The following is a 72,089-nucleotide window of genomic DNA, read 5'->3' as shown; positions in this document are numbered from 1 at the left end:
CCCCCCCCCCCCCCCCCCTTCTCTTTTTTTTCCTCAACGGCTTCACTGCTTACCCTTGCACCTTGCTGCCGTGCAGCCTGCCGACCCTCGACGGTGAGCTCCTCCGCCGCAGGTGCCCTCCCCTATCTCTTCCATCTCTCTTTGATGTGTGCCGTCTTCATCGTTCTCCTACAGGAACAACACCGTTGATATTCAATCGCCGCCGTGCAGAGCTCTGTTGCACTGCCGTCTTAAGGCCTTGTACAATGCTAGATGCTTAGAAAAATAAATCGGTTTTTTCTGAAGCATTAGTGCCTATTTTTAAAAGAGAGACGCCTAATTAAACGTCTACCCTGTACAAATAAGCACCGGTGTTTAAGAAAAGCCTGATTTATTTCTCTAAGCACCTTCCTAAGAACATTGCATTGTACAAGGCCTAACCCACACTACCATCGGATCCAGGGCGTCCTGCCGTCGCCGACCACGTCGAACCTCCCTTGTGCCTCGCCGCGCACGGGGAGGGAGTGGCCGCTGGCGTCCACCACCGGACCGGTGGGAGATTAAGGTCACGGAGGACCTGATTACTTTTCTAGGGGTCATTTTGCAAAACAAAATTGTATTGGGGTGTAATTGGCTTTTTTCTTACCATGTCACCCTGTCCAGGGGACCCACCTGTCATAATCGTGTTCAAAACGACCTAAGCTGCCGACTAGTGTTTCTTGCAAAAACTTAGATGCAAAATTAGTCGTTTTTAGCACAAACCCATAGAAGTGTGTCTCCTGCAAACCTGGACTTCAATGTTGATGGCTTTTGCAATTCAGTCGACCAAGGTTGGATCTTTTACATTGTGGTGTGGAGATTGCTGCTGTTATCTTTGGCGGATGTTTTTACAATTTTGCCAGGCGGCTGCGCACTTTTGCCTCCGTGCTCTGGCCCCACAAAGACTCGAGCGACACGAAACCAATCATACAAGGGGAGGCGAGCGCCGGGGAGACGCCGGAGCAAAACGAAGCCGGCGGCCATGGAGACTCAGACTTCGGAGGCTGAGAAGGAGATGAGGGAGTGGTGCGTCGCCCTCCCCAAGGTGGAGCTCCACGCCCACCTCAACGGCTCCGTCCGCAACTCCACCCTCCTGTCAGTACCGCTCCCTCTCCCCTCCTCTTCCCGGCCACCCCTCAACCCCAGCGCCCGGTCCTTCGTGCCTTCCATCCGGTGGACAAGGCCTTCTTATCCGAGGCTAGAGCAGTGCAGTTGGACTGATCTTGGCTTCGTTCGTTTGCATCCTTGGGGCCAACAGCGTCTGCTACCGCTCTCCCAGATCGTTTTGCTGAACGATTTTTTTGGAAGAAAGTTTTGCTGAACGATTCATCACCTAAGATTTTCGAAAATTTAGCATACCAAAAGCGTCTTATCATTTGGGACAGAGGAAGTTAGATGCCATGTGGGTACTGAAACTGTTCTGTGATAGTGTCATAGTCTGATGGATGCTCCCTAGCTACTTAAATCACCTACCAATTTTACTACCATGGTGATTTCAGGGCGCAATAACTGCATTGTCTTCAACACGTTCTTCTCTTTTCTCTAATACGCACAAAAACGCGCAACATTTTCAACAATGTATAAATTAGTACTATCATATAAAACACCTCTGGTTTTGTTCGGTACCATTCAGTTGTCAGTATTCTACTTTCTTGTCTTCTAACAATGCTATCTTGGCATGTTAGTATTTCCATTGGAGTTGATATTTCTATTTCTAGAAATTGATATCCTTTTGTTGCCATTTCTTGAATAGAGAACTAGCAAAAGAACTAGGTGACAAAGGAGTCATTGTCCTTGAAGATGTTAAGGATGTGATCATGAAGAGTAAGTGGACCATTTCCATGCCGTTTTCCAATGCTACCTACCCATAAGTCATATCAAAACATGCTATGAACCAAATATGAACATCTTTCAAATTGTGTACTTATATTTCTCTGTTTGCAATTGTACTATTTGTATGGCTTGAATTCCATGTCTGCTTATTAACTCTGGTTTTAAATTTTCAACAGATGACAGATGTCTCCCAGAGTGTGTTAGGCTCTTTGATTTGTTTCATATACTTACAACTGACCATGATACAGTAGCAAGAATCGCCAAGGAGGCATGTTAATCGTTATTTGCGTTATTTCACATTGTTGTACACAACATTTCTTCAGTTAATTGTTCAGACAAAACTAGCAGGTTGTGGGAGATTTTGCTGCTGAGAATGTTGTGTATTTAGAAATAAGGACGCCGCCTAAGGTGCTACTTTTGGATTATTTTTCATATTAGTTCACAATTCTACAAGTCTGTGCGCAACGTGACTAGTTTTGTGTCTCTTTTGCTCTCACCGCCTAGAATAATGAAGCCAAGGGGATAACAAAGCGATCCTACATGAATGCTGTTGTAAAAGGTCATAAGTCTGTTGAAGACGTTGATGTTCTTCTAAACAATGAAAAATTAAGTTGTACACCAATGAGTGATTTGGGTGGCGACACAAAGAGAAAGAAGATATATGTTAGGCTCCTTCTGAGTATTGACCGTCATGAGACAACTTCTGCTGCATTGGATACTGTATGTTGATCTTCCACTTCAGCCTATACTCTGAACAAAGCTTGGAACATATTTAATAGTTTACTTCCTTTCATCAGGTTAATTTAGCCATGGAAATGAAGGACCAGGGTGTAATTGGCATTGATCTCTCTGGCAATCCAGTTGTAGGGGAATGGTAAGAAATATTTTATATCTGGCTCGAACTAAATGAAAACATGTTAGCTATTTATGTGCTAATATTGCATGATGTTTTCAAAATTTGTGAAGGGAGACATACCTGCCTGCTCTAGAACATGCTAAAGAGCTGGGAATCCCCACCACAATTCACTGTGGTGAGGTATGAAAATACATTTAGACAATTCAAAACACACTGTTTTCTTATTATCATTATTTTCTCAAAGTACCGTTTGCAAATCTTTACATATATTATTTGGCCAATGAAATTAAATATTACTAGTGAACAACAGGTACCAAACAGGAAGGAGATCCAAGCAATGCTGGACTTCTGCCCTCAAAGGCTGGGTCATGTCTGCTGCCTCGACGACGAAGAGTGGAAGAAGCTCAAGTCATCAGTGATCCCGGTGACCTCATTTCTGTTCCTCGCCTTTCATTATCTGTAGCTATTCTATGTCAGCCATGCTTACCTAACTTCCAAGACGAAATTCTGCAGGTGGAGATATGTTTAACCTCCAATGTTATGACCGGAGGCACCCCTTCTCTTGAGCGTCATCACTTTGGTCTGTATCTGACAATGCAGAACCCAAAATCCTTGATAAATAAAACTAACCCCAGCAAGCATCTTAACATTCCGAGTTTCCGAACTTGTGCAGCTGACCTCTACAACGCGAAACACCCTCTGTCGATATGCACCGACGATTGTGGCCTCTTTTCAACGAGCCTCTCAAATGAGTATTACCTCGCCGCGTCTACCTTTGGTATGCGCTCATTTCTCTTAGAAACAGTACCCAGAAAATCAATCAGAGGTTATTCCTCAGTAATTCCAAGAACATATACTTGCTTACACCGACTCTAAACATTGCATCCGGTGTGTAATTCGTCAGGTCTTAGCAAGACCGAGCTATTTCGTCTAGCCCAGGGAGCTGTGGAGTTTATGTTCGCTGACGACGAGGTGAAGAAGTCACTGAGGGCGGTGTTTGAGCGTGCGGCGGCGGAGAGGCTCACGAGTTAGGCCCCGTCGGCACCCTTGCTCTCCAGTGTATTGGCATGTGACTATGTGTTTCCCGAGTAGATCAGGAGGAGATGGATAGAATAGAAATCTCATGTACCATGTTAAAAAAAAACTCATGTACGGTGTGTGCTCCTGCCGGATCAAATGACGCACCGTGTTTTTTTTTTTGAAGAACTGACAGGAGCGCTGCCTTTTCATTTAGTAGAGGGAAATATGTACAGTGACACACCGTGATTCAGTTATTTGGACGAGACGGCGGTTCAGTATTTCCTTTTCCCTAATAATTTGTTAACGGAAGCACACGGAGTCAACAGAGGATCAATGGATCGCGTGCATTTGAATACACAACAGCGGCATAGGACGAACAATCGGTGAACTGCTAATCTGGTATACACAGATGCTCTGAACAGATTTCATAGAACGCATTGTTATATCCGGCAGTTGCTAGGCTGTATATCTTGTTACTCCGAATGCTAATTTGATAACATTTGCAACGCAGGATAATATGTTGCTGCGCGTCTGATGCTGATTTGAGTAAAAATAAAATAAAAAGAGGTTAAACCTCGGGCCTCTGCATCATCGCAGTGATGGACATCCATTTTTATTTATTGATGAGTAATAGTCACATAGTTGACATGTCTATTTATGGTCGGGCCTGACCAACGTCGGATCATTTACATCGTGGTGAACTGGTGATGGAGATTGCTGATGTTTTTTATTTCTGTTGAGAGAAAGGATATAATAGATGTCCCTATCAATCCTAAGCTACGTATGCTCATGTGTGCGTTTTAGGCTTTCCCGGTCGGAGAGCTTGATGCCACATGTGTGACACTTGTCATTTGACTTTTTTTAGGTCATCCATGGCTTGTATATTCAGATTCACCTGTAGCTTATCTAGGGTTTATCCTTGGAAGCCAAGACTAAGCTTAATTCGGCTACAAAAAGATTGGTAAGCTAGATTAACACTGACGTTGACTAGTGTAGCTGCTAGGAGACATCAAACCCATGACCCATCCACAACGGAACGCAATCTCTTTCCTTTCCCCTGACAATGTTTCTCGAGCTTATGTATTTCCGTTCATTCGCAATGAAAAGGGATTTAGCCCGGTTAGAAAAGAAAACAACGCAACGCAACAACATACAAGACGAAGCTCACATAATCCTAATCAGCATTTCCCATGCCCATCCAGGGCAACTTAACTACTTAAGGCATTTAGTAACAGATTTAACAGCCATACATATCCAAGCATATAGTGCCACGCACGCAACATACTATAGTCGGCTGCTAACCAGAGGTGTTCAGATGCAACTGACATATGTCACCGAGTTACCCGTCCGATATACCTTGACACAACAACAAAGTCTTCCGAGGAATCCGAACTTGCAAGAGTGACGAAACTTTTTCCAGAACCGCGACTTTTTCGGGACGCTGATGCGTACGCGGAGATGCACGTCCTTGGACGCCCCGTGCAGGGTCGCCGTCAGAATGGACTTCAGGGGGGCCTCGCACGGCCCCGGCGAGCTCCACACGGCTGACTCCGTCGACATCGTCTCACCTGCGGTGGAGAGCTCGGTCACGTACTGCGGCCCCGCCTCCGCGGCCGCGTTCGCCCTGAGGCACAGCACGGAGATCGCCTTGAACGCGCGGTTCTCGTCGCCGTCGGCGGAGCTGACGGACGGGCCCCAGCCGTGGGCGTCGCCTACGGCCAGGAGGAACACGCGCTCGTCCTTCTCCGCGAGCAGGAGGATCCGGCGCTCCGACGCCGGCACGACGAGCTCGTACTGGTCGCCGTAGGAGATTCTGGCCGCGCGCAGGGAGTGCACGGCGACGAGGTGGTCGAGGAGCGCCCGCGGCGGGGCCTGGAAGCCACAGCCGGGCTCGGTGCAGTAGCAGTCGTCTGGGCTGGTCCGGGTGGCGCTGGGAATTGCTGCTGCCATTGGGACGATGGGATGGGGCTAGTCAAGATGGTGCTTCTGCTTGGCCTCGTCGGTAAGCAGAAGTGAAGAAGGGTGGTGGCCGGCTTGGGTTTTTGTAGTGCTTTGGCCCGCGGACGTGTGCCACCACTTTAGGTCAACTCCACCGCGCGATCTTAAAACGAACATCCATTTTGTCCGGATTCTATTCATTTGGGTAGGGATTTGGAGTCGTGTCCGGACGTATCCTGGGATACGGTGACCGTACGCCCAGCGCGCGGACGCATCCCGGCCGCATCCTGTCCGCGTGCATTTTTTCTTTGCAAGTATTTATTTTTTTTATTCATTTTTGATACATGACAATACATCATCATATTTTGACTAGTAAAGCAAGGCCAAAGAAAATAAGAACAACAAGAATACATTTTAGAAGATAGCCAACTTCCATAATTGCCCCCTTGAGTTGGGTTAGGGCCTTCTCGATGCACTCATTGTTGATCTGTGGAGGAGGCTCGATCTGGCATCCTCCTTTCTTCTTCAAGCCAGAAGTAGATGTTGGTTTCTCAGACCTAGTCTCGTGTCTAGCCTCTAATCTAGCAACAAGTGCACTTGTCTCATTTACAGCCTCTATACTAGCTAAAAGTGCACAAACATGTACTAAATTTCGCTCTATCAATATATCGATGTATTCTTCTTCCCAATACCAAAACTTGCATCCATTCTACACAACAAAATTTGAAGTTAGTACAACTAGTCAAATCTAGAGCACAAACCGAAGCTAAGAAAAGCGCATACCCATTGTTTAAGCACTTGATAAACACCCATCCGGAATGTTCCGGCGTTGTAAACACGCAGCGCACGACTATCCTTGGGCAGTGGTCGCACTTAATGAGTGGCAACGGTGCGCCGACGAGCTTTTGGGCAAGCACCGAGCCCGGCCGACCGACATTCGTGTATCTGCCGGCGGACCACCGACGATGCAGATCCGAGCAGCTAGAGGAGGAGCCACTGCCTGCATGTGGCCTTGCGGCCCTGCTAGGGCCTTCCGACGAGGTGCCCGGCCAGTCCATGGCGCGGTCCGGCCTCCCACAGCCGGCCGAGCTCAAGACCGACCGGATCCGCCCCAAAACCGGCCGGCGGGTGCGCAAATCAGGTGGCCGTGGTTGGGTAGCTCGGCGGCGCCGAGGGGAAGGGGTTGGGCGAGCTCGCGTCGGCGGCGGCAGAGTGGAGGGGGTGCGGCAGCGGCGGCGGCAGCGAGGGGAAGAGTGGGGAAGAGTGAAGGGGGTGCGGTCGGAGGGAGAGAGGGGGGCGGATAGAAAAAGGCCCGCCTTGTGCCACCGACGGGCGGGCCAGGGGAGGACACGCGCAGACGACCCGCGCGTCCGCGTGGCGTCCGTTTCACCCCAAAAGCGGCGCAAACTTGGGTCGCGGATGGGTCGAAAGCAGACACAAAACGGATAAAAGTACGTTTGCTCCCGCGCGCTGGCCGCCTCTTTTGTCCCTTTTACCCCAAACGGACGGGGCCGGACAGGATAGGGTCGCGCGGTGGAGTTGGCCTTACCCCCAGGGTGCGCACCGGCAATGCTACACTTACGCGCTCATTCCTACTGAATGGAGTTACGGGCAGAGCTGGGACACATCGATTGGAACCAGTAAAGGGTGGGTCCCGCACTGAAAATCAAGGGAGGAAGAAAGACTGGTGGAGGGCAGTCCGTAAGTGGTTTCCGTGGAGAGTTTGCCCGTAAGTGTAGAATTATTGGGGTGCACACAGTTCGCATCGCTCTTTCGAGGCGAATCTTGTATTTTTACTTATCTGTCCCCGTCCCTAGTAAAATGACATTTTAGCAACAAAATTGAACCATTTTTAAAGTTCAGCCAAAATAATCTTTTTTAATAGAGGCAAAAGCTTTGCCTCATCTCATTAACTAAAAAGAAAAGTCAGGCATAGTTTTAAAGGTTACAGGACCATCCAGATCTGAAAAAATTGGCATCACTCTCTTGGAATTAAGTTTTCTAGCAATCTAGCCCTGGCGATAACCCAAGTCTTTGTCTCATCCTTAATCGTCGCGACCACTCTAGAAGAAAGTGATGCTTTGAAGCGAAAGACCCTATCATTCCTTTCGTTCTAAATTTCCCAGCATATGAGCATCAACAGAGAGTTGTTGGCCTTCCCGGATTTCTTTTGCATTCCATCATTTAAGGTCCACCATTGCTTGATAGTCTGGAGATTACTCCAGCCCGGAGTCGCCGATTGTACTCCTAATCAGTCGAAGACCATGTTCCAAACTTTAATAGTGTAAGGACAATTGAACATGAGATGAGCAGAAGATTTCGGATCCCTTTTGCAGAGTTGGCAAAGACCGCAGTTTGGCCATCCTCTACGAAGCAATCCGCTACTTTTAGTTATTTTACCAAATATGACCTTTTTAAAATTTGTTTGGTATAGTGAGGGCTACGGAGAATTAAATCTCTTACAAGTGAAATTTCCTCTCAATCTTCTTTAATCCCTCCGTGAGGCTATATGTGCGAAATGAAGGTGGACTGATACATCACAAAATCCAAGGTAATTAAGGGCTAAACCATTCATTCGACCCCAGAATCGCAAATGTGTGGTCCACAAAGTACGGGCTCGCTCCGAGTCTTTTGTGAATCTCTCGCCGCTCTTTGATAAATTGATTTGTTTCGTTCTCCTACGTGGGTGGAAGATAACATGCGGTACTTGCAGAGCTTGTCACTCAGGCATTTCTTTTTTCAACCGGGCATTCCTTTTCATTATTTGCTTAACGAAAATACGAAGTTGAAGATCATTACAAGCAAGACTAGGATGAGGGAAAGAAAAAGAAAAAGACTAGGAGAAGAGAAAGAAAGGGAAGTGAGCTGGTGCATCGCTAGGAAACCCGCTCAGGCATTTCGGCATTTGCATTCCAAAGAAGGGAGTTTCTAGTCTAGAAATTAAATCAAAGAAGAGCGAAAGAATGGGGGTGCAAGAAGTGCTATTTCGTTATTTCCACCGGGCGGGAGGGGGCAGATTGGCCATCTCGGTGCATATCACGACGCGGTGGATGAAAAGAAAGCTGCTTCAGATTGAACGGGTCATGCACGGGCTCATGGCCGTGCCGAGCTAGGCTCACTGCCATTAGCACTTTGGCCAGGAGATTAGACGTGTCGTCATGACACCTGCACTCGGCCAGTTCCCAAGACTTGACGGATCAGGGATCAGGCTTGCGTGGAACATAGAATACAGCCAAAACGGTGCGCATTTCCTAAGCGTCTCGGAATAAAGCAGCTCAGATTAAGCGCCCGTGTCTCGGTGTCAGGTAGCACAGAACAATATATGCGTGAATGTTTGCTCGTTAAGTTTTTTGTATTACTCCCTCAGTCTCACAATATAAGATTGTTTTGCAAGCTACTTCCTTCGTTCCTAAATTCCTATGTAGTCCATATTAAAATCTCTAAAAAAGACTTATATTTAAGAACGGAGTGAGTAGTTTTTAGTTTGCAAAACAATCTTATATTATGAAACGAAGTGAGTATTTCATAACAATAAGATTTATGAAAATGTCATAATAATAACACTGATAGACTAAGGATCTCATGCGAACGGTTTGTAAATGGTTAGTAGGTTTCTTGTGACGAAACCAGTACATCAACGTTCGAGTTGGCTTAACCCATATTACTTGGAACGATAATCTAAATAATAAACTCAGGGTCTAATGTAGCCAGCACGTCGTGCTCAAATCAATCATATTTTGCAAGACCGTGAGACACCCTATTTTGATATCTAGGTAAGGCATCTATAGCCCGATACATCAAATACAGCCTTCCAAACATCTGTGAACGCGTTGCGTACGGTGAGCGGTCACTTTTAAATTTGAGGTTCCGTAATCAGGTACCTCAGTTAGCAACCTTAAATTCATACAACCACATGCATTGTATTTGTAAACTGTCTCTACAATGCAACACAAAGTGTTCGACTGCAACATCAGCACATGACATGGGATTATAAAAAATTAGCATCTTCTACCTAATACTAACTATGGACAAAGATCTTCCACGGCTGCCATTACCTTTGTCGGCGCCTAGAAAAGGTGTCGGAACGCCGGGAGCGATCATAGGTCACGGCTAGACAAAATCCTCAACCAGCCATGCGACAACGTCGGGATGACCAGCCACCCACATACACACAGAATGATGGGTCTTCTGTAAGGTCGCAAAAGCAGGAAATATGTGCCTCGGGAAACTCGGCCGTATGATGGTGATGGCGGGTACTGCCCTAGTGAGGAAAACCACCATACTCATCTGATGTCAAGGATGTGTACATGATATACGAGGCACACCTCGAAAAAACAGCGGAAGCACGCCCTCCGCGAGGTGTGCACTACCGCAGCTGCGCTACCACAGGTGGATCATAATCGAAAATCCCGATTACATTTGATCATCGAGATACCCTACAGGGATCAGTAAAAAAGGGGTCGCTACACTCGTTCATAGACTATATATAGATTATGTATATATATACATTAAAGATGTGGACTACTCCAAATTCGTGGAACCGCAAAATTTTGTGGAGTATATGTATGAAGTTGATGGAAAAAAGGAAAAAGTCAAAAATAAACCTTAAGTTTGTAGATGGAAGCTAAATCAGACCCTAAACTGTGAATCCCTAAAATCAGCACACCGAACTATAAGATCCCAATATATTTTAAACCTTAAGCGTCTTTTCAAGGGGATTGTCAACGTGGCTGGTAAGGCTATGACTGGGCCAGCCCATCAGGCGCGAAGCATCTTTTTCTTTTTAGTATATCGCGCGACTTAAAAATACCCAAGACAAATATAAATCGTGAACAAAGATTTGAACTTGGGACCTGCTGCTTCCAAGCTCATACCACCAACCATCCTAGCTAGTAACTTTTGTTGTAAATTGGAAGCGCGAACATATTTAATAAGACACTGCGGGGTCGAGATTTGAAACATTTAATTTCGGAACATTTTCTTGGAAATGGTCAACAATTTTGAAATCTAAGTGTTCTTAAAAGCAAAAAAGGAACACAAAGAAGTTTTGAAAACACGAACCATTTTTTAAATCCCCGAACATTTTTTGATGTGCGAACACTTTTAAAAAAGCAAACAAAATTTTGAAACCTAAACAAATAAGTGCGAAGAATTTTCCAAGACGAGAATTTTTTGAAACAGAAACATTTCTTTGTAAAAATGCGAACAAATTCTGAAACCTGAATAAAATTTTAATGTGCGAACACTTTCTAACTTTTTAAAAATGGGAACAATTTTTCACAAAACTGTTCGCACTTTTATATTTTGTTCAGCTTCCGAAATTATTCCTTTTATAAAAGTGTTCGCACTTTAAAAATCGTAGGGGATTTAAAAAATGGTACACATTTTCAAAATTTGTTTGTGTATTCCACATAATTCCAAAAAATGTTCGGATTTCAAAATTGTTGACAATTTTCAAAAAATATATCTAAAAAATTCAGAAATCTTTTCAAATCTCGACACTACTATTTGTTGTTAAATATTTTCGCGCTTCTCTTTTATCATCAACAACTACGAGGTAGTGATTCTCAAAAGAAAAACAGCTACGAGATAGAGTGGCTACGAAATCACTAATTGAGGAGCGCTTCTCGCAACGATTAGTCGGGGAGCGCTCCCCGCGCGCCAAGTGTCACACGTGGAGCGGTCGGGAGACTTTTTCGAGGCGCTCTGCGTGCGACACTTGTCACGCGCACGGCGTCTCCCATGTTTTCCGGTTTCTGGTTTCCCTTTCCGCTTTTTCCTTTTTTTCACTTTAATCCTTATACTTTTTAATATTTTGTAAAACCTTTTGATCTGTTTTGAGATCTGTTTTCTCTTTGGTGTGGGCGAACCGTCGTGGAGCACTGTTCTTTCTTTGCCATCGTCTCCGTCCGTCGCGGCCGCCGCTCTTGTCGCGTGGTTACGGCGGCCCCTGTCCCGGCCGCCGCGCTTGTTGCCTGCTTTTACGGCGGTCCTTCTTTAGCGTCGACCGCGCTTCCCCGTTTGCGTGATCGCCGTTCCCTACCGGTTGCCTTCGTGGGTTCCCTGTTTCCCTTTCACTTTTCTCTTTTTGTTCTCATTATATTTCCGGGATATGGAGATTTATGGGGTAGTTACGGGTGGGGACTATCAACACTATCAGATGTCAAGTTTCAACTGGGTTTTGTGGGATTAGTTCTTGATAATCATTGTGTTCCTTGCAGTTATGGCTTGTCCTTTTTGCCGTATGCCTGGTGGCCCGTGTTCTTCTGTTGATTCTTCTGTAGATGGGTTCAGTGTGGTCCTGGATCGGCGTTATTGGAGGCGTGTTGTAAGAATATCATTTTATAATTGTTCAATTTTTGGCACACACGTTTATTTCTTTTGGTGCTGCTCATGCTGTTTAGGTTTTGATTATGATCCTTGTTTTGATTTGTTGTGCAGTATGTTCCGTGCAGTGTTAGAGCTCATCTTGATCGTTACATCGAGGAGTGTAGGGCTTTAGCCATAAGGAGGGGTGACGAAGATACTGATCTTGCTTTTCAGTGCAATGAGGGTTATTTGTATGATGTTCTGTTTAGTCATGGTCGGTTGAGGAGTAAATTCCATGGTCCTTCCTGGGAACGATTGGTCAGTGATTATGGTGTTCGTCCTCGTGATATAATGACCATTAGGCTTGAACACTATGGAACATGGATTGGTATTGATTTTTATCGTGTTGGTCGTGGAGATGCGTTGTCTCCTTTACCGTCTGTTGGTAAGGTTTATTTTTAAGGAAGTTTTTAGCTTGTTTTATTGCACATGATGATTTTTTTGTTCCCTTGAGCCTGTGTAATTATATTTTGTAGCTCTTGATGGTTTGAGCGACTCCGAGATGGAACTTGTTGCGAGTTGTTATTACACCCGTGGTGTTTTTCTTAATTATCAGCAGATGTATTTCATGAGGTGTCAACTCTTTGATGATGTCTACATACCGTGTTGTCCTTTTGTTCACAGGATTGATTCCATGAATGTTAATGGTCATCATATGGTCAGATTTTTTCCAACGTTTTTTCTTTGTTTCTGTTTATTTATTTATTTTTATTATCTCTTCTATTTATAGTTTTTAACTTTTGTTCTATTTCTGATAGCTTCATGTTTTTTGTCAGGTTATTCCTGGTATTGTTGTGAGGAGTTTGAAGGAGTTTGTGACTTTTCCTAGGACTGGCGTTTTAACCCTTGAAGTTACTTTGGAATATGGTGATGATGATATATATGTGAGCACTCCTTGCTCCTACTTCATTGGCTTGGGTAGTAGAATGGTGTTCAAACAGGAAGGTTTCAGTGATTTTCTCCAGGCATCGTTTATTGAAGTAAACAGCTTGGTGCTGATAACTTTCAAAGAGCGTGATGGGAGGCTTGTTGTTATCTTCAATCTTCTGCCGCAGTGATGTTAGTTATAGCCTTTGAACATAAATGGATTTTGTTTAAAAATCTATGCTACGGGTTAATGTTGTCTTGATATAACCTAAGAACCTAAGTGTTCATTGCTGTTGTATGTTTGTAGAAGAGGTATGGCTGTGCATCTCTTTTAAAGATGTTCTTTTGGACGGATGTTATTTAATTGGGGTCATAGTTATCAATATAGTAGAGGCACGTGTGTTGTTTACTCCGAGGCACGGCTGTGTATCTCTTTTATGTGAGGCACGTGGATTAAGCAAATGAAGGCACGGAATTGAAGTCAGTGCAGGCATGGTCGTGAGGAGGCACGGGTATACTGAGAGCTACGTGTGTGCAGCGCCAAAGTTGTACGGGCGAGATACTATGGGTTTCATCCGAGAGGCACGTGTGTGTGTAGGACGTAGAGTTACTGTTGGTTTTATGTGAGGCACGTGGATTGAGCAAAACGGAGGCATGGAATTATAGTCAGTACAAGCACGGTTGTGGAGGTACGGGTATACTGAGAGACGCGTCTATGCAGCACCAAAGTTTCATTGGCGATCACGCGTGCGGAGCACGTAGAGTTACTGTGGGTTTCAAGTGAGGCACGTTGATCAAGCAAACAAAGGCACGGAAGTGCAGTCAGTACAAGCACGGTTGTCTGGAGGCACGGTTTTAAACCCTCTTGCTGGTGTCAAGATTCTAGAGGCACAGATGTACGGCAGTAGAGGCATCGGTCCGAATATCTGGTTAGAGGGGCTCGGTTAATGATGCACAGGTGTGTAGTCTCTAGGGTCACGGGTGCGTGGCACCACAGGCATGGATTGAGTAGACACTTAGTGAGTCACGCTTGTAAATAGGTCAGTTGCACACAGTAGTGTAGTTTTATGGCATCGTGCAGAACTGGTGTACGGAGAGGAAGTTGTGTACAATAGCAAGGATGTTCTGAATGGACGGAGCGGTGTTTGATGTGAAATGGAGGCAAGGATTTTTTTTCAATGTGGTTAAGGTAACAAAGTTCTCGTCGCTTGTGACTGTGTACCGAATGATCTTCTGCAGTATTTATGAATTGCTCACGCCAATGTTTAATAAGCATTGTACTGAAAGTTTACAACGATATCATCACATATTCCTGTAAATGCACAATGCATCTTGTAAAGGTTGAGTATGAAAATTATAATACAATATCGTGCGAGATATCTCTTGTTCTATAATCATGGATACAATATATGCTTGCTCAGTACTGGGACATAACTTACTAATTACATTTAGACATAACTTACTAATTGCATTTAGACATGCAAAACGTAGTATGCATTTGTACATGAGCACACCACTGTGTTCAAAGTTCAAACGTAAAATAGTAATACAATACACACAACATCTTTGAGCAACAACAAACATATTTACAACATAGGTTCATATAATCCAAATTAGTACATGAGCACACCACTGTGTTCAAAGTTCAAACGTAAAATAGTAATACAATACACACATCATCTTTGAGCAACAACAAACATATTTACAACATAGGTTCATACAATCCAAATTATGATAATAGTAGTTCCTACTAGTTTAATGTAGACATCCATTTTCTCGCAATTTACCAACCACTGTTTCCCTTCCAGCGCTTCCAGCCGCTGGAAGATCCCTCGTCATTGCTCTTACGTGGGCGGAGTCTTTCTTTCATTGGTTGTTGGTGGAGGTGACATAGCCCGTTCTCGATGATTAGGATTCTACGGTACAACTCGTAGCTAACATACCCGTCCTTTGCCGCGTACTCAAGGTGTATCGGGGAAAGTGGCTTCCACTCCCAGAACTGGTGCTTCTCCTTTGGGAATGATTTCTTCATGTTCTTGTATGAGGGGTCGATGATGGCCGCTGCAAGGTCACCCATGGAGTACATTTCTCCACCACCCTTGATGCAGAATAGCCTCTGGATGTCGACGTGGTGCTTGTCTGGAATTCTGATGCATGCACGGGCAATCATGGTCTTGTCGTTCCTGGTGTCGACGCTAGTGAAAGTTACCGCTTTCCGTTGCAGGAAGTCAACTAACGCCTGGGAGCGCTCGGATCTGCAGTAGTGGTATACAAGGACATGCTCGCGCATGGAAAGTTGGACGACGGTGATCCCTTGTCGTATGTAACTGCTCTTATGTGTGTACTCGAGGTCGACGAACTTGTTCTTCTCCTCCTTTAGCCATTCTTCGTACTTGTTGATGATCCGCTCCACGGTCCTTGGGTCGTTGGTGTACACCACCTCGAGCACGGTTGTACCGTGGATAGTGATGTGTTCGGTGAATGTTGTTAGTTTCCCGTCGTCCATGGCTGGAGGTGTGCGGTGGTGAACTGCGGCCGGCGAGAAACTTTCGAGGAAGTGGATGAAATGGAGTCGGAAAAGTGAAAGAGTTGTTTTGTCGTGCAAAAAAGGAAATCACCAAAGAGCAGTTGCTAGTCACGCGGCGGTTCCAGGCGTAGAATTTCGGAAACAGAGGTTTGTTTTATCTTTTTTTAAGATTTTCACTTGTCTTGTTCATTGAATTTTTTTTATTCGTTGCGTGCTGCCTGCATGATGCATCTTTGGCTGTGAAAGTAGTTGTGTAAACGTTAGAACATTCAGCAGATGCATGGTCGTGCCTTTTTTGTGAAACGTTTTTTTCAATTAATAATCTTCCTTGGTTAGGGAGGCATGATTTTTATGTTATTCGGTGCACAAGTGTGTGTTTAGGAAAAGTTGAAGTAAATATAGTTTGGACTTGAAAACGAAGTCCTGTTTGGTTTTTAATTGAGATATGTTTCACTAGATGGTTTGAATAAGTTTGATAACATCGCATTGCTAGAGGTTTTGAATCACAAATTGATTCTTGTTTCGTTTCATTTTTGAAAATGAATCTTTTTGTTTTTTGGTTTTTTGAATTGTGAACTTTTCAAAGGATAAGAACTACATTTTTTCGAATGAATCATTTCGATGGTTCAAACAACATTTGTTTTAAAAGGATAATTCCGATGGTTGAAATAGCAAGTTGAGTGTCTGTAAGAGCTACATAAGTTGCAAAAGATTATTCCGATAGTTCAAGCAAGCACATGGTCCATAATAGTTAAATTAGTCTACCATCCTATCTAGAAAACTTATAGTAATCAGTGTTTTGCTCCTGGAGGCATCATGATGAAACGAGCATTGAACATTCTAGGAGATACACTGTTTGCTTCCATTTTAGGTGCTGGTTCCGACGGAATCTACATAATGCGCTGAATGATGATGGACACAGAATGGTCATTTCGCTCTTTGAAAGTGATTAGAACAACGTTCTTTTCAACGAAGGATGCAGCTGATATGAAGTCTCTGAAAGAAGACTTTTGTATTACCATCCTGCCGTCGTTTTTGGAGATGTAGTACAATGAAGTAGTGATGACATGTGTATGTTCATCAGGAGCTTCAAGGGTTACCCTGCCATTGGTTGGCATGTCCACCCATCTCTTCAGTGTTGAGACAACGCTCCTCAGAATTTTCTAGAAGAAAATCGAAATTAAATAGAAATTAAAACCGTTGATTTGTCACTTGGACAATAAATAAAAGAATGTCTGAATATGGTGAGTGCACAAACATTAAGAAATTCCATATTGGAAGTAATATAGTTCCTGGCATGTTCAGGTTTGGTGTGTAAACAGATAAAACAACATATTAAGAGAACAACGGAAGTTTTGTTGTTTTAGGTTTGAATAAATAGGTTCTTTATAATTTTACATATAAGCAATATTACGTCAGTATTGTTTATATTACATATGAGCAAAATACGTTTGGTATTTTAACAAGGACAGTTGTAACCAACCATGACGTAGTCTTTGGTGTTAGTGTGAGTCAGGACATGGACAAATGGATGGCAATGGATGAAAGTATCTCCGAAAAGGCGTTGTAGAAAGAATCATGTCTGGTCGTAGGTAAGCTCAATATCCTTAGAGTAGACACAGCAGTGAACATGGTCGAAATCGTCAGAAGAAAAGATCGTCGAGAGCTAGAAAAAGAAAAATCTTTTAAAGTTAGATAAAGTTATATCCAACACGGGGTTAATATTATTCAGTTCGATTCATGCATATAAAATTACAACAAAAGAAGATAAGTTTGTAATGTTTGTAATATTAAATACCTACCAACGTGGGGTAATGGAAGTAGCCTTTTGTTATCTCGATATGTTTGTATTTCGAGATTGAGACCCTCGTCTGGTAGTTCAAATTCTATGCGGTCTCCAGCACGAAGTTCATAATCAGCCGCAAAGATGTTCCACTCACCACCGCAGAACTTTGTGTAGTTCGCCCTATGCTTAAACAAAGCATTGTAAGACCTTCCTTCATGTGTAAGAAGGGCTAGCTCTACCTGTTGTTTACGCAATTTTCTTGCTTCTTTCTTCTCCTCTTCAATGTATTCAGCGAGAAAAGCTCTGACATTACAAGGTACATACTGGAAAAAAGAGTGCAAATAACAACCTGTAAGTATAAATTTGAACTTGCATACTATTAATGTTAAAAAATTTCTTAAATTGGATATGAATTTTTGATAAGAATTACAGATAACAACATAATTGTATTATAAATTAATGGACTATATTAATCAGGGCATAGGCAAGCAAACTAATGGAAAATGAAAACACAAGGCAGGTGCGAAGAAGTGGCAGCAGGGGGACCTAGTGTAGGTGCAAGGGGGTATGAGTGACAGTGACGATTTTTACTGTGTTGTAAGCAACTAATTTGTTAGTGATGCTTACTAACCATGCGGCTCCAGCAATTTTCATCAAGAATAACCTCAAACTCCTGGATAACTTCAGGGTGTGGTTCGCAAGGGCCGCCTGGTTGGCGGCAGGCAGGGCAAATCATACCTAAATATTTCAGAAAAACTATGTTAAGAAAACAAGAATACCATAAAAATTTAAAAACAAGCTTCAACATGGAAGGTAGACAACGGCTAGCTTCAAATATGTTAGCCATATTGAAGGCAGGCAACAACTACAAATTTACCATAAATCTTGTCATCTACTCCTTCCAGAAAAGCAGTATGACAGAGTTTATAACACTTGTTTAGATTTTCGAATGGTTTTTATATTCCGTTACAGAATGAAGTCGTTGTACCGGATCTGATGCTTCAATAACTATCAAATGAAAAACCTAAACGTAAAACATAAATACGGATCAGAGCATGCTGCTTACGCATATGCTTTTTACTTGTGACAGAAGAAGAACGAGGGTTGACGAACGGAGATTTGGGTAGGGGAAGCTTAGGGCAAGCGCACACGGCTAGCAAAATCTACGAGAGAAGCACGGCTTGGAAGTTAATCAAGAGAACCAATAAAAACTCTACAATAACTTGTTTGAAATGAGACTGTGTGCGGGGAAGAAGCATGAACCTTAGAAGTAGGCGGACGGATAAGGCAGATGGCTTGTGATGGGAAGCTTAGGGCAAGCACCCACGACCAGCAATCTACGAGAGAAGTATGGCTTAGAAATTAATCGATTGTGTGCGGGTCAGAAGCACGAACCCTAGAAGCAGGAGACGGAGAAGAAGCACGAACCCTAGAAGCAGGCGACGGAGAAGGCAAATGAGTTGTGTTGTGGCTGAGGGAGTCAGAGCTTACTGAAATATAAAGGAGACGGGAGAGAGCAAGAGTAGTAATGAGTGCTTCTTGTTTTATTTTTTATTCTGCGAAATGGAATGAATGCTGGTTGTAGATGGTGTGCGTGTATTCCGAGGTGTTATGGGGACACGAGATGTTTGACTCGTCCAGCTGCCTCCCATTATAGTTGTCCAGCTGTGTTGCGTCCGAGCGGAGTCTTTTACGTGCCTATCCCACCTCACATACTTTTTGAGAGGCACCAATATACATGCTAAAAAGCATACTCGTGCTTCTGTGTTTTTTTAATCACATGTTTAATCAGATATGGTTGGGTGTTTCTTTAGGAGAGGACTGGTGTTGATGTTATTAGATGCACAGTCTTTGTAACAGGAGAGGCATGGTCGATATGTCGGGGGATGCAAATTGACGGGAGGCATGATGGTTGCTAATGAGAGGCACATTTGCATCTGAAATCGAGTCACGGTTCGTGACTTTGGTATTGCATTTTTTTTCCAGGCAGTTGTTGACCCAGGGGAGTCACTGTTTTTATGTATGCTAGCTTCAGGCGAGAATATGTATGATAGTCCACGGTTATATGTATGTCAGAAGCATGGACGTGCTTTTGTTTTGTCAATCTTTCAGGTGGTACGCAGACATGGTGCGTTGATGTTAGTGAGGTTTGTCTTTAACCAAAGTGGATGCACGTGTGTGGCTTTTCTTCTGGCGAACCGTGCTTCTATTTTTGTTCACTCCCAGTGTAGTATTTCTACGACAGGGTCATCTCGTTTGCCTCTTCGCATTGTTCTCTCGGTCAAAAGATGTGCTGGTGACCGATGGGATGGCTATTTATTGTTAGTATTTATTGTGCCAGATAGCGTGCTAGAGTTAACCTAGAGGCTCCTTGGTTACAGCGTGGCAGTCGTGACTTTTGAAGTGCATGGTTTCACGAGCTGCAGAAGCACAATCGTCCATTCACCGTTTCCTTAGCAATTAAATGGGCACATGGTAACTAAGTCGTCTCTCCCCAAAGGTTAAGTAGTGGTGTATTCCTGGAGGTTATCGTGTCTTATTCCCTCCAAAGAAGTGCAGGTAGCTCCCGTCATCCTCGCCTCGTACGAGAAGCATAGTCAAACTCCATTGTCGTCTCAGCCTCGGTTCCATGGACGACTTCAGGAACACTACTGAGCGTCTCTTTATAGATCCTGATGGTAATACCAAGCTCGATGTGTTGTACACCAATGAGCCCCACAAGGTGGAGGAGATTCTTACTCTCTATCAGGAATGGCTGCGTGAGGACAGGTACAAGTTTGTTGGTCTTGATCTGGAGTACACACGAGAGGATTATTTTGATCGTAGTAGAAAAGTTGCCCTTATGCAACTGGCAATGCGCAAGCATGTTCTTGTTTATCAGTTGTGCAAGGCCAGGACGGAGTGCGCTGCTCTAAAGGATTTCCTTCAGAACAAAGGTATAATTTTCGCTAGTGTCGACGTCAGGAACGATAGGGATGTTCTCGCAAACAGTTACCTCAAAATCCCAAGAGAGTGTCACATCGACCTTCAAGAGGAGCTCATGATCAAAGGAGGCAATCTAAGGGATTCAATGACAGATTTGGCAGGCGTCATAAACAAATCTTACTTGAGTATGAAGTCGTCTTTTCCACAAGGTCTGCATGACTACTGGGAATGGAAGCCGCTTTTCCTTGAACACCTGAAATATGCGGCAATTGTAAGTGAAAATTTCGTCTTTATATTTTTGTTTTATTGCAACAATAGTACTTTTTCCCCTTTACGTATATCTTCATTCTCATCCGCTTTTTATTTTAGGATGGGTATGTCAGCTATGAGCTCTACCTTCGAGTTCTGTCTATGAAGGACATGATGCATCCTTGTTGTCTTCCTGACCCCGGACGCCGTTGATGCTTTTGAGCAGAACTCCAATTGAGTAGAATGGTCCCGGTGGTCTGAGCAGAATGGACTCCTGGAAGACTTTCATTTCTTTTTTTTGTATAATTAATGAGTACTTTTAGTTCAATCCTATGGAGTACCGTCTCATGTTATGTGAATATAATTTCTTATGTTTTTTCATGTTACAAGTTCATTGTTGACGTTTGCGCGAGTTTATGTATATTTAGAGAACCAGTTGAAGTGGTGCATATGTATTGTTTGGGAGAAGCGCGTTTTGTGTTTGGCTTTTATTCAGTGCCGTTTTATTGTGTTTGTATTGTTGTCTTCTACACGTTCGCACAAGAGAGGAACGTCTGCTAACGTACGAGGCAACATTTTAGTTTTGTGTCTTTGTGTGCTTTAGGACCGTGCCTCGAGAATCCGTTCATCTGTGTATGTTCAGGCTTCACTTCCGTGGCTTCTTTCCGTCTATGCATGTACATCCGTGAGACATGCCATGTCTGTAACGTGCTGGTTTCACACGACAGTTCCTCTTGACACTACACATCCTTGCCTTTGCCACCGCTCTTTTGTGCGTCCAGGTTGTTTGTACCCGTGCTTTGATAACTATGAGAAGCCGCATTTCCATGCCTGTATACGCTGTAATTAGGTGTCTCCTGTACGTGCATTTGTGTGTCTCAGGCGTCATGCTGGCTGTGACTCTATGTGCCTCTGGTGCCAGACGCCCGTCCGTGAGGGGACGCATATGTATTGTTTGGGAGAAGCGTGTTTTTTGTTTGGCTTATATTCACCGCTGTTTGTTTGTGTTTGTATTGTTGCTTTTACACATTCGCACAAGAGACGCATGTCTGGTAACGTACGAGGCAACATTTTTCAGTTTCCTATCTTTGTGTTCTTCGGGACCGTGCCTCTAGAAGCCCGCATCCGTGTCTGTGGAGGCTGCACTTCCGTGGCTTCTTTTGCGCTATTCATGTATCTCACGTGACACACGCGATGTCTCTATGTGGTGGTGTCACACGGCAGTTTCTCTTCAGACTACACAACTGTGCCTCTGTCACCACTCTTTTGTGCATTCAGGTGGTTTGTACCCGTGCCTCGAGAACGCCAATTCGAAAGCCGTACCTGTGCGACAAAAGTCGCAATTCCGTGCCTGTATACGCTGCAGTTCTGTGCGTCCTGTACCTGCATTCGCTTGTCTCAGGAGACACGCTGGCTGTGACTCTACGTGCCTGTGGTGCCAGATGCCTGTCCGTGAGGGGATGCGGTGGCTGTGACTCGTCGTGCCCGTGCTTCTACACGCCCGTGCCTCTAGTCACTTTAAAACTATGGCTCTTTCACTTCTACCGTTGATTCGCTGCTTGTATTTGATGTATCCTCATGTGATACACTTCACGTGTCTATGTGTCTGCGGTGTCACATGGCTGTCTCTCTTGAGAGTTTGCAACCGTGCCTCTCGAACAGAGTGTTCTTACCGATGCCTCTGCCACCTCTCTTTTTTGCATCCAGATGATTTGTATGCAGAGGATTTGTATCTGTGCCTCGATAATGCCAATTCAAAAACCATGCTTGTGCATCGGAGAAGCTACAATTCCATGTCTATACGCAGAGGGTGTCTAGCCGTGGCTCGAGAACGTTAATTGCAAGGCCGTATTCGTGCCTTGCCAAGCCGAAGCACGTGCATGTAGAGGCTTCGTTTCCGTGCCTTTGTTGCCTGCATTCACGTGTTTACGACGAGTTGCTGCCTGTATCTCTACGTGCCTGTGGTGATACCCGTGCCTGTGGAATAGACACGTATGTGCGTCGTGTGCCTGCATACCCGTGCCTGATAGACACGTATGTGCGTGTTGTGCCTGCATACCCGGGCCTCACCTGAAACCAGCCTTGACTATCGAGGGACAAATGTTGTGAATCTAGCAAGATGAGGCACATATGAGTTTTGGCCTTCGGATCTAAGGCGTACGACTGGCTGTTTGTTTGCTTCATTGGATTCTTCCATTGGTGGTCTTTTTTTAAAGGAGGAATTGATGACCGATGTGCCGGCTGTTCTATGTGACTATTCAGTGTGTCAGTTACCGTAAAATAAAGTTAGAGACTCCTCGATTTCTCCACGGCATCAAATATTTGTGCACAGCCGTGACTTTATGAAGTGCATGGTTTTATGAGCTTCGGAAGCACAACCGTCTATTCGCTGTTCCTAGTTCACACGTTAATGCGCATTGTAACTCAAAGGTCCCTCGCCAAGGTTAAATACTGGCCGTGTTTGTGAGGTTTTCACGTCGTATTGTAGCCACAGAACATCAGTCAGTTCCCAGCCTCCTCGCCACTCCCCAACCTTGTCGCAGGGTCTTAGGAATCTCCATTGGCACCTTGCTGCTCGTTGCCATGGATGACTTTTTGAACACCACCGAGTACCATTCTATAGTTGCCGATGGTAACACAAAGCTCGATGTGTGGTACACCAACGAGCCTGGTAAGGTGGAGGAGATCATTCGCTTGTACGAGGACTGGTTGCGCGGGGAGAAGCACAAGTTTGTTGGTCTCGGCATGGAGTTCACGCGAAAGGATTGTTACGGGCGTAGAAAAGTCGTTGTCATGCAACTGGCTATGCGGAATCATGTTTTGCTCTATCACTTTTGCAGGGCCAGGACGGAGTGCCCTGCCTTGAAGGATTTCCTTGAGAATAGAGGTATAACTTTCTCTAGTGTGGGCATCAGGAATATTAGAGATGCTCTTTTTCAAGATTTCATCAGAATTCCAGAAGGGTACCATATCGACATCCAAGAGAAGTTTATGATCAAAGGCGGCAAAGAAAGGGACTCCATGGAGGACTTAGCAGGAGCCATCATTGACGAATCTTATTCGAAGCTGGAGTCATCTTTTCCAGAACTTCTTCGTCACTACTGGGATTGGAAGCCACTTAGATTTGATCACCTGAAATATGGAGCTACTGTAAGTGAAGATTTCATTTTCGTTAGTTTCTGCCTTTGTTGCTAGAACAATACTTGTTTTTTTGTATATTCATGTTTTAATTTGATTTTCCTTTAGGAAGGGTATGTGAGCTATGAGCTATACCGCCGGTTTCTGTCGATGAGGGACATCCTACATCGTCGCTGTCTTCCTGATCTCAGATGGCGAGGACGTTTCTGAGGAGTAGTCCAGGTGGAAGTGCTGGCAAGATGGATTGTGTGATGAATTGGTTATTTGATAGTTATTGTATGGGGTAGTATTACATAGACTGATGCATTTGTAATTGTCGTTGTTTTATTTTGAACCGGATGGAGTTGACTAGTTTGGAAATTTAAGTTTATTTTCGTTCCATTATGTTTTCCTTGATTGGGTGCCTTCAAGAATATTTTCCTCTATGATTTGTTGCTACGGGTTGGTATAAGATGAGATGTATTAAGAGGAGCACTCAGATGTGCACTTTCGTGATTCTAGGCAGCGCACAGTCGTTTGTTCAGGGAGGCATTGTTTTTGTTTTAGGCAAGGCACGCTCTGGTCTTATTAGTTTGCCAGCTTCTTCACTGACAGGTAGGGGCTTTACTTTTCCTTTGTGTTTGTACTGTGTTTGGCACGGTTGTTTTTGAAATGGTTTTATGCAGAGCTTGAGTGTGTTTAAGATTCTTCAGATTTTCTCACTTTGCTGTCTGTTTCAATATATGTTGTCTGTTTTAGTATATGTTCTCTGTTTTAGGCACGGTAATCCAGTGTGATACTTGCTGTGGGAGTATTGTGTTATCGACGGTTGCATTTCTGTCTTTCTATTACTGTGGTGGTACTTTGATTTTGAAAGGCATGACCGTGAAGGCATAGGATGCATTGTCGTATGTTTGGTAGAGGCGTTATCCTTCCTTTCAGTATTAAATTCGGAGAGGCACTGCGTTATGTTAGTATGAGTCACTGTCATGGTTGTATGTTCTGTAATATTTCTAGTTAGTCTGCTAGTGAAGTCACGTCTGTTTAGTTAGTGGAGGCATGTGCTATGTTATGTTGAGTCAGAGTTCTGTCTGTTGTTCACAAATGCTTTCTCTTACACGTTCACTCGGAGAGGCACGTCTATGATGTTACTTAAAGGCATGGTCGTGCCTTTCTTTCGAAACGTTTGCTTTCACTTATTTGCTGAGAGAGACTCGTCGTTGAAACTTGTGAGGTCACGGACCTTTTACAGTTGAAGTCACGGTCGTTCTTCTGTTTTGGTATTTTTTTCAGTTTAGTCGTCTATCACAGAGGATGGTTCTTCTTTCGTTAACTTGAGCCACGGTCGTGCTTCCATGACTCATTTGGCTTGGAGAGGGACCGGTGTTAAGCTTCCGAGAGGGGACGGTCCTGTGTTAACTGGTGGCGCACTTGTGTGTGTCAGCTTAGTTGTCCGTGGTTAGAGAGGCATGTTCTACGTGGATAAGAGGCACGACAGTGCCTCTGTGACCCGGATTACTGGAGGTGAGTCATTTAGCTCCTTCGTCAGATGCTTACGAATTGATAGTGTTTTTCCTCTGTGTTTCAATTGTTTCTTTTATTATGTCTTATTGAAGTGAGTGGTGTTCTAGTGCAAGGAAGTGATGTGTTGAATATCATGTTTAGAACTTTTGGAAAAAATATGATTCTTATTTGTAAATGTTTGCTGTTAAGGAATTTAAGACTTGACCATTTGAACGCACAGCTGTGTTTAACGGGATCCATAGCAGATATCTTGGACGGACACAAAAATAGGTGAAATATTGTGATTACATATGAGTCGATATGGCTGGCTGAAACAATGTTCGGATGGCTCCAGCTAAATTAAGGAAAATTTAAGCAGTAGTCATCTTCTTCCAACTCTTCTTCTTTCGCGCCGGATATTGTACTTGTCGAGGACGATGCTCAGTGCCTCAAATACATGGCCTGTGTTGTGGTTGGATGTTATCATTTTGTAAGTTAGTTGTTCTCTCATCGGTTTCACATGGATCTGCAAACACATAACCGTGCAAATTAATAAAATTTATTGCAAAACTAATTGTTCAGCTGGCTTGGATGAACGTATGTTGATGTGTTGTCAATGAGAGTGAACTTACATTATTGATAAAAAATGAATTATTATTCATATTAATGAGCGACATCAAATGCATGCTGTAAATAGCACTGTCATCCCTGAAAATTGAGAGCATTAATGTCTGTGATTAGAAGGTGAACAATAGGTATGGGATGTGTAGTGGAACAAAAAGATGCATGGTTTAAATGAGGTAGAGCTACAGTTAAAAGAAACTTACTCTCTGTCTGAGTTACATACACTCTGCACAAGTTTGACATGAAAGGAGGCCATGGTGTGAGGATAGTTGTTGTAAGCAGAATGGTAAGCTCTCTTGAAGTTTTCGATGACAATGTCCGAGTGTTCCTTTATACCGTCGCAATTGATATAAGGACACAGAATTTCGAAGCGACGCATTGCAAGATTCACGATGATGAGGTAGATAAAATGTGGATCCTTTCTCACAGGTATTAAGACCTAAAACAATTGACAGGGAATAATATCATTGTAACAAGAAAAACTTGTAGAATCAAAGACGAACACTAGGCAGATAGAGTGAGTAGGGTGAACTCACAATGTTACATTTGTTGGGCAGCCTGTACCCAATAGTTTTTTCCACAATCTGTTCCTTGAGTAGTTCTGTGCTTGCTCCTAGAACTTTAAATTTATCCTGCAGAAAATTGTAGCTGTGTCACTCAGTATGGTAGTAGTAGAAACTATGGTTTGTTATTATTATTTATGAGAAGCAAGAACTTACAGAAGCGTCCATGTACATTATATGCTTGTGCATAAATGCTGGCGTTGCGTAGAATTGTTCTTTCATCAGCAACGCTGAGTAAGCATCGACCACGAATGAGTGGATATATCCGTATACCTTCATTGACAAACCTAAAGTTCGATGATCGGCCCAACATCGATCAACGGAGAATATCCTCTTGCTGTAAAAAAAACAAATGAATTTTAAATCGTAAGATTTTCTTTTTAAACATAAGATGAAACGATTAGCATTATTAAACGAAGGGACCAAAACTTTACTGTAACAGGAACAACGAATTCATTACCTATCATTTTGCTTGATACCTGGCGTATTGTCGATGATTGTTTCATACACTTCTTTCTCCTTGTTTGTGGAATCTCTTATTTTGAAAAGTTGGCAGTGATCTTGATGGCCATTCCCTTGGTCAGTGAATCGAGTCTGTTCTAGCTCAGAATGATGTTGTGAGGCTGGAAGACATGACCATCGGATTTCAATTGACCATTACTAATTTGTAGACGACCCTCATTATAATTGTTGTTTCTTTGGAACATTAGGCGTTATGGTTGGTGCTGCATGCGCAGTTCTAATGTTCTGACAGTTGGATTACCGGTTGAGCTTGAAGGAATATCTGTTGGAAAATGCTGGAGAGGATGGCCGGAATACTGCATGCTGTTGAACTGTTGTTGCAAGGCACTGTAAGTTTGCCCATTAGCCCCGCCTCTGTGTGGTTGCTGATTTTTCTGCTCTTGAGGTTGGCGTTGTCGGCACCGTGTAGTGCTGTTATTCTGAGCATCATTGTGTTGGGGGTAGTGGGCATCACGGACAGTGGTTTGTTGCTGGTACTGCTTGTGACTTTGGTTGTTGATCGCATATGGTGAGCGCTGGCTTTTGTTTGAATCGTCGTTATTCTGAGCACCAGGATGTCGGTAGAAGTGGTTTTTGATACTAGGAGTTGGTTGGTTGTAGTGTTGGGACAAGGGATTTGCTGGTAAACTTTGGGACAAGACAGTTTGAGTTAAACCTGTAGAGTATGACGTATCAAAGGCCTGTGTTGGGTGGCTACCGCCTGACATTGATCCTGATCTGCTGGGTATAGGTGGATCTGGATAGTTAGAAAGGGAAGATCTAGCTGACGAGCTTGAATTATTGGCCAAGTGTGAGACAGTATCAGGTTGGCATTGTTGTGATGCTACTTGGTTATGAAAGGGTTGTTTCTTTTTTTGTTCAATGACTCTGTCAAGTTGTTCATAGATAGATGGGTCAGACCATATTTGATCATCATCAATGAATCCACAATTAAGGAGGCTTCTGTGGTTGTCAGCTTGTAGAGACTGGTTGTTTGCAGTTTCTGTTGAATTATGTGGAGGCTCTGTACTCTTGTTACCTGGATCTTCTGACTGCTTTAAGGACCTCTTGTGAGGTGCCATTTGTGGTTCCGGTTCTGGCGGATGTGCGCTTGTGGTAATAGGGACGCTGTCTGTGGGATCAATAGGTGGTTGCTTCGTACACTGTTCATGTTCTTCTGCAATGTTATTGTCTTCTGCATTGACAGATGGTGCAGAAACCAGTGGAGCATCACTAGTGGATGGAATTTCTTTTCCCGTGTCCAGTACTGAGCCAGAACCGCTAGCAGAATCACTGGGGACTTCTACTGTAGGAGGAAGGGAGGAAGTAGCTCTTGTGCGTTCTGTTTTAGCAATGTTCTTCTCGTCACTCAAAGTTGAAACAATATGGACCTTATCTTCCTGTAGCGAAGAAGAATGTTGTCCAGTGACATTGTTTGATTTTTGTGCAGGCTGGGATACAGTGAGGCTTTTTGTGTTGGTTGAAGAGTTGTTGTGAGCGCTGTCAGAACCGCTGGACCGTGCAGTAGTTGGTGACGTTTTCCCAACGTGATAAATAGGTGCTCCAAGTGTATCTGCTGAGATTGGATCAGTCAGTAATTGTTTGTCAACCGCAGAGTGCGAGGCTGATGTTTCTGTTGCAGTAGGTTTTGCTGTTTCCTCCAAGAGTTTTTCCAGTGGGCTTGTCAAAGAGTTGTGGTCTGCAGATCCTCTAGCAGAATTTTGGATTTCAATCGGTACAGAACACTCAGATGAGTTTTCACCTGTCATTATAATTGCTCTGCTCTCCAGCATCTCGGATGTTGACACGAAGGGCTCATGGACCGGCAAGCCATCAAGGCAGTTGTGCAGATGGTTATGAACTTTGTCCAGATGAATCTTGGCTTGTTCATCAATGTCCTCTTTGTTGTGGTCGATCCTGTTCACTTCTAGTAGCAACTTAATCGGGGTTGATGATTTTAGGTGTGAAGATAGACGAATTTGGGACTGCTCTTTGTCGTACGGATTCTGGGATTCTGGGTCAGGGGTATCGCAGCAACCCTTTAAATTTTCCAGGGAGTATGATGTGGCATGAAGGACACTGGTTGAGCCATTGCTGGAAGAACTTTGACTGCTTGTCGTGCTAGAACTTGGAAGCGTAGAATATGTTGAAGGGAGTGATGAAAAAGTTTTTTTTTCATTTGAGTTGTCCTGTTGCAAGTTACAATAAACGCCCTGGTCTCTAGTCTTGGTTTCTTTTGCACTAAGATCCCTAACAAGTGAAAGGAGCTTCTCCAATTTCTGCTCGAGAACTGGTTGAAACTGTGAGAAAAGTTCTGTGTACATTTCATTGATAACTTTGGCAATTTTCATCTTGGCCTGGAATTGAAATAAAAACCATCAGATATTATTAACACCGAGAATTAAAATAAGTTATTAATACCGAAAATGAAATATATCTTGTGAACTACTGTACGTTGTGTCAATAATTGTAGAAAGGGCATGGAATAATGTGCGCAGAAGGACACATGTTGTGCTGCGGGAAGCGCGGCTAACAAAGTCCATGGATCATGGCGAACACATTCCTTGAAAGAGCGCAGTTAACCTACCTTACGAAGCAGTGTTACAATTAACACAAAGACATAGCTAACGTACTATATGAAGCACTTCTATGTTTAACACAAAGGCACAATTAACGTACTATAGGAAGCACTTGTAGTTTTAACACAAAAAGCACGGATGACGTACTATAGGGAGCACTTCTATATTTAACACAAAGGCACAATTAACATTCTATAGGAAGTACCTGTATTTTTAACAGAAAAGCACAGGTAACGTACTATAGGGAGCACTTCTATATTTAACGCAAAGGCACAACTAACATATTATAGGAAGCACTTCTAGTTTTAACACAAAATTACAGGTAACGTACTATAGGAAGCACTGTTAGTTTTAACGCAAAGGCACTGGTAACGTATTATATGAAAGCACTTCTTATTTTAACACAAAAGCACAGCTAACGTACTATACGAAGCACTGTTAGTTTTAACGCAAAGGCACGGCTAATGTATTATAGGAAGCACTTCTAGTTTTAGCACCAAAGCACAGCTAACGTACTATTGGAGGCACTTGTATATCTAACACAAATGCGCAGTTAACGTACTATAGGAAGCACTTTTATATTTAACACAAAAGCACGGCTAACGTATTATAGGAAGCAGTTCTGGTTTTAACACAAAAGCACAAATAATGTCCTATAGGAAACACTTCTGGTTTTAACACAAAGGCACAGATAACGTCCTATAGGAAGCACTTCTATATTTAACACAAAAGCACAGCTAACGTAGTATAGGAAGCACTTCTATATTTAACACAAAAGTATGGCTAACGTCCTATAGGAAGCACTTCTGCTTTTAACATAAAAGGACAGCTAAGGTACTATAGGAAGCACTTTTATATTTAACACAAAAGCACAGCTAACGTACTATAGGAAGCACTTCTACATTTAACACAAACGTACGGCTAATGTCCTATAGGAAGCACTTATGGTTTTAACATAAAGGCACAGCTAAGGTACTATAGGAAGCACTTTTATATTTAACACAAAAGCACAACTAACGTACTATAGGAAGCACTTCTAGTTTTAACACAAAAGCACAACTAACGTACTATAGGAAGCACTTCTGCTTTTAACACAAAAGCACAGCTAACGTCCTATAGGAAGCACTTCTGTTTTTAACACAAAAGCAGAGCTAACGTCCTATAGGAAGCACTTCTGGTTTTAACACAAAAGCACAGCTAACGTACTATAGGAAACTGTCTGGATGAACACAATAGGACATGTATCTGTTTCATAAAAACTAAGGGATATCATTTCAAACATAAAATCAGGTGTAGAAGCTGGAAATCACTTACGAAACAAAGTTTTTATTGAGGCACAAATTCTTCTATGTAGGCTTCTAGTCTGGGACTCATTTGAAAAAATGGCGCCTGAAAGCCAGGCGGTGGTTGGAAAGGCGTGCGCCTAATGTCTTTCAGCTGTCATGTGGAAGGAAAGAATTACAGTCAAGTCAAATTAATATATGGCAGCTAAGTCATTATGTTGAGTCGAAAAGTTCGCCAAAGGAAAATGATGAAAAGTTGACTCACCGTGTGTTTCCCAAAAATTTCGTCCTCTGTTGACAGGCTGTCTATGTTAGCATAATTCTTAATGGCCTCTGTGTCCCACATGACAAGTCTTGCAGGAGTGTCAGGTTCCAGATCCATAATCTTCGTATCCAGGTACTCAAAATACGTTATATGCAAGTGAGGAAGAGGTAAAATTTAATCATGTTCTTGTAGCTGCTTATGGGTATAAAGAAGTGTACAAGTTAGTGAACGAACCACTGGAATCAGGAGGCAGCCACACAGGGCGCCTGCGAATCCTTTGTCCTTGAAGGTCTGAAGTGATGTCACCAGTTTCTCTGTGACAGGATTGGACCAATCATATGATGATATGTTACTTGCTGGTCCTTCTAGAGCGGCTAAATAGTCGGGGCTAACGCAATCATATGTCGTTGGGCATAGAAATACCGTTGTTGCAAACATCACGAAAACCCGTTGAAACACTTCTCCTGTCAGCTCTGGGGTTATGAGATCAGTTAACTCTCTGATGTTTGGAGCATGCCCAGCACACCGAGTTTCAGACTTAACCTGACATCTGAAAGCTTCTGAGCATTTTCTAGGGATAATGTGCCCGCCCAGTGGAATTCCTAAGATCCGGTGCACGGTGTACGAGTTGATAAGGAATCTGTATCCACTAGGCAGTATGAAACACCTGGAAGGGCAATCAAAATAGCGGACAAGCTAGCGAACGAAACACCTTGGAAGCTCGCGACATCACAGATCTAGAAGGTACCCAAAACCAATTTCTCTGACTAGCTGTTTTTGTGGTTCTGTTAGCTTTTCACAGACAGAAATGAATTTCTGGAAGCTAAATTTTGTGCCGAACTCTTCTTCGTATTCACCCATTGCAGCAGCTCTATGGACAAAGATAAGAAATGACCTTTAGCAAATGTATTGTTGAACCACATGCTTTTCTGGCAGAAGCTCACATATAAACGCCGAGTCAGCAAAACAAAGATAAATATTTAAGCCGTGATTAAAAATGCAGCTAGAATGAGAGGCATTGATTTCCAAAGAAATTTCAACGACACACGCGAGATGCATGATAAAAAACACCTACTTCGGGGCCGCAAGCTGTTTCTTTGTCCTGTACTCCTCAACAAGCTTTTTGTGCGCTGCATGTTTTAACTCGATCCTTAGTCTCTCTGCCTCTAGTTGGTCATGAACCATGAAATCTTGGGTGACAATCTCCGTGCCATCGACAGACTGAGACTGAGTCTCCGACAACTGTGGGGTGGAATCCATCTCATTGAACTCTACATAAGAGGTCATGAGACGTCATCATTACCAGGTCAGCTATGTAAGACAGTTGTTAGCAGTCCATGTGAGACCATCATCAATAGGTTGGTTAGCTAAGACGGGTTCTAACTCTGAGTTAGTAAGTGCTTTGCAAAAACGGACGTAAATCCTTTGGATCTCTGCTATAGATTGCGGATCTATACAAATAATTTGACCTGTCTCTAGTTGGTTAGCTAAGACGAGTGCTTAAGTTTTGCATGGCTGGAGATATAACTCAAGTTAGCAAAACCACGGCGCAAGCATGCGGTTGGCATGGTTAAAGTGAGGTTACCTGAGTCCTAATTTTAAATCTGTAACCCCTCTGCCGTTAAGACGGCGCAACAGTTTGAGCACGGACCAGCTGCAGATAATTGGATGCAGGACCGATATTCAAATCGCGTCCCACCTGTTGTGTTGCGCACATGCGGTGTGTACGTAGCCCGTGGAATTGCTAGCACTGGTAATTTTTTTTGTTCAAACGTTGAATCGGTGGCATAATCATGGTGAGGATGCAATGGATTACCTGAACAGGAGATCCACGGCGAGTGAGATGAAGGAGACCAATAATTTTTCAGTGACGAGCGAACTCTGCGGAGGGATCGGGATTGGCTTTCCTTTGGAGAGCTCGCCTGTTGCCACCGATGCTAGATGGAGAGAGATCTGGAACTCATCTGCGGACGACCCCACAAGTTAGTCAAATACTTGGAGGAACTATTTGAGAGCCCACATGTCAGTATGAGTTTGAAGTCCACCTACCACATTTTCTCACCTCAGATGGAGGTACTCCTCGTAGGACTCATATAAGGCCGAACCCACAAGTTAGTGAGAGACTTAGAGGAATTAGTAACTTAGAGCCCACTTGTTAGTGTCGTAGATGGTCAAGTGAAGTCGACCTACCACATCTCGTCACGCCCAAGAAACATGCCCATCTCTCATGCGTCGCAAAACTCACCCCACCTATCAGGTTATTCTTCTCGTGCACGCAAAAAAACGAAGTAGCCTCTCTCTTTCTTTCTCTCTCTCTCCCTCTCTCTTTCTCTTTTCTCTCTCTCCGAGATTCAAAATCATTGAAGGGGATCGCTGACAAACTACAGGGAAGGAGACCCCCCCACAATTTAGAAAGGTGTGACTTCCGAACAATCAGCGCATAAGATTCGGCAATCAAAGGTTAGTAAAAAATTTATCAACGCACCTTTTGCGTGGCGATTCCTGATACACGAGATTCAATTCGTTGATGAATTTGTTGTGGTCGGGATTCATAGAATAAAACTGTTTAGTTTTACACTGTAGCTTTGTTTTGAATTTGTTTTTTGTTTTGTATCCTCTCGTCCTTGCAATACAAGGTCGTTACTTTTGTTAGGTTTCATGGTTATCTTTGTGTTAAGTGTTGCACAAGCAACTACGCATGAGAGGATCTCACTTTGGTTGAGGTTGTAGTTTAATGAAAAATTAATATATGTATATATTTATATATGTTAATTATATAGAACTAAAAATATATGTCTGTTGATATCGACTTCGAAAAGTTTCAACACTGATACTGCAGGTTTATAACCTTTATATTTATTACGTCTCTTTTTTGGGGCAGATGTTCAGGAGTGCGTCATCTGGTCAGGACAACAGGGACGGTCCGTCTTTGAACGACATCGGCAAGGATTATGGGAGGCAGGTAATAGTAAGGCAGTTGAACATTAGTGTTTGGTCTTTTATTTCTGGGACGTTTACTGTCAAGGTGTCACCACTGAGAACACCAAATAGTAGATCATTAACAACAACAAAAATGATTTATATATCCTGGATGAATGCTATAATTTCTGTTTATCATGTGCATCTACTCTGCAGTTGAGTATCGAGAGGAGGAAGAAATGTTTTTTTACTACAAAACGAGAAGAAGATCAAGGATGCAGATGCTATCAAACACGCACATGCTATGCGGGCTGGAATAATTGGAGTCAAGAGTGAGATACAAGTTCTTGGCAAACGCGCCAACCAGGAGCATGGTGTGCAACAGACACCTGCCAAGAGGAGCATTCTAAGCAGCAGAGACTCCACTAAGCAGATTGTGCAAGTAACGGCGAAAATTTCAAACGCTGGTTTTAACGTATGTGGAAGTTTTAGTCGCACGTCCCTCTAATTATTTTTTGGTTTGAAGACACAGATGCCCACAAAGGCGCAGAGCGGGCGTTGTGACGGCTCAGTGTTTGTAGGCGGTCATAATGAAGAGCTGCAGGGTAACAAAATTTCCTTTGATGCAAGCAGAAGGATCATTGGCAACAAAAGCATTGGTGTTCAAGGATTCGGAATGGTTTGCACAAGCAAGAAGAGCCCAACGACAAAATCGAACATAGGAGCAATAAGCTCTACCATACAGCAGCATCAGAAAGCAATACATGTGACAACATATACAAACGTGCAACAACATTTAAAGCAAATGTATATTTTTTTGTGAGCAATTTTTTCTTTGTTTTCGTCTGGTATATTTAAATTGCAGTATCTTCCACACGCAGGTGTACGAGGAAGGAAGCAAGTATCGTGGTAGTCCATGAATCGATGAAAACATAAGGCAAGGTCCTTTGAAAGGATCACCTGTGGCGTTCAACATGAGGGGTCCTTCCAAAGGATCTCCGATGGCATTTAAAATCGTCAGCGAAATCACCAATGCACGGAGGTTGTCGCCAAGATTTGCTGGACAAGAGAGGCATGGGAAAACAAAGGTGACGTCGAAACTATGCTTTTTCAATTCAACACACAAACAGTTTTATGGGAGAACAGGGTAAAGTGGAAAACAGGAGGACGGCTGTCTGTCTTGTAGGGCTGTATGTGCAGTTGTGTTCTTTTATATATGATGTTGTTGTGCGTCTCCGGTTGTATGGTGTAAACAGAAGCACATCTGTGCCTCCTTGTGCAGATGTCTGTAGCATTGTCACATTCGTGATGTGAACAGTGCCTCGGGTGTACCGCTTATACTCGGTGAAGAGGCACGGGTCTGGTTTTGGTATACCAGATGAGCCCTGATGAGTCATATAAATCTTTTGTTTAGAAATTAAAAAAATGCATATGCTGCTCTGGACATCTAATTCTGTTTCTTGCCATGTGTTCAGGATTTGGTGGAGGGGATAACAGATGAGGGAAAGAAATATCATAGTTCTCCATCCATTTCGAAGAAAATGCAACGTTCACAGCAGCAAGTAGCGTACAACGCCAGCACAGATTGCATGGTAGAAGCAACACAGTCCCTTGGTTGCAGGAGTGCCGGAGAAACAGGGAGCAGCATTGCACAATGCAACATTGGAGAGGCAGACTCATTTATGGATTTGTCCGTGCCATGCAGAAACGATGCTGCTGCGTGTGACAAACAAGAGAGCAGTAGCAGCTCCGCTATAAGTGGACCTGTGGCTGGTGATGAGACTGATGTCGTCAGAAGTGAATACAATCAGACGAACGAAGACACGGTAGACAGAATCATCATGGCGCCGCCGACCATTGTAGAGAAAGAAATGGATGACATGTTTAAACAAGGCATATACCCAACGATTCAGGAGGTCACCGAAGCGGTCGAACCAGAAGGTGGTATGGTATTCGGATAATTGGATGAATGCCTTTTCTTTTTCTGCAGATATGCTAGAAAGGTTGGCTTTGCTACCAAGCGATCAACGAGCAGAAGATCGACATATGATCAGCAGCTTGACAAGCAGCTTTTCAGTGCACCAAGGAAGGGAAGAATAAAACAACTGAGAGACATGTTAAGGAGAGAAGGAGAAACTGCTTGATCCGGACAAGCTGCCCAGTCCAAATAACAGCCAAGAGGGATACAGATAGGAGGAAATGGTATCTGAAGAACGTGCGTCTAGAGCACAACCACGAGCTTCACCCATCTGATTGGATGCTGAAGTTCATGAGATGCTATAAGAAGATGACACCTCAGGAGAAATTCTTTATACAAGTGCTGCAGAAGGCGAGGTTAGAACCAAGGAAGGTTATGCAGATTTTTGCTGCCATGGGGAAATCGAGGCAAGAAATTATGTTCGACACGATTGACATAAGCAACATTGCATGCCGGGACAGAGCTGGAGAGCTCGGCACTGATATCGCAGACACCATGAAATTGTTTGCTGATATGCAGAGGTGGAGGCCGGGATTCCACCATGTGGAAGAGACAGAGAACAATGTAGTGGGCAGCCTGTTTTGGACAGACTCCTTGTGTAAGATGAATTATGATCTATATGGAGATTTTGTGTATTTTGACACCACATTCTCTACGAATATATATGGCTTGCCATTTGCACCAATTATAGGTGTCGACAACCACGAGTCGACTGTCCTATTTGGAGTAGGCCTTTTGAAGGATGAGAAAATAGGGTCATTCAAGTGGCTCCTAAGCATGTTTGTCGAGGCAATGGGAGGTAAAGAGCTGAAATACATAATAACAGACCAGGACCAGGCGATGAAGACTACAATAAAGGAAGCTCTTCCGAGGACGAGGCACAGGTTCTGCTGGTGGCTTATTAGGAAGAACTTGAAGGAAAATAATGCAACAGTGTTTGCACAGCACCCAGGGATGTCTGATGATATATTTCGAATCGTCAAAAACTCACTAGATCAAGACGAGTTTGAGCGTGCCTAGAAAGCAGCAATTTCTCTGCACAAGGCGGAAGGCAACAAACATCTGAACACACTATGGGAACTCTGAAATTTTTGGGTGCCGGCCTACTTCAAGGACTGTTTCTATCCTTTCTCGTCAACAACCACTCGCAGTGAGAGCACGAATTCGATGTGGAAGAATTACGTCGACCACAAGGACACTATAAAAAGGTTTGTTAATGCGTATCACACGATTCAGCAAAATTTCCTCGCCACGCTTGACAAGAAAAGATACCGAACAGAAGAGAAGGCGCCATCACTAGAGACGGATTTTCCGATTGAAAGACAAGCAAGTCAAGTATACACGAATGAAATTTTCAGGAAATTCCAGCTGGAACTACCGAACCGGACTTACTTCAAGTGCTCTGATCTAGCAAAGGGGAGGCAGTATTTTTTTATAAAAATTATTGATCTTGGAGATAAAGTGTGGAGACCATATCCCGGCGAGGAATTTGACAGGTCTGAGTTTAGGGTAGATGTGGATGAGCAAAAATGAATATACAGTTGCAGCTGCAAGAAAATGAGTAGGGATGGCATTCAGTGCTGCCATGTGCTTAAGGTGATGGACCAAACAGGCATGATCGATCAACTTCCAAAATCCTTTGTCATCCCCAGATGGACCAGGAATCTATCAGAAAGTCTGAAAGTTCTATCTACAAGTCAAGGTGATAGCATGACCATACAAGACGATGAAACTATGATATTTGGCCTCGCTTACACTGAGTTGTCGGATATCTGTTCAAATGCATGCAGAAAAGAGAAGGCATACCGTGTGCTGCATGAGTGTACGGTAGATATGAAAATAAAAGTCATGGCGACACTTGCAGAGGAACCAGACACAGGCATTCTTGTCGAAACTCTCAAGAACCCTCCCATGAGTGGCTCAAAGGGTACGAAAAAAGGAGATCGAATCAAAGCTGGTTCTGAGAAGAAAGGAAAAGGCTACAAAGCCGCAACCAAGTGCGGCCGTTGTGGAGAAAAGGGTCACAGGAAAACAAACTGCCCGGATAACCCAGAAGTGCAGGAGAGGATGAGGATTGAAGAGGAAAAGAGGAAATCGCAGCAGGAGAAGAGGGCAAGGTCAATGAAATGGCTGACAACACCAACAACACCATCGAGGACATCAAACGGCTCAGGAAAATGCACTCCAAGCCCAGGAGGAAGACGTCAGACGCTAGCAATTCCAACGACCCCACTGACAGCAGGGAGCATTTACCAAAGTCTTGCATCTACGCCAGAATCAAACATCACACAAGCCAGGCACACAGAATGCGTGCAGGGAAGCCCGAGACAAGGCACGGAATCTGCGCAGTCCATTTTCAGAAAGGAAAGGTCTGAGTGGAGACTTTTTGGTACCGGAGAACAGTACGAATAGAAAAACTAAAAGGTAATAATGCAGCTTAAACAGGACATAAGAAAAAAAATAGTGATGACCGCAATCTTTCGCTTTGTTTTTATGTATGAATATTAATTTTACAGGTAAATAGGTTGAATAGCTACTCAGAAGGGTGGGGTTGCACAAGGGTCGAGAAGGAAGAATGGATCGCTGAACATTAAAAAACAAGGCCGCACATGGAGCGATGAAATAGCAAGCAATTGGTGGGGATTGTTTATTTTCTTGTGCTGTGGTTATAAAAACAGCTTGTAAGTTAATTTGCTGCAGTTATAGAAACAAAACTAATTTAAATAAGAACGCCTTTTGCTTCTTTATGTATTTTTTACTCGGCAGACGAAATTATCAGAGGCACAGGTTTCCTTGTTATTTTCCGCAGCTGCGTCGGTTTCTGAACGTGGATGTTGTAAGCATACAAGCATGCTTCTCTGCTGCGTGATAGAGAGATAAAAATAACCTAAGGGCACAGGCAGCCACGGCCATGGCACCGGTGAGTATTCAACCATGACTCTCACGGTTGCATGGTCATGCCCGCCGTTATGGAACGAAAACATTTTTAAGCACAGAATCTGGGTCGTGCTTCTGGGGCTGCATAACCGTGGCTTTCATGGTAACTGTGCCTTGCCTATTCTAACGCATGTTCTTCTGTTATGAATGCACGACTGTAAGTAATTCAAATAACTGTGCTTGCGATGCGTGTCCAACTGTGCCTCATGTGCCTTCACGCGGTGCTTCTGTGATGCAAAGATTTCAAACACAACGGGTCACAGTTGTGTTTGCATTTCTGTTTTACAAATGGATATAGTGCCTGGCAGTAGGTTCACGGCGTTTGCTGTTGCTTCTAAGTCACGTGGAATCATGGCCGTGCCTGTGTGTGGCATGTAGAACAATGCTTTACAATGCCGAAGGCAGGACCGTGTGTCTTGTTCTAGAAAAGCCGTGGTTCTGCCATCACTTCATTCACTTGGTTTTGTCCGTGTTTTAGCAGAATCATCTACAAAGCAGAGGCACGGCCTTGAATCTTCTAGTGACTTAATTGTAACACGCACGTTGGGTTTCCGCAACTAACGCACGAACGTGACTCCACGTAAAACACAAGCATGCCTCCCTGAGCATCTTTACCATGCCACTCCTGGTTATAGATCAACGAATGCATTTGGAGCACAAAGAGACACGAAGGTGACCTCTGACTTGAAACACTGACACACTTGACAGTTCGTGCATTTGAGTTAAAATCTTACAACGAAAACAATTGTAACACGGACAGTCGTCCGATTCTATTAGGTTTCCGTAATAATCGCACAATCATGACTCTGGGTAAGAATAAACCATGCCTCTCCACCGACTCATTGTGAATACAATTAGAAAACCTCTGTGCGTGACTCTATGTAATTAGAAGACCTTTGAGGGCTGTATGCCCGTGCTTGTGACCCTTGACACTAAAACACGGAGTAAACGCCCGTGCCTCTATGCTGTATGCACGTGCTTATGTCCGTACAAGGAAATACGCTTTTAAAAACAGGGTCTCTCGTATAGGCCATTCCGTGCCTCACAGAGTAAACGCCCATGGCTGTGCGTAATACTAATGTTAGCTTGACTCTATGTAATACCACCGACCATGCCTTTACACGCTTCATGCCCGTGCCTGTGATAATTGTGATCCCGCGTAAAACGCAAGCATGCCTCTCTGGGCCTTCATACCGTGCCTCTCCTGGTGTTAGAGTCAATGGAGTCATCTGGAACACAAAGAGACACGAACGTAGACACGAACTGTTCTACATGCCTGTGTGGCATGTAGAACAGTGCGTCACAATGCCAAAGGCAGGACCGTGTGTCTGGTACATGACAATGTCAAGCTGTATCGTGTGTCTGGTATGTGACAAGCCGTGACAGGAGCGTTTCAGCAGAATCATTTGCAAAGCAGAGGCACGGCCTTGAATCTTCTGTTGACTTAAATGTGAACGTATTTGTGGAAAATTTTGCTGTTCGTAGAGGCAAGACGACTGTAGAACCGTGCTTCCGGCGTCAAACAGATTCTTCTATTGAATGTGTGTCGTAAATAATTAATACACGGACGGGCATGCCCCGTGCCTGGTCTGCGTGTGCAACAGTGCATCTCGTACCTTGAAAGCCGTGGCTCTGTTTAATGTTTCAAGCAGTCACCTACCATTGAGTTGCTACGAGTAGTACTTAACCCGGGCCCCCCCTGTCAGAAAGAAAAATAGAAGAAGTAATTAATCTGGACCCCTCCGCTCCCCGTCATGGGTATTTAAGGCGTGTCGTGGATTGACCGGTTGTAATCCATTTCTCCAGATCCACCTCGGTGAGCACTGGTCATGGGCGGCGCCACCCCAGCAACGGAGGCGGAGATGGAAAGCGCTGCTCGTAGCATCAAGAGGTCGAGAGTGGCGCCACCGGTGATGCCACTTTCTGGTGGTGTGCTGGTCGTCAGAGGGGATGGAAGCGGCGACCGTGCTCCCTCCCGATCCGATGAGGAAGAAGAGGGTTGTCGTGCGGACCGCATTAGCGATCTCGCCGACGGCGTCCTAGGTGAGATCATCTCTCGTCTTCCCATCAAGGATGGCATCCGTACTCGAATCCTCGCACGTCGCTGGCGTCCTTTGTGGCCCATCGCTCCTCTGAATCTCGACTACCGCGAGATCTATGACTCTCGTCTTTTTAACGATGGTGAAAAAGTTCATATCAAGACCATATCTCATGTGTGCGCCTTCACCAAGGAGCCCGTTCGCAAATGCTATTCCGGAACGCGCCTCTGTCGAAATCCTGTTGTCAGTCTTCCGGAATCCATTCTGTCCGGCCATGCTGGCTTGGTTAGCCGCCTCTCTATTCCAGCGTGCTACCTACAGTGCAGGCCCTCCACCGTTGATGCCTGGCTCCGATCTTGGAATTTGAACAATATCCAGGTTCTTGAGTTCTACTACCTCTTCCCAGAATTTGTGACGCAAGAGGTAACTCTATTGGATCTATGCACTTCAACTACGCCCTCGGCACCGGAGTCCGTGTTTTGGTTTTCCTCCTCTCTCCACACCCTCGGCTTTGCTCTTTGCCAAATAGCAGACAATTACGTAGGGACGCTTAAGCTACCACTGGTGAAAAGACTCTCGCTTGTGGCTGTTGATATATCAGATGCGTCATTGCAAAGCATAATCCACTCTAGTTGCCCTGCACTTGAGTCTCTCCTGCTTGTTTGAAATAGAGGAGGTCGTCGTGTCACAATAAACTCGTCTAACCTTGTAAGCATTGGCATTTTTTGTCCACACGGGGAACTCATTGTTGAGGATGCCCCTTCGCTTCGACGGTTGATTGTTGATTGTCTGGTTGACGACTGTTCGATAAGCGTTGTCTCTGCACCTAAACTGGAGACGTTGGGTGAATTCATGTTTGTGTCTCCCTCGAAGTGTCTTGAGGTACTGACTTTACTTAATACTGGAACAGAGCTATACTTGTTCCGATGTTTGATCTATTAATTTGATGGTCTATGTTGTATTCTTCATGCAGAGTCAGGACTTGGAGGTAACCGCTGGCTCTGCGTCTGAACTGTATCCATGTCGTCTGACGTGTCTTGAGGTATTGAGTTTTTATGATACTTCCAACTTAACTTTATTTGTGAGGAAACAAGTTTTATTTCATCCAACCTTTATGCTATTAGTTTTGTGATCCATCTTCTGTTAATTTTCATCAAGGGTTTGAAGGCAGTCAGTCTAACAACAATGCGTCAATCTGTCAAGACCTTGCTTATCTACATGTATTATAAGGTGGAGACCGTCGTTGAATTGCTGCAATACTTTCCAAAACTGGAGAACTTGTTTGTCGAGGTGATGATCTTCAGAAATTTGCATTCTGTAGTACTCGTTCCTTTTTGAAATGCTTGTCTTAATTTTGACTGAAATTGATGCACCCGTATCTACACATGATTTATTGTTGTATACATCCATATATAGACAAGTCTATGTCTAACTTCTTGTTACAGAGGTGGTAGAACTAATTGTTGCATTTGGTTTTTTGATGGTCTATATCTCTTTTTATAGACGCTAAGTATTTTCAACCTATCATTTATATTTTAGGGATCGTTGATTTCTCGTGGTGAAAAAAGACAAATGGCGTCGTAAGTACTGGCAGTTTCTCAAACATCATGACGTTTGTCTGAAGACAGTATCACTGGAAGATTATGTTCGCTCTAGGAGTTACGCTGAATTTGCGATGTTCTTTGTTCTTAGTGCAAAGGATCTGGAGACCATGACCATTAATTTTACCTGCCCTCCCGCAGAGTTCATGAGAGTATTTTACGAAAAGCAACAAAGTGTTCTGGAGTGGCATAGAAGGGCTTCTAAACATGCATGTCTTAGATTATCATCAAGTTGCAGCCACGCGCGTCCGCATTTAAGAAAGAGGAGTCTTGAATACCTGGATTTGACGGTTCCGTTCAGGTGTGGATGCTGAAATCAGGCCTTGTGTTAGTTGTCCAGGTGTATGGAGTTATTTGTTGTTGCGTTCTTTTGAGCTTGGGTTTTATGTAAACTTTATCAGACAACCGTTGTAGTCTTTGCACCATGTGTAGGCTTGTCTATTTTTGTGTTGCATGTAGTCATGAAGGAAATGTGTGGTTTTGCGGCTTTGTACGGCCGAAGGACCATAAAATGCTGTGGCACCAAGGTTAAGAGACATAAAGTAGATTTAATGTTTTAGTGGAGAGATGCACGCTGCATGTGTAAGCGTGCTGTGTTGTATGTACGACGGTGCCTGTCTTATATATGTACCTGTCATGCACACAATGGATGTACAACCGTGCCCGTGTTGCAGGTAGAGCTGCATGATGGTTGACTTGCATGGTGCCTGTCTTATATATGGTGATGGGTGCCTTGCACTGATGGAGCTGCATTTGAGCCGCTGCACTGTTTCTGGTCCTCGTACTGTGGTTATAAAAAACGGCTTGTAAGTTTATTTGGTGCAGTTGTAGAAACAAAGCAAATGTAAGCATAATAGATTTTTCTTGTTTAGGTATTTTTATTACTCAGCTGCGACACAGGAGAGATGAAAAGAGCTGAAAGCATATAGAGCCACCACAACAGTGAACCAAACCTTTTTTGCGGGGCGTTATGTAGTGCTTCTTGTTACCGCACAACCGAGTTTCTACTGAACAGGACACACCGAAATGCGTCTCGAGGATTCTAGCCGTGACACTGCAGACTCACAACCATGCTTTTGACCTTGTCCTGTCATTGTGATTTTCGTTCTCTGCTTGAATAACGTGCCTTTCCCAGCCACCCTACTATGCGCGTAGAAAAGAAGCAACGCCAGCTGATAAAGTGCTTTTTCTACTACTAGATGTGTGGCCCTCGTTGCATGACTTTCATGCGTTTGACAGTGGCTCTTTGGTACAGAACCGTGGTTGCAGAGAGTTCTTGCTCGTGCTTTTAAGGATAGTGTCTCTTGGATTGGTCATTGATTGCCTCACAAAGTAAACAGTGAGGGTTCACATCTGAATCCAATTCGGTTATGTTTCTGTAGTAAGCGCATGAATGTGACTCTGCCTAATACTCAAGTATGCCTCCATGGGCTTCTCGTCCATGCCTCTCCGTCTAAACGAGTCGACGAAATTATTCGGAAAACAGACACAAGCGAACATGACTCTATATAATACCACATGATGCCTTTGTGGATTTGATGCCCGTGTCTACGACCCTTATCACTAAAATACAGAAAGTCACAAACGCACATAACCGTGGCTGCAGAGACTTTATCAAGAAAGAAGCATGAAGCAATTCAGTACGGAACCGTGTTTGTATGGACTTCACGTCTGTGCTTTTAAATACAAGGAAATAAGCTTTTAAAATCAGTGTCTCTTATATAGGCAATTGTGTGCTTCATAGAGTAAACACTCGTGGCTGTGCGTAAGACAAATGTTCAGTTCCGTGGGCTAGACGCCCGTGCATCTTCGTCTGATCGAGTCTCACAGGCGAGCATGACTCTGTGTAATACCATCGACCATGCGCAATAAATGCATGATTGTGATCTTGCCTATTACTAAAGTATGCCTTCATGGGCTGCTTGTCCGTGCTTCTCCGTCTGAACGAGTCGGCTGAATCATTCGGAACACAAACACAAGTGAACATGACTCTATTTAATAACACACAATGCCTTTGTGGATTTGATGCCCGTGGCTGTGACCCTAATGACTGAAACACAAAGAGTGCAAGACCATGCTTTTAAAAAACGCGCAACAATGGTGACATCTGCAATTATGTCCCTGCACTGTGCCTAACCGTACCTCGTGTGCATAACCGTGCTTGCGATGCGTGTCCAACCGTAGTTCATGTGCCTTCATGCGGTGCTTCTGTGATGCAAAGATTTCAAACACAACGGGTCACGGTTGTGTTTGCGTTTCTATTTTACAAATGCGTATAGTGCCTGACAGTAGGTTTCCAGCCTGTGAAAGAATTACGTCTTTACGTGCTACTGAAGCACATGGAATCACGGGCGTGCCTATGTGGCATGTAGAACAGTGCGCGTCGTATCACTTCACGGCCGTTGTGTGGTTCGTGGCAAACCGTGCGTTTTCCATGGTCATGCCTGTGTGACAGGTAGAACAGTGCGTCTCGAATCACTTTTCTATGAAGTCATGATCGTCTGTGTGTTTGCTGACAAACCGTGGTTCACTGAATCATTCGGAACACAAACGCTAGCACAAGCGAGCATGACTCTATATAATACCACACGATGCCTTTGCGGATTTGACGCCCTTTCCTGTGACCCTTATCACTGAAACAGAGAAAGTCACAAGTGTACATAGCCGTGGCTACAGAGACTTGAAGCCCTTTTAGTTAATGAAATGTACGACATGAGCAAAAGACTGTTTAGCCATCGACCGAAATACCGAGTTCGCTGTTGGCAAGGTTACAGATTGAGCAAAAAAGGTATGGGCATTGTTTCAGCACACCTACGTAAATTCCAAACCAGAAAGTGGCGGGAACATCTCACTCCAGCACTGTTTTCAGCACTTACAAGTGAATGGATCCTTTAAATCTAGGTGCTCAACACATGCGTGCCTTAGATCCAAGTTCCCGTGGTTGCAACTTGGCGACAACCTAAGGCAAGCAAGTTTAGAAGCCTTTTTGTCCCACTGAAGCACGTCTTGTTGCTGTTTGTAGTATTCTTCCATGAAGTGTTCCTGAAGAAGAAACTTGATCCTCATAGTCTGCAGCTGTGCTGCGTTGAGAACAAAGAATGTTGCAAATCGAATGCTTTTGTCGCATTGAACATAGCTTTCCAGCGTTAGTGACTTCAAACGAACGTCATGATGGTGCTTGCAAGTACAGTCGTTCGCAAGACTTTCTTCATTAGAGGCTATTTCCTGAAGAAACATGAATATTTGAAATGGTTAAGCTCGATAAAGAGTGATTCTGCTGGGAGAGCAAGTGAAGGAATAAGTCTATAACCTCTATTGTAATAAAAGCTTTCTTTTTAGTTTTGTCCTAATGCTGGTCCATGATTATATACACCTTTGTCCATTACATACAAATGTATGTGACGTTTTCCTTTTGTTGAATGGAGTTCTGCACCATGCATGGTATGTGTTTTACAATTTGTGTGAGAAGCATCACCTCGATATACAAGTTTTCCAAGCTTCGGAAGTGTTCCACCAAGGAAAAGACTGCGTGCAGGTCATAGTCCATGCTGATACACAACGTCTTGATAGAATGAATGTGACACTCCAAAATTTTTATTTGGTTTTTCAGCAAAAACTTTGTTGGTTTTTGAAAAGAGGCCATTTAAATTTTTTCCAGAAAACCTTCCTCCTAAAAACTTCTTTGGCAAGGATTTTTATTTTTTGTATCCTCTTCAAACTATGGTGTTTGATCATTTAAAACTCTTTCTCTGATGGTTCCCTTCTCAAAGTATATTTTTGGAAATTATTCTTTTTATTATAAAAAGAACTTTGTGAATTTTGAGGTTTTCTTATCTTGAAACCACCCATGGTTTTACCATGTCTCCTATAGTAAATCTTCTCAAAATCCCTCCCTCCACCTTTGAACAACCTAATTCCTCTTTCCCAACAAGTCCAAACAAGTTTTGGATTTTATTTCAATTATTTTATCTCTCAAATCATTTCTGCCAATTATTTTGAGCCTGAGTGATTTTCAAAGCAAGTACCAAGATGCAATTGATTTTTGACCTCAAACCAACTCTCCTGGATAGTACTTGGTACCCACAACCTAGAACCATCTTGATCCACTCTTCTTCTTTTCAAAAATTTCAAATTTTACTCACTGCAAGTTTGGACCAGATTTGACAAATTTGGTGAAATTCATATTTACACTTCTCCAAATATTCCACCAAAATTCAGGCAGCCTCCTGGTGCAAGGAGAGGCCACCCCACCAAGTTTTAGCTCAAGGAAAAATCCCTAGATGCCTATATCATTTTGTCGAACACCTTGCATGCACTGTTCTGTCCATCTTCAGTTAAGTTCAGAATTCAGTGTCGTTTTTCCTTCGTCAGACTTCGGTCACGTGGCCACAGTGCGCCCTGGCGCGTTGCACGCAGCCTCTTCCCCTTGGCCAGCACCCCGCACGCACGCTTGGCCGATTCCTGGCGTCGGTGGCGGCGAGCCTCGCCGGCGTTGGAAGCTTCTGCGGTGGTTGCGCCTCCCGTGGCGGCCAGCGAGGGCCCGAGCCCGCTCACCACGCCACCCGGCGCCGCCTGACGTCTCCTGGCTCTCCGCGTGTCCCTGCCATGCCAGCGCACGCCCGTGGCACCGTCGCCGTGGCCCGGCAAGCACGGAACGTGCTCCCTGCCGCCGACCGGCCCGCGCCGCCCCGTTCCGTCGAGCTCGCCCAAAGCACCCAATCCAAGCTCGTTTAGCACCAAAACGGAACCGGTGGAACTCCAAGTTGACGTCCAACTCCCTAAACCTCCCCGACCAAGCTCTGCGCCGCCGTAACCTTCGCCGGAGAACTCCGTTCACGCCCACCGCCTCGGATCGCCTATAAAAAGGACCCCGAGCTCGCTCACGAGCACACACCTTCACTGCACCTCTCCAGGGCCCTGCCAAGCCACCAGGAGGACCTCGAGGAGGTCTCCTCCCCCAACTCCGGCCGCCCCCATCCGCCTCGGCCACCAGCTCGATTTGCTCCGATGAGGCCGTCCCCGGCGCCCAAATCTCATCTATAGCCTCCTCTAGCACCCAGTAAGCTAACCCCAGCGTCAATTTGGCCTTCGCAGCTCTCTCCGACGAGGCCCTCGACCACCGGAACCGCCATCCGCCGGAGCAAGGCTCGCCGTTGACGTGGTACTCGCCGGCGACCACCACCACCACCAACCAACGCGGAATGGCGCCCTGAACATGGAGGTACTCTCCGATCTCCCTGCCTCGCCGTGGATCGCCGCCGGCGACCACCGCGGCTCTCGGGCACCGTCGAACTCTGCCGCCCCATTTGAATATTCAAACCTGACGGGCGGGACCCGCCTGTCAGCCTCTCTGTCCTTTCTAAGCGAAACGTTTTCTGAAAACGTCTTCTGCCAAATGCGTTTTCCCGCTGGGCCGGCGCATTCTTATTCGAGTCGTTTTCTGTTTTTGTAAGCTAGCCCCTGGGAACTTTCTATTTCATTACAGATGAGTCCCTGCACTAAAACCCTTATAACTTTTTAACAGAAAAGTATTTTTGATTGATTCTTTTTCTGTTTTCCTTAAAATTTTGTCTAGTTTTTTATCAGATTTATTTGAAAAATATTTGGAATAATTTTTGTGCACCTCACGGTATTCACGATAGCGCGTATATTTTCTTTATACCGTAGATACCGAAGGAGGTGACGGGACCGCGAACTTCACCGAGCTAGGCTCCGACTGCTCTGAACCAGGCAAGCATGTTTGAACTTTTGATATGATGATTGTTTTGGCATGTTTGCATTAAGTAGTTTCATGGCATGTTGATGAGTATACCGATAAATGTCATGTTACATGCAACGATGAGGCAAGTGAGTTTCGAAAATCCATAAGTGGATGGATGTGAGTATGCATGGCCATGTGTTGGCATGAGGATGGGTAAGATGGCAGTGTTGTAGCATGCCAGTCTTATGCCAGACTATATGACTTCAGTGTCAACCCGTATCAGTCCAGTTCCTTCCATTCTTCCTTCCCTGTACTACCACATGTTTTCCGCAAGGAATATGGCTTAGTAAGTTGCAAACCGCTTTCCTGGTACACACCAAAAGGAGAGGCCGTGATGATGGTTCCATGGCCCTGGATTAAAGCCAGTCATCCGGTCAGGGGGCATGGGTGTTTCCGGTTGGGACCGAGAGGGGGGCACCCCTTAGAGCGCGCGTATATAAATTTGATCCCATGCTATTCGAGATTGTGATCTCCCCGTCTCAAAAGTTTTTCTTGGACGATGTCTAGGGTGATTCCTGGCATCGAGAGGTAGGATGGGTGTGTACTGGTTAGCTGTGTTTTCTTCCGAAATACCGTAAACGGAACTAGTCCTTCGTGACTACGGAAATCCGTTGGCTGTGGGAAATTTTTGTACAAACTCTGCAGAGTCATATATTCCCTTTGAATCATCTATTCCATGTCCAAGTTCGGTATTATCTTATCCTGACAAATGTCAGTTTTGATGACAGAGACTCCGGTGAATCACATGAGTGCTAAGTCCGGTTAAATGATTATTCCTGTGGATGGACTAACCCGTTTATTTTCATGAATTGAATGTTTATTATGAGTATTATTTACTTGTGAATAAAAGCCCTTTCTGCGATGTCGCTCAGACGTCCGACTGTGGCATTGTTATATTTTACTTTCAATAAAAGCCCTTTCTGCGATGTCGCTCAGACGTCCGACTGTGGCATTTCTTTTAAAGCCCTTTATGTGGCGTCGCTCAGACGCCCGACTGTGGCATTTCTTTTAAAGCCCTTTATGTGGCGTCGCTCAGACGCCCGACTGTGGCATTTCTTTTAAAGCCCTTTATGTGGCGTCGCTCAGACGCCCGACTGTGGCATTTCTTTTAAAGCCCTTTATGTGGTGTCGCCTAGACGCCCGACTGCGGCGTGCTTTATTTATTTATCTTCCTATCGAGGTGTCGCTTCAGACACCCGATTGGGTTTACAGTTATTTTGTTGGGTTTTCGAGCGGACTACCGCCGACCCCCTTTTTACCTGTCTTGTTTTTACGAATTAATGTGCCACTGTTAAAATTAATCATGACGCATCCATGCATGCATTTGTTATATCTTACGTCCGAACTGTCTTGCGAGTACTTTCAAAGTACTCACCTGGCTTGTTGATTTGGCCAGATGCTGACGAAGGGCGATCTCATGGATGAAGAATTTGATAGCGAGTCCGACGCCTAGAGGAATCCCAGTCAGTCTCGTGCGACCCTGGATTTGGTCACTGTATTATATCCGCTTCCGCTACCAAATAAATTCATTGAGCCTCACCTCGACGCTCGATGAGATGCCAGTTTTAGAGTCATGTATCTCACTCCCCGCTGTGTTTTTCCACCACCACCCTATCCTCGAGTCAGTAGTATGCCTCCACACCACTGTGTCATGTCCGCCATTATGTATAATTATTGGCGTGCTTGTAATAATTTGGTTGAGCAACCGTAGCTCGACCCTGTAATATATTCTATGCTACTGGCTTATTGTATCAAGAATTTTGTACCGGTAAGGGGGACTTTTTCTCATACTGGACTCAAAAGATTGGTTTCTCAATAAACATTTTTATTGGAAAACCGGTCGTGACAAGCTTGGTACCAGAGCCAGGCTGACTGTAGGAAGCCACTAGGTGCGATCGCTAATTGGTTATTAGCATGATAGAGCCAATTTATATTTTCTTGCAATTGTAGTCATTTTTTGACAGTCAGCATAAATTTATGATCTGACCATGCAGAATTTTTGCCTACTTTTGTAGATGGCCGACAACAGCTGCGAGTCTCAGACCTTCGCCAACGTGCCCGATGGGTTCGTCAAGCTTTTTTCCTTCATCGTTCAGGTCGCGCTGGGGCCATCTGTGCGCCCAGTCCTCACACTCTGCCAGCACCGAGTCAACGACAGTCTGACCATGCACCAGGCCGCGGTGCAGTTCAAGGGAGGGTGTGGTGAGTTACGCCGCTTCCGGTTCTTGGAAAGAGCCATGCCTACGGAGAGGCATCCTATGCAGATGGCAGCCCGCGAGGCGATAGCTCGTCTCAGGGATGTCCTCCCCGTGATGAAGACTCGTCGTTACCGTTATCTTCCATGCCATGTGCCTTACACCTGTCACTACGCATTCTCCTGCCCCAGAGGAGAACGAGACGAGGCTTTTGAGATTCTCATTGAGTATCTCCGGGCCCTGGAGGCAGCCTTCGACAACCTGGTAGACGACTTCGTGGCTGCCCGCATGGACTCAGTCCATGGCTGTGCCGCCAACAGGAGGGAGCTCCTACCCACCGCACCACCACTGACCTTTGTCTCGTCCTCAGCATCTTATGCACCTACTCGTCGCCTGCCTTCTACCGAAGAGTTCAACCAAGTCATTGCGCCCACTCCAGCGCGCACTACACCACCCTGCGCGCCCACTCCTGTTCGTGTTGTTCCGCCCCTGGCACCCGCTCCATCTACTCGGCGCAACACTACACGTATGGAGCCTATTAGTGAGGAGGAAGTCGAGTCCCCAGCCTCGCTACGCCTCACCCTCGGCAGGGCAAAGGAGATCGTCAACATCTCCGCCTGAGTACGCTTAGCCGCCATGCAATGTACCGCTTTGTGTGATATGTTTATATGTACATAGGTTGTGAGTAGTAGCCTGTTTGCACATCATGTAGGATCTGGAGGAGTGCACTAGCCTAAATAACATGTCAGGATTATGTACGCATATCCTGAGTGATGTATTGTATAATTACCGCCTGCGTGTAAGATATGTAATGAGCAGTCCTTCTCCGCGCGTAAATCGATTTGTTTTTCTTAAGTAAGCTTGGTTATTTAATTTATTTGCCAGCTTTGTGCATTTATGGAGTTGTTTTTGCGACTCTTTTCACTTTTCTTATGGGTTTTACAAAATATATCCCCAGAGTGAAAAATGTCTCGTCCTTGGACTCGCTCCATGCCAACTCCACCAGAGGAAAATTATGATACACAACCCAGCAACAAGTTCACACAGGGACAGTCAAGCCAACAGGGCAGTGAATCGGCACTTTCACAAATGTGCCGCCTTTATGAGCAGAGTCAGCAACAACATCGGGAAATGATGAACCAAGTCATCAACATGGGAAATCACCATGGACAGTATCAGCAGCATTCCAAGTTATCTGAGCTACAGAAGACACGTCCCCAAACATTTTCTCATACTGACAAGCCTCTTGAGGTTGAGGATTGGCTTCGAGATATGGAGAGAAAATTAGTTATTGCAAAGTGTTCAGACCCCGAGAAGGTACTATATGCCCCTCACTATCTCACAGGAGCAGCTGCATCATGGTGGGAGAATTTTCTGCACATGCACCCCAACGAAAATGATATAACCTGGGATGACTTCAAGGAAGGTTTCCGTGGTGCACACATTCCTAAGAGTATTATGAAAATCAAGAAGAGAGAGTTCGATGACCTCAAACAAAGGAACATGACAGTGTCAGAATACAACAGTCAATTTACTCTATTGTCTCGCTACGCCAATGAAGAACGTATGACTGAAAGCAAGAAGATGGAGAAATTCCTTGACGGTCTGGTGCCCGCGCTTAAATGCCAACTGGTCGTGCACACTTTTCCAGATTTTAAGACACTAGTGGACAAAGCCATTACGCTAGAAAATGAGAGACGTAGCTTGGAGGATTTCCGCAATCGAAAAAGAGACCAGACTACTCTTGCGTGCAACCACCGAAGCAAGACAGATTTTCAGAAAGGTGGGACGCACAAACCTACGACAAACGTCTCACGCCCAACCAAGAATTTCCTTGCAAGGGACAAGGAGTTCACATATCGCCCAGGCGTTACCTGCTACGCTTGTAGAGAAGAAGGGCACTATGCCAAACAGTGCCCCAAGCCAAGGAACTCGACCCCAAAGCCAAACAACGGTGGCAATAATTCAGCACCCAAGCGAAACAATTTCAACCCCAACAACAACCACAGGAAGGGTCATCTAAACCACGTGACCAGAGAAGAAGCACAAAACGCTCCAGATATCGTACTCGGTACGTTTCCTGTCAACACAATACCTGCCATGGTTTTGTTTGATTCTGGAGCTTCTCACTCATTCATCTCGAAAAGTTTTGCTTTGCAAAATAATTTTTCGATGTTTCCCTTGGAAAAATCCATGATCATCAAGTCCCCTGGGATTCAGCAAGTTACTCAGAGTTACTGTCAGAATGTGGTTATTGAGTTCGAAGGATTGAAATTTCACGCAAATCTTATTGTGTTGGAAAATAAAGGACTGGATGTCATCCTAGGGATGGACTGGTTAACCACCAACAAAGGTTTTATTGACTGTTTCAACCAGACCGTAATTCTCACACACCACCACGGGAAGACAATAAAGGTATCAGCCAAAGAAAGAAAAATACCCCGGCAACCAAGATTGAATAAGGTGGACGTTTCTGAGCTAAACAAGGTTCCAGTAGTATGTGAATTTCTAGACGTATTTCCCGAAGAACTACCAGGCATGCCACCAGACCGAGAGATAGAATTCAGCATTGAGCTAGCACCAGGAACCACCCCCATATACAAGAAACCATACAGAATGGCACCATCCGAGTTGATTGAGTTGAAGATACAAATAAAGGAATTGCTGGACAAGGGATACATTCGAGCCAGCTCCTCACCTTGGGGATCAGCAATTTTATTTGCCAAAAAGAAGGATGGAACACTGCGATTGTGCATAGACTACCGAGCACTTAACATGGTCACAGTCAAGAACAAATACCCGATGCCGCGGATAAATGATTTATTTGATCAGCTCGCTCAGGCCAAGGTATTCTCAAAGATTGACTTAAGGTCAGGATACCATCAATTAAAAGTGCGAATAGAAGATATCCCCAAAACAGCCTTCACCTCCAGATATGGACTATATGAGTTCACAGTTATGCCTTTTGGATTAATGAACGCCCCCGCATATTTTGTTCACCTCATGAACAAAGTATTTATGAAGTTTATGGACAAGTTCGTTGTGGTATTTATCGACGATATTCTGATATACTCCAAGACACCAGAAGAGCACGCGGAACATCTCAGGATTGTGCTAGGAGAACTCAGGAAACACCAATTGTATGCCAAGTTCAGCAAGTGCGAATTTTTGCTAAGACAAGTAGGCTTTCTAGGCCACGTGCTAACCCAAGACGGTATCGCAGTGGACCCGGAGAAAGTCAGGGCCATACTTGGCTGGAAGTCACCAGCCAGCGTAACGGACATACGAAGTTTCTTGGGAATGGCAGGATATTACCGCAGATTTATTGAAGGATTCTCCACCCTAGCCAAGCCAATGACGCAGTTACTCAAGAAGGACAAGAAGTTTGAATGGACAGAAGCCTGCGAGAAAAGTTTCCAAGAGCTAAAACGGAAATTAACGGCAGCACTGGTATTAATTGTGCCAGACATACACAAGAATTTTGAAGTGTATTGTGACGCATCCCGAAAAGGCCTCGGGTGCGTATTGATGCAAGAAGGCAAGGTTGTCGCATACGCTTCAAGGAAACTTCGCAAGCATGAGGAAAACTATCCCACTCATGACTTAGAAATGGCAGCAGTCATTCATGCGCTCAAGGAATGGAGGCATTTCTTACTTGGAAATCGATGTGAAATATACACGGACCATAAAAGTCTCAAATATATTTTCACACAGCCAGAACTAAACTTACGGCAACGACGCTGGTTGGAATTGGTAAAAGATTATGATGTTGGTATCCACTATCATCCAGGAAAAGCAAATGTAGTGGCCGATGCTCTTAGTCGAAACCCCAGCTCCGACGAAAACAGTCTGCAAAGCTTGAGACCTGAATTCCAACAAGAATTTTCCAAACTCAACTTGTTAATGATCGCGGAAGGCACCATAACAAACTTGGAAATACAGCCCGACCTTGTGGAGAGAATTAAAGGAGCTCAGCCTGGTCACCCCAGCATTGAAGGAATTAAAAGAAAGGTGAGTATGGGCAAGGCCTCGGAGTTCGTCATAGACGATGGAGGAATATTATGGTACGGGGACAGACTCTGCGTGCCAAACATAGAGGACCTCAAACAGAAAATTCTAGGTGAAGCCCACACCGCCCCATATTCGATCCACCCTGGAGGAACCAAAATGTATAAGGATATTCAGGAAAGATTTTGGTGGCACGGTATGAAGAGGGACATAGCCACATACGTTGCATGTTGCGATTCTTGTCAGCCCATAAAAGTTGAGCATCAAAAACCAGCCGGACTACTACAACCAAACAAAATACCAGAGTGGAAATGGGATGAAATAGGGATGGATTTCATTGTCGGACTACCTCGGTCACGACACGGGAATGATGCCATATGGGTCATCACCGATAGATTAACCAAGGTGGCACATTTCATTCCAGTAAAGACAACCTACAACACTCAGAGGCTTGCCAGGATTTATCTCTCCCGTATAGTTTGTCTGCATGGAGTCCCGAAGACTATAATATCCGACAGAGGCACTCAGTTCGTCTCGAGATTCTGGGATCATTTACAACAGGCTCTGGGAACTCAACTAGCCTTCAGTACAGCCTACCATCCCCAGACCGATGGACAGACGGAACGCGTAAACCAAGTTTTAGAGGACATGCTGAGAGCATGTGTCCTCACCTATGGAACCAGTTGGGAAGAAAGCCTGCCATATGCCGAGTTCGCATACAACAACAGTTACCAGGCCAGCCTGCAAATGGCACCATTTGAAGCTCTGTACGGACGGAGATGTCGTACCCCGCTAAATTGGTCAGAGACCGGAGACAGCCGTATCTTCGGCCCAGACATGCTCAAAGAAGCCGAGGAAAAAGTCAGGCTAATCAGGGACCGACTCAAGACCGCTCAAAGCCGACAGAAGTGTTATTACGATTAGAAACATCGTGGGATCAATTTTGAACCCGGTGAATTTGTGTACCTACGAGTATCACCTATGAGGGGAATGCAACGGTTTAAGATTAAGGGGAAGTTAGCACCAAGATTCATTGGACCATTCTGCATAGTGGCACGAAGAGGCACCGTAGCCTACCAGCTAGACTTACCTGAAGAATTATCCGATGTCCACGACGTGTTCCACGTTTCGCAATTAAGGAAGTGGGTAAGCAAACCAGAGAAGCAAGTATCCCATGAGAACATTGACGTGCAACCAGACCTCACCTATCGGGAACGTCCAGTAAAAATATTAGAGGAGTCTGAAAGGAGAACCCGACAGAAAACCATCAAGTTTTTCAAAGTTCAGTGGAGCAACCACACCGAAAGTGAAGCAACCTGGGAAAGGGAGGATTTCCTTCGGATAGAGCATCCACACTTATTTAAGGATCAGCTGAAATCTCGGGGACGAGATTTTTCCTAAGGGGGTAGGTGTTGTGACACTCCAAAATTTTTATTTGGTTTTTCAGCAAAAACTTTGTTGGTTTTTGAAAAGAGGCCATTTAAAATTTTTCAAGAAAACCTTCCTCCTAAAAACTTCTTTGGCAAGGATTTTTATTTTTTGTATCCTCTTAAAACTATGGTGTTTGATCATTTAAAACTCTTTCTCTGATGGTTCCCTTCTCAAAGTATATTTTTGGAAATTATTCTTTTTATTATAAAAAGAACTCTGTGAATTTTGAGGTTTTCTTATCTTGAAACCACCCATGGTTTTACCATGTCTCCTATAGTAAATCTTCTCAAAATCCCTCCCTCCACCTTTGAACAACCTAATTCCTCTTTCCCAACAAGTCCAAACAAGTTTTGGATTTTATTTCAATTATTTTATCTCTCAAATCATTTCTGCCAATTATTTTGAGCCTTAGTGATTTTCAAAGCAAGTACCAAGATGCAATTGATTTTTGACCTCAAACCAACTCTCCTGGATAGTACTTGGTACCCACAACCTAGAACCATCTTGATCCACTCTTCTTCTTTTCAAAAATTTCAAATTTTACTCACTGCAAGTTTGGACCAGATTTGACAAATTTGGTGAAATTCATATTTACACTTCTCCAAATATTCCACCAAAATTCAGGCAGCCTCCTGGTGCAAGGAGAGGCCACCCCACCAAGTTTCAGCTCAAAGAAAAATCCCTAGATGCCTATATCATTCTGTCGAACACCTTGCATGCACTGTTCTGTCCATCTTCAGTTAAGTTCAAATTCAGTGTCGTTTTTCCTTCGTCAGACTTCGGTCACGCGACCACAGTGCGCCCTGGCGCGTTGCACGCAGCCTCTTCCCCTTGGCCAGCACCCCGCACGCACGCTTGGCCGATTCCTGGCGTCGGTGGCGACGAGCCTCGCCGACGTTGGAAGCTTCTGCGGTGGCTGCGCCTCCCGTGGCGGCCAGCGAGGGCCCGAGCCCGCTCGCCACGCCACCCGGTGCCGCCCAACGTCCCCTGGCTCTCCGCGTGTCCCTGCCATGCCAGCGCACGCCCGTGGCACCGTCGCCGTGGCCCGGCAAGCACGGAACGTGCTCCCTGCCGCCGACCGGCCCGCGCCGCCCCGTTCCGTCGAGCTCGCCCAAAGCACCCAATCCAAGCTCGTTTAGCACCAAAACGGAACCGGTGGAACTCCAAGTTGACGTCCAACTCCCTAAACCTCCCCGACCAAGCTCTGCGCCGCCGTAACCTTCGCCGGAGAACTCCGTTCACGCCCACCGCCTCAGATCGCCTATAAAAAGGACCCCGAGCTCGCTCACGAGCACACACCTTCACTGCACCTCTCCAGGGCCCTGCCAAGCCACCAGGAGGACCTCGAGGAGGTCTCCTCCCCTAACTCCGGCCGCCCCGATCCGCCTCGGCCACCAGCTCGATTCACTCCGGTGAGGCCGTCCCTGGCGCCCAAATCTCGTCTATAGCCTCCTCTAGCACCCAGTAAGCTAACCCCAGCGTCAATTTGGCCTTCGCAGCTCTCTCCGACGAGGCCCTCGACCACCCGAACCGCCGTCCGCCGGAGCAAGGCTCGACGTCGACGTGGTACTCGCCGGCGACCACCACCACCACCAACCGACGCGGAATGGTGCCCTGAACACGGAGGTACTCTCCGATCTCCCTGCCTCGCCGTGGATCGCCGCCGGCGACCACCGCGGCTCTCGGGCACCGTCGAACTCTGCCGCCCCATTTGAATATTCAAACCTGACGGGCGGGACCCGCCTGTCAGCCTCTCTGTCCTTTCTAAGCGAAACGTTTTCTGAAAACGTCTTCTGCCAAATGCGTTTTCCCGCTGGGCCGGCGCATTCTTATTCATGTCGTTTTCTGTTTTTGTAAGCTAGCCCCTGGGAACTTTCTGTTTCATTACAGATGAGTCCCTGCACTAAAACCCTTATAACTTTTTAACAGAAAAGTATTTTTGATTGATTCTTTTTCTGTTTTCCTTAAAATTTTGTCTAGTTTTTTATCAGATTTATTTGAAAAATATTTGGAATAATTTTTGTGCACCTCACGGTATTCACGATAGCGCGTATATTTTCTTTATACCGTAGATACCGAAGGAGGTGACGGGACCGCGAACTTCACCGAGCTAGGCTCCGACTGCTCTGAACCAGGCAAGCATGTTTGAACTTTTGATATGATGATTGTTTTGGCATGTTTGCATTAAGTAGTTTCATGGAATGTTGATGAGTATACCGATAAATGTCATGTTACATGCAACGATGAGGCAAGTGAGTTTCGAAAATCCATAAGTGGATCGATGTGAGTATGCATGGCCATGTGTTGGCATGAGGATGGGTAAGATGGCAGTGTTGTAGCATGCCAGTCTTATGCCAGGCTATATGACTTCAGTGTCAACCCGTATCAGTCCAGTTCCTTCCATTCTTCCTTCCCTGTACTACCACATGTTTTCCGCAAGGAATATGGCTTAGTAAGTTGCAAACCGCTTTCCTGGTACACACCAAAAAGGAGAGGCTGTGATGATGGTTCCATGGCCCTGGATTAAAGCCAGTCATCCGGTCAGGGGGCATGGGTGTTTCCGGTTGGGACCGAGAGGGGGGCACCCCTTAGAGCGCGCGTATATAAATTTGATCCCATGCTATTCGAGATTGTGATCTCCCCGTCTCAAAAGTTTTTCTTGGACGATGTCTAGGGTGATTCCTGGCATCGAGAGGTAGGATGGGTGTGTACTGGTTAGCTGTGTTTTCTTCCGAAATACCGTAAACGGAACTAGTCCTTCGTGACTACAGAAATCCGTTGGCTGTGGGAAATTTTTGTACAAACTCTGCAGAGTCATACATTCCTTTGAATCATCTATTCCATGTCCAAGTTCGGTATTATCTTATCCTGACAAATGTCAGTTTTGATGGCAGAGACTCCGGTGAATCACATGAGTGCTAAGTCCGGTTAAATGATTATTCCTGTGGATGGACTAACCTGTTTATTTTCATGAATTGAATGTTTATTATGAGTATTATTTACTTGTGAATAAAAGCCCTTTCTGTGATGTCGCTCAGACGTCCGACTGTGGCATTGTTATATTTTACTTTCAATAAAAGCCCTTTCTGCGATGTCGCTCAGACGTCCGATGGTGGCATTTCTTTTAAAGCCCTTTATGTGGCGTCGCTCAGACGCCCGACTGTGGCATTTCTTTTAAAGCCCTTTATGTGGCGTCGCTCAGATGCCCGATTGTGGCATTTCTTTTAAAGCCCTTTATGTGGCGTCGCTCAGACGCCCGACTGTGGCATTTCTTTTAAAGCCCTTTATGTGGTGTCGCCTAGACGCCCGACTGCGGCGTGCTTTATTTATTTACCTTCCTATCGAGGTGTCGCTTCAGACACCCGATTGGGTTTACAGTTATTTTGTTGGGTTTTCGAGCGGACTACCGCCGACCCCCTTTTTACCTGTCTTGATTTTATGAATTAATGTGCCACTGTTAAAATTAATCATGACGCATCCATGCATGCATTTGTTATATCTTACGTCCGAACTGTCTTGCGAGTACTTTCAAAGTACTCACCTGGCTTGTTGATTTGGCCAGATGCTGATGAAGGCGATCTCATGGATGAAGAATTTGATAGCGAGTCCGACGCCTAGAGGAATCCCAGTCAGTCTCGTGCGACCCTGGATTTGGTCACTATATTATATCCGCTTCCGCTACCAAATAAATTCATCGAGCCTCACCTCGACGCTCGATGAGATGCCAGTTTTAGAGTCATGTATCTCACTCCCCGCTGTGTTTTTCCACCACCACCCTATCCTCGAGTCAGTAGTATGCCTCCACACCACTGTGTCATGTCCGCCATTATGTATAATTATTGGCGTGCTTGTAATAATTTGGTTGAGCAACCGTAGCTCGACCCTGTAATATATTCTATGCTACTGGCTTATTGTATCAAGAATTTGTCTACCGGTAAGGGGGATTTTTTCTCATACTGGACTCAAAAGATTGGTTTCTCAATAAACATTTTTATTGGAAAACCGGTCGTGACAATGAACCGCTGTGGATGTGCTCACTGTCGGCAAACACTTCATGTAGAATAAAACATAATATTAGTAGAGTAAAGGTTAAATTGCATGGAACTTGTTCGTACCAATGAATGGAGGTGAAAGTATTGTTGAAAGTCAGTACCTGAATAATTATACGGTCATTTGTGATGCCGGATTCACAGAAAATATTAGATAATTTTCCCATGACCTGCAGTTTAGGTGCAAAGGTGATAACTATCCGCAACTTTTTTCAATCACCATCACAAAGCAACCGTTGAAGTGACGAGGCATCTTCTATAACAATTTTCCCATAGTAACCAGAAATGCCGATGCTTATAAGGTTAGGTGAGTTTATTCTGATGGAATGGTGCTTGACTGTCCAAACAAGCAGCAGAGACTCAAGTGTAGGAGAAGTAGAGTTGATGATGCTTTGTAATGAGACGTCTGATACATCAACATCTACTAGCGAGAGTCTCCTGAGCAGTGGTAGTTTAAGCACCCGTACATAATTGTCTGGTAACTTGCAAAGAGCAAAGGCGATGGTTTGGAGAGAGGAGGAAATCTGAGGGTTTAATGCTGGTGGTGATGGCATGAGCGAAGGGCACGAGAATGGCCCTATGTCATGTTGTCTCAAGCATGGTGGGAACAGGTAGTAAAACTCGAGCACCTAGAGATTGTTCAGTCTTGGGGATCGAAGCCAGTCGTCAATCGTGCAGTGCATGCAGTCGAGGTAGGACGCCGGAATGCAGAGGCGGTGAACTGCACTGTGACGCCCGGACAGGATGGCCTCTGGAAGGTACGAATCATCATAGGAATTATCTTCACCGACATGTTCTCCTCTAAAAAAAGTTCTAGTGTATGTTACGTGGACGAGTTCCTCCGCTGTGGCGGAGTTCCCGGTGACCAACTCGAAATGTACTTGATCTAGAGGGTTAAAAAGACGTGGGACAGGGATCTCACGGCAGTCCAGATTCAGAGGAGCGGCGCGCCAAACAGGGCGCCACCGACGTGCGAGGATTTGAGTGCGAGCGCCTTCCTTAGTGGACAGACGGGATACGATCTCACCGAGGACACCGTCCGGTAGGTCGCTGATGCAGTCAGGACCAGACTGCTCTTCTCGATCCTCGGATCTGGTAGGCGCACCCTTGCCGCTTCCAGCCGCTACCGCCAAACCACCAGAGGAAGGCATCGCCAGTGGAGTTGACCTCCATCTCCGTCTCCATTGCTGGGATCGTGCCACCTGCGAACGCCGCTTTATGTGGCATGGATCTGGACAGTCCAAGAAAGAGAGTGTGGCTAGGGTTTCGAGACGCCGTCCATCCACCTTAAATAGCCAGAGCCTGGCCTCGAGCGATGAGCCAGACCGGGGTCATCGGAGGAGACGTCCATCGGACCCTTGGGTTTCCATGGCGGCGCCACATGGCACTCACACCCGAATACGTGGAGACGCCCGCCGAAACGTTGTGTTTCCGCGATCAACGGATGAACGTGGCTCCACACAAAACACAAGCATGCCTCCATCGCCATCCCGACCGTGCCTGTCCTGGTAATATAGTCAACGGATGCATTTGGAACACAAAGAGACACCAAGGTGACTCTGGATAATTACACGTCATGCGTTTGTTAGTTTGACAACCGTGCCTGTGACTTGAAACACTGACACACAAAAAGTGGTCTTCGTGCGTAAGGGATCGTGACGCTACTAAACATACAAAGTCGCCTTTCGTGCATTTGAGTTAAAAATTTTACAACGAAAACAATTGTAACAAGGACAGTCGCCCGATTCTACTAGGTTTCCGTAATAAACGCACAAACGTGACTCCGGGTAGGAACGAACCATGCCTCAGTGGGCTGGACGTCCGCGCCTCTCCTTTTGACCGAGTCCACCAACTCATTCGGTACACGATCAGAAAACCTTTGTGCGTGACTCTATATAATAGCACGCCATGCCTTCGAGGGATGTATGCCCGTGCTTGTGACCCTTGACATTGAAACACAAATAGTCACGAACGTCAACGTCTTTATCAAGAAAGAAGTGTGACGCAACTCGGTACTGAACCGTGTCTGTATGGACTTAACGTCTATGCTTTTAAATACAAGGAAATGAGCTTTTAAAATTAGTGTCTCTCATATAGGCAATTCCGTGCTTCACAGAGTAAACGCCCGTGGCTGTGCGTAAGATAAAGGTTCAGTTCCGTGGGCTAGACAGTCGTGCATCTCCGTCTAGTCGAGTTTCACACGCGAGCATGACTCTATGTAATATCATCGACCATGCACAATAAACACATGATTGTGACCCTGCCTAATACTAAAGTATGCCACCATGGGCTTCTTGTCCGTGCCTCTCCGTCTGAATGAGTCGTCTGAATCATTCAGAACACAAACACAAGAGAACATGACTCTATATAATAGCACACGATGCCTTTGTGGGTTTGACGCCTGTTCCTGTGACACTAGTGACTGAAACATAGAGAGTCACAAACGTACATAACCATGGCTGCAGAGAGTGCTAGCCCATGCCTTCGTGGGCGTCACGTGCGTGCCTCTCTTTCCTACCGACTCCACCGTGCTTCCGGCGTCGAACAGATTCTTCTAGTGAATGTGTGTCGTAAATAATTACAGCACTGAGGGGCACGTCCGTGCCTGGTCTGCGTGTGCAACAGTGCATTTTGTTCCTTGAAAGTCATGGTTTTATTTAATGTTTCAAGCACCCATCTACCATTGACTTGCTACATGTAGTACTTAACCCGGGCCCTCCTGTCAGAAAGAAAAATAGAAAAAGTAATTAATCTGGACCCCTCCGCTCCTCATCGTGGGTATTTAAGTCGTTTCGTGGATGGACAGGCTAGTCCATTTCTCCAGATCCACCGTCTGTCCAGATCCACGCCATATATAGCGGCGCTCGCAGGCGGCGTGATCCCAGCAATGGAGACGGAGATGGAGGTCTACTCCGGTGCCCCGAGCACCAAGAGGGCGAGGCTCGCGCCACCGGCGACGCCTTCCTCTGGTGGTTTGGCGATAGCGGCTGGAAGCGGCGAGGGTGCGCCTACCGGATCCGAGGATCAAGAAGAGCAGTCTAGTCCCAACCGCATCAGCGACCTCCCGGACGCCATCCTCGGTGAGGTGATCTCCCGTCTGTCCACTAAGGAAGGCGTTCGCACTCAAATCCTCGCACGTCGATGGCATCCTTTATGGCGCACCGCTCCTCTGAATCTCGACTGCAGTGAGATCCCTATCGGTCGTCTTTTTAAGCCCCTAGAAACAGTTCATATCGACGTATTGTCCATGCTCCCCAGTAAGGATGTCATTCGCATTAGATATTTTGGAACTCAGTGTAGTTTTCAACCTGACGTTGATGGTTCGTGCCTTCCGGAAGCCATCATTTCCGGTCATGGGGGCACAGTTCATCGTCTCTGCATTCCGGCGTGCTACCTCCACTGCAGACCCTCTATAGTTGACGCCTGGCTTTGAGTTCTATTACATGTTCCTAGGTTTTGTTGGAAAAACCATCACACTACCACACGAAATCTCTTCGTCCGCGCGCTCACCGCCGACTTCCACGCTGCTGTTTTCCTCCTCACTGCACACTGTCACATTTGCTCTTTGCCAGATACCCGACAAGTATGCACGATCATTTAAACTTCCCCTCCTCAAGAGGCTTTCGTTTTTGGAAGTTGATATATCAGACGTCTCACTGCAAAGCATAATCACCCATGGTTGCCCTGCCCTCGAGTGGCTCCTGCTTGTTTGCAATAACTTGGACCACTACATCATAATAAACTCAGGCAAAGTTGAAGTCATTTGTATCCTTTGTGAGAATGGTGAACTTGTTGTTGAGGATGCGCCCTCACTTAAATGATTGATTCACGATATTCAGAGCCGGCACTTGCAGATAACTGTCTTTCATGCACCTAAGCTTGAGTGTTTGGGTAATTTTTATGAAGGATTTCCTGAATCCAAGATTGTTTTTGGCTCTACAGTTATCGAGGTGCTCACCTTTTGCACTATACTCTTTACTTGCATTCCTTGCAGTGCCGAAGTTTCATGTCACGCGACCTTTTATCCAGCTAATTTTATGATATGTGCTTGTCGCAGGCTTTGTCTGTAGTCAGCCTATCAATGGCGGTTCAATCTGTGAAGACCCTGCTTATCCACATGTCATTAAATCTGAACAAGGTTGTTGCCTTGATGCGATGCTTTCCTAGCCTAGAGAACCTGTTTATTGAGGTAACGATTTCCAGACACATTGAAAGCACATAGAATGCACAGCGTACTATATTCGAGGCCTCTATCTCCCTTTGTAGTCCTCGAGTATTCTCACTCTTTATGCATTTTCAGGGAGGAGTATGCCGCGAGGAAGGTGTAACAAATAAGTGGCGCCACAAGCACCGGGTGTTTCTCAAACAGCATGACATTCGCCTGAAGACGGTAACGCTGGAAAAATATGTACACTATAACAAAAACAATGAATTTCCAAAGTTCTTTGTTCGGAACGCAAAGGAGTTAGAGACTATGAGGCTCAAGTTTCTCTCCCCCCAGACAACATCACTGAAGGATTTTATGAACATCAAGAAGAGGTGCTTCAATGGGGCAACAAGGCTTCTAGACGTGCATGTCTTTTATTGTCAGGGTATTGTAGGCATATGAACTTGGATTTAAAAGTACACATCTGGACAAACCAGTGTCCAATCATGGATTTGCCGGATCCATTGACTTGTGGATGTTGAAAACGGTTATCCGACTGTGAGAGATAGGTGTTGTTGCGTGCTTTCCAGTTTGGACTTCGAGCTTGTACTTTATCCATTGTCTGTAAGGTTGTCAGGAACTTGTTTTTGTGATCTTCAGCTGTGAAGCAACTTACAAGTTCAAAAAACTATCAAGTTTTCATGTTTTTGTGCACCATCTGTATGTTTGGCTTTCCTTTTGTGAATAGAGCGAGCGACTAAAATCATCTGGAATACGCAGTCACGTGTGATGTTACGGCCGTGCCTCTCCAAATAACTTGTTAGCTGAAGTATTTTACAATACAGAGGCGGGCGTGCCTCTTGTACCTGTAAGACTGTGCGTCTGTTATCACTTCACGACACTTCCTTTGTGCATGTCCGTGACTCTGTGGTGAACGTTTTGGGTGGAAACACGCTTCCCACTCTAGAACATAGTGTCTTGTAGAAACATGACTGTGCTGTTTTTGCAAATCGAGACGTGCTTGTCGTGGAACCGCTGTGCTTGTGCTTTGCTTAAAAGCATCACCATCCATCTTCTTCTACTCCGATCCAAGTATCTGGCCATCAGAGCAAGCGTGAGACGGTGAGAGATCGCCCATGGAGGCGATTCTGGCGACCACCGTATGTCTTATCGAGGTGGTCAGGGAGAGCAACCCGCAGCCCAACGCGCTGCAGCGCCTCCAGGGGCTGCTGATGTCCGCCACGGCGCGTTCCTTCGTTGACGCCAGCTTTGCCGCCTGGCTCAAGGGTGCACTGGAAGACTTCATTCACAAGTTCAGCATCGCCAACAGTAAGGTGAATGACCTGATTGCTCGCCTCCATTCCATGCGTCGCCTCCGTAAAGGCCGAGCCTCCGCCTCGGCTTCCGCGACCCGGCTCGCCGGCCTCCATGGGAACGATCTCTTTTGCGCGCTGATGGCCCTGTAGATCCCGGTCAGCACGCCGCTGGAGGAACACCTGGAGGTCACTCTCGCCGTGCAGCGCCTCATCATGCATGACGACATCGACAAGTTCAGCCAGATCTATGGACAGATTGTTTACGAGGATAGCTGCAGCGCCGTCCACGAGTCGAGCATGGCGGCCTACTTCGACCACAGGCAAACTTTGGCGAAGCTCGTTCAGGAGCACATCCACCTCGCCGCCGCCCCCACTTCTCATCCAACCTCTGGACCATCAAGGGCACAAGCCCGGGCGCCTTGATTAGGTCCTTGCCTTGGCTCTCCGTTCATTTGCTACAAGCCACATCCCACATGCTTGGAGGCAAGTTCTATATATTTATGCTAGCTTCTACTACTTTTGAGTTTCCAGTGACCCAGTCGATCTATCATGATCAGGACTTCTATTTATTATGTGTGCTCTACTATAAATTTGACTCTAATATTGTATGTCTGTCGTTAATTTCCATTATTAATTAATACCATTGGTCGTTTAGTATTACCAACTTAGTTTATCTCTTGTAGTCCACTTTTTATGCATCTCTCTATATGCGTGCGCATGTATAACCTGTTTCATTTGTGGTGATGTTAATCTGCATGCCTCCTCGTGCCTCTTGTACCTGTAAGACTGTGCGTCTGTTATCACAGCACGACACTTCCTCTGTGTATGTCCATGACCCTGTAGTGAACGTTTGGGTGGAAACATGGTGCACAGCCTAGAACATAGCGTCCTGTAGAATCACGACAGTGCTGTTTCTGCAAATTGAGACGTGCTTGTCGTGGAACCACTGTGCTTGTGCTTTGTTTAAAAGTGTGCCGTAGCTATCTTTTAAATACAAGGAAATATAGATAGCCACGAACGTCTACGCCTTTTATATCGAATAATATTCGTAACATCAAGAAAGAAGGATGACGCAACTTAATACGGAACTGTGTCCGTAGGGAGTTCACGTCCGTGCTTTTAAGTACAAGGAAATAATATTTTAAAAACAGCACCCCTCGCATAGGCCATTCCGTGCCTCACAGAGAAAACGCCTATGGCTGGGCGTAAGACAAAGGTTCAAAAACAGCGTCTCTCTAATCTGCTACTCATTGACTCACAAAGTAAACAACGAGTGTTCATATCAGAACCCAGTTCTGTTTGGTTTGCGCAATAAACGCATGAACGTGACTCTCTCTAATACTAAAGTATGCCTCAATGGGCTTCTCACCCGCGCCTCTCCGTCTAAACGAGTCAACGGAATCATTCGGAAAACAGACACAAGCGAACATGACTCTAGATAATACCACACGATGCCTTTGCGTAAGACAAAGGTTTGGCTCTGTGGGCCAAACGGCTATGCATGTCCGTCTGATAGAGTCACGGGCTAGCGTGAGTCTATGTAATAATACTACCGACCATGCCTTTGAGCGCTTCATGCCAGTGCCTGTGTCCAGCTTTAGCTTGTCATAACGTATGTGTCGTACTGAAGGTCGAGCTTCGCCTTCGCCTTCTCATCCATAGGATTGATGGAAGTCTCAAATAAAGCAACAACACCAAGCATCCAACAACAAGTCAAGACAGTTTCAAGTTGAAGGAAGTCTCAAATAACCGCTAGGGCAACAGCAAAACAAGCCCGAAACATAACAAGTTCATTCCACAGCGATACACGGCCTATTTACTGAACCTAGATATATATAGATAGATAGGTACGGTAATACACGGCAAGTACTTGGAAACAAGAGCTAACATACCAAGTTCATTTCACATCGAAACATGGCCCAGCCAGTTCTAAATGACGTTGATGCTGATCATCATCCTCAAGTCACGGCGACGGGTGTTCGCAACAGTGAGTAGGATGCCCTAACCTACCCGAAGATTCTTGCCATGAAGGAACTTCTTCCACCCCGCCCAGTTGAAGACAGTGCGACCGTCCGTGTCCACTGCGTAGGCACAGGTGGTGATGGAGCCCGTTCTGGTAAGGCGTAGTCCAGCAGCCATGTCTTCTTCATGCGTCTCGATGCCACAACTAACAGATAACCTCTTAGGTAATTTCTAAAAACAGTTGGTATGATATATGAGCACGTGACATGCAATTATCAGCAAATCATACACTTGAAGACACATATATCATTGGATTCAACACTGAGCATATATATCATCACATCACTACACTAGATGCTAATCATCAAATTACTACAGTAATTAAGCATATCATTAGTTTACTACGTACACTAACCATATCATCGCATATTACTACACTACATAAGGATATATCACAGTACTACAACATGCATATCATATCAACTAGTAAACTTATTAAGCATGCGTATCATGTAATTACCACAGTAAGTAACATACCATGAGATGCTGTTTATCATTCGTCCTTGTGAGGCATGTCACGAATGGCATCCCGACATAGTCTTCACGTAGCGGAAGCATGTCCCAGAGGTTGCATGTTTTCATCGCCGCTCAGCCTCAGTCTTTGGGCATAGAGTGCTTCATCAAGTGGGTTCTCATCATCATCTGAATCCTCACCATCGTCCTCCTCATGAACTTCATCCTCACTATCGGAAATCAAATTCAGATAGATAACAGAAATCCTGGGCCTTTCTGCTCTGAAGGATAAGCTGATCAATTCACCCCCACTAAGACGCAAGCGGGCGATGAAACGATCCCATTCATCTCCTCGAATCTGGGTTATCGTTCGCCCCTTATCGACCTGCATAGTGTACGCCCCCAAGAGCGTCGAAGGTCACGGTGTCTCCGACGAGCTCATTGAATGCCAATCTCACATTGCATGGAACGATATGTGCAAGATAAAAACAAATAACAAACACAATGCATTAGTGGAAATAGCAATAAATAAAATAAAATTAATGAACTGTCGGAAGGTTCATATAAATTGTTACCGCTGCAAAAACAAAAGTAGGCTGGAAGTAGATGCCGAACAGCGTGGCAGTATAAAGGCTGGTCCGGCACTGTGACTTGCACAATTGACACAGTGCTTCCTCCATTCTACAAAGAACATATTGAACTCTAAGTTGAATTGTACGCTACCATAGTACAATACACCATGCTTCCTCTCTTTTCCTTGGTACGGCTCAGATCCTACACTACGACATCCATCAATCTAACAAAGAACCATCATATCTATCAATAAATCATCTACCGCATGTATCAAATAAAATTTCTGGATTTGATCTGCGCCCGGAGGGTGACGCATGCGGTTTGGAAGGGAAGAAGATTCGCGAGGGGGATGAGGGGAGATCTCACCTACTTGTCGGAGTTGGCGGCAGCCGCGCAGATCAGGCGGCGAAGAGATGCATCGTCGGGAGCTAGCAGCGGCGGCGCTTGTCAAGAAGGGGACGAAGAAGTTGAAAATGATGTGGAGTACTAGGTGCACTTAGCCAAATGTGGTACATGTGGTGGCGCGTTTGTGTGGATGACGAGGGGACCCCACGTGTCGGTACCCATAGAAAAAAATTGGCATTTCCAACTGCCTCATGGGATTCGAACCAATTCGGCTGATGCAGTGTGTTCGGCCGAACCAATTTGCCTTTCCTTAAGACATTTATCCAGACACAGACACACGAAAAAAAGCAGGCACCGAGGCTGTGCTCCATGTGTGGCATAAGTGGTCCTGTGAAGATGCAACTAGGACCAATGTTGATATATGTTGTTATTAGCTAGGGTACCAACACTATTTATTGAGGAGACGCCCGTCGGACGACTGGGTTTATTGAGCAACGGCATGTGGCGTTCACAGCCGATCTGAGGACACGCCCGTCGAACCATTCGGTTTTCCCAATAAAGGCACGAATGTCATGCAACAAAAACAATTCTAACAAGGACAGTCACCCGAATCTATTAGGTTTCCGTAATAAACGCACAACGTGATTCCGAGTAAGAACAAACTATGCCTCCGAGGGCTTCATGTCCATACCTCTCCTTTTGACCGAGCCCACCGACTCATTCAGAATACAATCAGAAAACCTTGTGCGTGACTCTATATAATAGCACGCCATACCTTTGAGGGCTGTATGCTTGTGCTTGTGACCCTTGACACTGAAACATAAACAGCCATGAACGTCGACGCCTTTATCAAGAAAGAAGCGTGACACAATTCAGTACGGAATGGTGTCTGTATGGACTGCACGTCCGTGCTCTTAAATACAAGGAGATAAGCTTTTAAAAACATCGTTTCTCTTATAGGCCAATCCATGCCTCGCAGAGTAAACATCCGTGGCTGTGCGCAAGACAAAGGTTCATCTCCGTAGGCTAAACGCACGTGCATCTTCGTCTGATAGAGTCGCAGGCTAGCGTGACTCTATGTAATACCACCGACCATGCCTTTGAGCGCTTCATGTCCGTGCCTGTGACCCGAAACACTGAATCAAGGATGAGGTGGCTGCTGCGGGTTTCTGCTATAATTGCACGAACGTGATCCCATGTAAAGCATAACCATGCCTATCTGGGCTTCATGGCGGTGCCTGTGCTCGCGGATAGTTCAATGGATTCATTTGGAACACGTAGACAAACTAACGTGATTCTACACAACGGATTCATTTGGAACACGTAGACAAACTAACGTGATTCTACACAACCGATTCATTTGGAACACGTAGACAAACTAACCTGGTATGGACACGGTTCTCATATAGGCAATTCCGTGCCCCACAGAGTAAACGCCCGTGGCTGTGCGTAAGACAGAGAGTCACAAACGTACATAACCGTGGCTGCAGTGACTTCAAGCCCGTGCTTTTAGAAAACGCGCGCCAGCGGTGACATCTGCAATTATGTCCCTGCACTATGCCTCGTCCTTGTTTTTTTCTCCTGAGATCTTCTCCTCCTCCTCCTCCTCCTCTGTTACGCTCTTGTGTTTTTTGTACATGTGCAATGAAGACCTAACCTTAGTGTTTATCTCGTGTTCTCTTTGTGCAGTAAACGCACGAACATGACTTTGCCTAATACTCAAGTATGCCTCCATGGGCTGTTCGTCCGTGCCTCTCCGTCTAAATGAGTCGACGCAATCATTCGGAAAACAGACACAAGCGAACATGACTATATAATACCACATGATGCCTTTGTGGATTTGATGCCCGTGTCTATGACCCTTATCACTAAAATACAGAAAGTCACAAATGCACATAACCGTGACTGCAGAGACTTCAGGCCCGTCCAGCTAATGAAATGTACAGTTTGCGCGACAAACACATAACCAAAATACATTTGTTAACAAATTTACTGATAATGAAATTTCCCAACACAAAATAAGAAACTTGTAGTCCACTGCTTAATTGCTTCAGGTACAACGATCAGGGTCACTGCTATCTACCTAGTCCCCAGAGACTGCTTGTTCGTTTGGTGGGCGTGCAGTCCCTTAGTCTCCCTTTTTCATACTGTCTGGTTGCTCCATCAACCGGTCGCGCTCAATGATGAGCGTGTCCTTCTCATTCATAATATCTGCGACGGAAGCTTTGCTCTCCCTATAGAGCTTCCTCCAGTGCTCGACATCCATCAACAGCTCACCATTCGCAGCCGCCTCCACTTCGTAATGCCTCTTCGAGGACTTGATCACGTCAACAGCGTCATTCTTTTCAATTAAGGCAATGATGTCATCGAGCATCTTATTTATCTTGTCAAAGATGGAGGTCTTAGGCTGATCGTCTCCGAGATTAAAATGCTCGTGTGACTTAGTTCCTTGAGACTTTTTGTTATGTTGTTGGGCGCGTAGTTCCTCGATCTCCATTCTCAAACTCTCTGATTCATTCACCAAACTGTCGTGCTTAATGAGGAGCTTCACCTTCTCATACCTAAGATCTGCGATGCTCGCTTTGCTCACGTTGTACAGCTCCTTCTAGCTGTAGAGGTTCTTCTCCAGCATCGCTTCTCACGACAGCTCTTCTCACGGAACTCCCTGCAGCTCTCAACGACCTTCAACAGCTCATCATTCTTGGTCTTTTCGTGTTCGTAGTGCTTCTTCCAGAAGTTGATGATGTCCACTGGATTATCCTTTTGAAAGACCCAAAATAATGGCCCAAACAATTGACCGCCGGGGTGGGAGCTCTTATATCTTCCTGGCGGCACCCCGCTCACCGATCCCTTCCTTTTTCTCGACCCAGAGCTGCTCCTTAACTGTATGGAAGGGGAGTTCTATAGGAGTTCGTGACGCAGCCTAACCCTAGCTCCAATTGACTGAAAATCAGCATCAGCGAGACACACCCTTATCAAAAATATGAGAAAGAAAAAATGAATTGACTGTTGAAGACCGTGAGGCATCCTAACCCTAGCTCCCATTGACTATAAATCCTCAGCGAGACACACCCGAAAGAAAGGAAAAACGACTGAAGCAGAATCAGATCGAACTTACAGATGAGGAACCCCCGTCACTCGGGATCTCCTCCCATGTCTGGACACGACACTTCGGAGTAGTCTCATTCTGCCCAGTCATGGTGGAGATGGTTGGGATGGAGAACACTAAGAGGAATGGATGGCCTGGCGGTGGAAAAACGGAGGAGTAGGATGTGGCTAGGGTTTTGAGACATCGTCCGGCTAAAATAGTCAGAGCTTCTCCTCGAGCGATGAGCCAGAGCGGTGTCACCAGAGGAGACGCCCGTCGGACCACTAGGTTTCCGGAGCAACGGCATGTGGCGTTCACAGCCGAATCCGAGGAGACGCCCGTCGAACCGTTGGGTTTCCCCAATAAAGGCACGAATGTGACTCTGTGTAAAGCATAACCATGCC

At 45.1% G+C, this 72,089-nt stretch overlaps 1 protein-coding gene and 1 pseudogene across 3 annotated transcripts in view; both read left to right on the top strand.

Annotated features, from left to right (window-relative positions):
* Window positions 1-4,005, top strand: part of LOC125535851 (N6-mAMP deaminase-like) — a 4,135-nt gene extending 130 nt beyond the window's left edge. Inside the window, exons 1-11 of one of the 3 annotated variants that reach the window (XM_048698922.1) lie at window positions 1-112; window positions 1,772-1,842; window positions 2,028-2,119; window positions 2,200-2,259; window positions 2,356-2,571; window positions 2,649-2,725; window positions 2,818-2,887; window positions 3,018-3,131; window positions 3,221-3,287; window positions 3,381-3,485; window positions 3,612-4,005. The exon at window positions 1-112 is cut by the window's left edge and continues 130 nt beyond it. In XM_048698922.1, the coding sequence (XP_048554879.1) occupies window positions 1,836-1,842; window positions 2,028-2,119; window positions 2,200-2,259; window positions 2,356-2,571; window positions 2,649-2,725; window positions 2,818-2,887; window positions 3,018-3,131; window positions 3,221-3,287; window positions 3,381-3,485; window positions 3,612-3,739 (936 nt within the window). In that variant the 5' untranslated portion in view covers window positions 1-112; window positions 1,772-1,835 and the 3' untranslated portion in view covers window positions 3,740-4,005. Of the gene's footprint in view, window positions 113-164; window positions 1,114-1,771; window positions 1,843-2,027; window positions 2,120-2,199; window positions 2,260-2,355; window positions 2,572-2,648; window positions 2,726-2,817; window positions 2,888-3,017; window positions 3,132-3,220; window positions 3,288-3,380; window positions 3,486-3,611 lie in introns of those variants that run through there. The other 2 variants (XM_048698921.1, XM_048698920.1) reach the window with 2 other exon arrangements.
* A 28,885-nt stretch (window positions 4,006-32,890) lies between these two features.
* Window positions 32,891-38,240, top strand: LOC125535091 (annotated as a pseudogene).
* The last annotated feature ends 33,849 nt before the right edge of the window (window positions 38,241-72,089 follow it).

The sequence above is a fragment of the Triticum urartu genome, chromosome 2, assembly GCF_003073215.2.
Source record: "Triticum urartu cultivar G1812 chromosome 2, Tu2.1, whole genome shotgun sequence".
In the NCBI taxonomy this organism is placed as follows: Eukaryota; Viridiplantae; Streptophyta; class Magnoliopsida; order Poales; family Poaceae; genus Triticum; species Triticum urartu.
The sequence above is the reverse complement of the archived record's forward strand: the minus strand, read 5'-3'. Positions and strand labels throughout refer to the sequence as shown.